Here is a 72,089-nt window from a genome sequence, read left to right on the forward strand (position 1 = left end):
AGAGGTGAGGCTTGCAGGCCAGGGTCAGAGGTTAGAGGTGAGGATTGCAGGCCAGGGTCAGATGGACGACTATAAAAAGACGTTTTCTCCATATTTTCTGTCCTATATTTATTTCCTTTCTGTAGAAACTAAATGCAGGCGTTACAGGGATTTTTATGAACTCCTTGTGGGCTAAATCTGCGTTAGAATGAAGCCCCACATCAAACCAACACCCACCAGTCGGATTAGGTTTTCAGTCTTTTATGTTTCCACCTGTAGAGATATTTTTGCTCCAAACAGGAATTCTGATCTAGTCTCTTCAAGGTGCTTCATGTTGATCCAAACAACATTCTGACTGCTTCAAGTTTACTAAATGAAACTCGGACAAAAATTAAATCCTTGTGTTTGAAATTAGGTTAAATTTATCTGCTAAAGACATCTGCAGGTGCTTGATCTGGGCGAGTTCAGGGAGTGAGGACATGAGGTTCATGACGACGAAGACCAACTCCATCCATCACTAGTCACAAACTTCCTGATCAGCTCTGTGAATGTGCTCGATTGTGACTCACAGCCGTGGAGTCCACGTCACTGTGGATGGCTACAGTCTGGATGCCCATCTTCTTACACGTCTTCATCACCTGCAGAGAAAATTCAGGACTGCGGTTTCACAACAACTTCAGGCTGCCATCTTTTTATCTAATAGACTCGGACAGAAACAGGATAAAGACTTCAGACCGATGTGTCAGTCAGGGAGGATGGACGACTCAAATAAGCATATCGACCCTACATACTGCACTGTTCGGACATTTAACAGCAGGAAACATGACGTAAACATAAGTATCTTGGTCTGAAATTATCTGACTTTTCCTAACTTTCCCAAAAATATGAAAAGGTTATATTTTTTAATACTACGGGTTCTACGTTGTTGTACTTAGACGACAGCCCTTTCTTTCAATTAACTGTGTAATACAGAAGATGGGATAATTCTTGATCCGGATCAGACTGGATCCAGTACTGGCAAGTCCAGACTTCAGTCACCTGAATCTGGAAGACGGTCAGTTTAAAATCGGGTTAAAATATGAGCTTTAACATTTTATTTTCACAGGAAGACGACAGTTTGGGATCTCAGGTGCAGCGAGACACTCTGAGCTGCACCTGTATTCAGGTAAACGTCATGTTTACATGCCTTGGACGCTCCGGTAAAGAGAGGGGGGCGGAGCTGTCAACTGATCACCACCTGGTGGTGAGTTTGAGTGTGTGTGTTGGAAAGTCTTACCCTGCATGCAATCTCTCCTCTGTTAGCAATAAGAATCTTGTCAAAAGTCTGTGGAGAAAAACACATCAACTCTCATACTGAGTGACGTCCTGGACTCAGACTCTCCATAAAAGACAGAAGACGAACGCTGAGCCTGTTTAGGTACAGTTTGATTCTTTCTTCCGTCCAATCAGGAACCAGGATGTACATTACCTTCTGGTCAGGACTGGAAGCAGTCGAGTACAGAGATCTGCCGCTCACTGCACAGCATTTGGTCTGACATGAGGCAAACTGAAAGACAAATACAGACTGACCATCAAGGATCCCAGAACTTTTCATCTTCATCTTCATCAAAATGGAACAATTATCAATCACTAGTTATCAATATTTCCACCCCAAGACAACTGGGATAGGCTCTGGCTTCCTCGCAACACTTAATGGGACTAAGCAGTTCTGATAATGAATGAATGAATGAATGGTTATCAACATTCAGTAGTAAAACATGATGAGTCTTCCTCGCGAGGAAATAATTTTAATCTATGCTGATGATACTACTTCTACTATGACTACTACGATTGCAACTACAGTCGTGTAGTCGACGCTGTTCTCCAAAGTAGGCAGTGAGAACACAAAGCCAGAAATCAGATGTGTTTGTTGCGTTTCTTGGTAAATGACCATTTTGTCTTGGTAGGTCTGGACACATCTCTCCAACTGAGGAAGAGACTGAAACTACGTGCGGAAATGCTTCCTGAATCTTTAGCTTGCTCTAAAAAAGTCGATAGGAACTCTGCGGACAGTTTGGCAGGTAGTTCAGCTAGTGATTTAGTCCCACGTAGTCATGGTAATGCTAAGTGTCCTCCACTGGTAGATCGAGCTGTGGAGAGGGAGTGTAGCTCTGGATGACGGAGTGAAGGTAGACAGGAGACGTTTGACTTATTGTTTGGTAAACCAAAAGCAAAGCTTTAAACCTGATGCTCTGCAACTGGAAACCAGTGAAGTGGGATTAGCAGCGGAGTCATATGAACCAGTTTGGACTGGTTGAAGACCAGGTGTGCTGCTGGTTCTGGATGGTCAGCATAGGTTTAACCAGCATGCAGGCAGACCTGCCAGAAGGGAACTGCAGGAATCCATGTGCGAAATGACCAGAACCTGAACCAGAAGCTGAGTTGTGTGATCTGTCAGGTACGTCTGATTCTCTTGATGTTGTAAAGAGCAAATCAGACACAGGGTCATCTGATGGTCGACCATGGCATGACCACCCCGACTCCATTTTTATTGATCACATTTTCACCATTGCATTACATCTCCATCACTACTCTGTTGCTAGGAAACCTCTATTTTGCCCTGGAAATGACGAAGAAGCCCCTTCCTGTCAACATTCCCAGCAATCAGAGTTCAGACGGGTCGAAGCATCCGATCAGAGATCAGACGGGTCATAGCGTCCGATCAGAGTTCAGACGGGTCGTGGAGTCTGATCAGAGTTCAGACGGGTCGAAGCGTCCGATCAGAGATCAGACGGGTCATAGCGTCCGATCAGAGTTCAGACGGGTCGTGGAGTCCGATCAGAGATCAGACGGGTCGTAGCGTCCGATCAGAGTTCAGACGGGTCGTAGCGTCCGATCAGAGTTCAGACGGGTCGTAGCGTCCGATCAGAGTTCAGACGGGTCGTAGCGTCCGATCAGAGTTCAGACGGGTCGTAGCGTCCGATCAGAGTTCAGACGGGTCGTAGCGTCCGATCAGAGTTCAGACGGGTCGTAGCGTCCGATCAGAGTTCAGACGGGTCGTAGCGTCCGATCAGAGTTCAGACGGGTCGTAGCGTCCGATCAGAGTTCAGACGGGTCGTAGCGTCCGATCAGAGTTCAGACGGGTCGTAGCGTCCGATCAGAGCTCAGACGGGTCGTAGCGTCCGATCAGAGCTCAGACGGGTCGTAGCGTCCGATCAGAGCTCAGACGGGTCGTAGCGTCCGATCAGAGCTCAGACGGGTCGTAGCGTCCGATCAGAGCTCAGACGGGTCGTAGCGTCCGATCAGAGCTCAGACGGGTCGTAGCGTCCGATCAGAGCTCAGACGGGTCGTAGCGTCCGATCAGAGCTCAGACGGGTCGTAGCGTCCGATCAGAGCTCAGACGGGTCGTAGCGTCCGATCAGAGTTCAGACGGGTCGTAGCGTCCGATCAGAGTTCAGACGGGTCGTAGCGTCCGATCAGAGTTCAGACGGGTCGTAGCGTCCGATCAGAGTTCAGACGGGTCGTAGCGTCCGATCAGAGTTCAGACGGGTCGTAGCGTCCGATCAGAGATCAGACGGGTCATAGCGTCCGATCAGAGATCAGACGGGTCATAGCGTCCTATCAGAGTTCAGACGGGTCATAGAGTCCAATCAGAGTTCAGACCGGTCGTAGCATCCAATCAGAGTTCAGACCGGTCGTAGCGTCCAATCAGAGTTCAGACCGGTCGTAGCCTCCAATCATAGATCAGACGGGTCGTAGCGTCCAATCATAGATCAGACGGGTCGTAACGTCCGATCAGAGTTCAGACGGGTCGTAGCGTCCAATAGTAGATCAGACAGGTCGTAGTTACCGATCAAAGATCAGACGGGTCGTAGCGTCCAATTATAGATCAGACGGGTCGTAGCGTCTAATTATAGATCAGACGGGTCGTAGCGTCCAATCATAGATCAGACGGGTCGTAGCGTCCAATCATAGATCAGACGGGTCGTAGCGTCCAATCATAGATCAGACGGGTCGTAGCGTCCAATCATAGATCAGACGGGTCGTAGCGTCCAATCATAGATCAGACGGGTCGTAGCGTCCAATCATAGATCAGACGGGTCGTAGCGTCCAATCATAGATCAGACGGGTCGTAGCGTCCAATCATAGATCAGACGGGTCGTAGCGTCCCATCAGAGATCAGACGGGTCGTTGCGTCCCATCAGAGATCAGACGGGTCGTTGCGTCCAATCATAGATCAGACGGGTCGTAGCGTCCAATCAGATTTCAAACGGGTCGTAGTGTCTGATCAAAGATCAGACCGGGTCGTAGCCTCCGATCAGAGTTCAGATGGGTCGTAGGGTCCAATCAGAGTTCAGATGGGTCGTAGCGTCCAATCAGAGTTCAGATGGGTCGTAGCGTCCAATCAGAGTTCAGATGGGTCGTAGCGTCCAATCAGAGTTCAGATGGGTCGTAGCGTCCAATCAGAGTTCAGATGGGTCGTAGCGTCCAATCAGAGTTCAGATGGGTCGTAGTGTCCAATCAGAGATCAGACGGGTAACAAGAAGGTCGCGTGTCTGAAAGAGGCCCCTCTCTGCCGCCCTTCCCGGGGTTCTGGCGTGCACACATAGCTGGACAACCGTCCTCTAACCCGAACATGAGGCCCAGCTCAGATTCGAGCCCGGTTGACACTCGGAATCAACGCTCCGAACCGGAAATCCGTCGGGGTGGTCAAACTTTAATCCTTAGGGTCTTAACTTTCTTCCTGAAATGATACCTTCGCGTGACAAACGCTCAGAACCAAACCGGTACCAGCATGTGACCGGACCGAACTGCTGCAGTTCGGCTCCGAGGAGCTGAGTCGGAGACAAACTCACCTTCACAGAAAACAGCCTGTCCAGCAACACAGCTCTGAGCGCCGACATGTTGGCCAGAGTCCTCCGTCTTCTTCTGGGTTCAGCAGAACAAGCGGCGCTGTTATGGAGTGCTGCCATCTACCGGTCAGACCACAGACTGCACATATGTGTATATATATATATATATATATATGCCATCTCAGTGGCGGATTTAGGAGGTCTGGGGCCCTAGGCAAAGGCAGGCATTGGGCCCTATGGTAAATATTGCACTTTTTACTCCACAACTGTACAGTATTTGCGTTACTGGTTACATATTTCAAACCCTTCCAGCTTAGTGGAAACCACGTGTCCCCAAAATAAAGATATGTGGTAATATTTGTGATAAACCCTCCTTTGAGGGTGAATTCTTAAGCCACAACTCTAAGTATCATCTTGGCCCTGCTGGAAAATGCACCATGAAACAGATTGCATGTCACAGGAAAAATGAGTGATGCAAATATATAAGAAATGCTTAAACTACCAAACAGTATATTATTAATTTCGAATCAATTTAACATTGGGGCAGCTGTAGCTCAGGGGGAAGAGCAGTTGTCCTTTAACTGGTTAGCTGGGGGATCAATTCCAGGCTTCCCCAACTAAATGCCAAAGTGTCCTAGGGCAAGACACTGAACCCCAAACTGCCCCCCAATGTGCCTATCAGGTTGTGTGTGTGTGAATGTGCCAAGTAGTGTAAAGCACTTTGAGTGGTCTGCATGACTAGAAAAGCACTATAGAAGTACAAGTCCATTAAACATCAACAGCAATAAATGATATAACAACATTAATACAAAGCTACAAGATTGATAGGAATTAAGAATGTGGTGGTGTTAATGTGGCCCAGCTGAGATGGATTCTTTGAGGCTGACATTGATTATAATATTTAGCAGAAAAATATTTTGCTTGATTTAATCGAAAAATTTAAAACAATATAATTGATGAATAAATGGCCGTGTGATGGCGACATGTCCAGGGTTAACCCTGCCAACATGCAAACCTCTGGCTCGCAGCTGTACTGATGGACTTATCTTGACATTTAGACCAGAGATGTGTCTCTGCTTTATGTAAGCAGCATAATGATAAGCTTGTGGAAAAACATTATTAATGCAGCCCTCTAATGTCCTTTAGATAAATTATATTTTCTTTACTCCATCATTTTTCTTTGCCATAAAGTGAAGACTCCTATGAACCAAACTAAAAACCAGAGACGCCTTTCTCACATGTCGAAACATGTCATCAGGATCAATTTTAAGATCCTGTTATTTGTTTTTAAGTGTCTTAACGGCCCCGCCCCTCCTTACCTGGCCGACCTGCTGCATCGCTACACACCACAACGTGCTCTTAGATCAGCCGACCAGATGCTTTTAACTGTCCCGAGGACACGCTGTAAAACCAGAGGAGCCTTTTCAGTTCCAGCTCCAAACATCTGGACCAGCCTCCCTCTGCAGGTTAGACAGGATAACTCCCTCGCTGTTTTTAAAAGCCGTTTAATAACACAGTTTTATTCTTTGGCATTTTAGCAAGACTGAGTTGTCATCTGTGTCCTTGTATTTTATTTTTAACTGCTCTTTTTCATGTATCTCTTATTTGACCATTTTATTATTTTCTTAAGCTGTTTTGGTTCACTTGCTGTTTCTGTACAGCACTTTGGTCAGCTGTATGTTGTTTTTAACGTGCTTTATAAATAAATATGGCATGGTATGATATCTTTGATAGATTTGCATTTTAAATTGATAATGGTCACAAATTATGGTCACATGCCGTTTGTTTTCATTTTGTTTGTAGTCTTCCTGGATCCTTTCTGTGCATGTGCAGTATGGACTAATCCAATATTGTGGAGACTGAAGGGGGGGGGGGCAAACACACATAATATAATAAACATTCTACTGGTGGTTTAGTGAATGCATTTTAATCAAAAACATAATTTATGTTAGTAAAAAGTAACTAAGTACTAAATAAACACAAGTGTATGACAAGTTTTATGGGGCCCTAAAGAACTATAGGCATAGGCAACCGCCTAGTTTTGCCTAATGGTAAGTCCACCCCTGGTCATTACAAGGACATTTTACATGCCATTATGGCTGGGCTCCAGCATTGTGAAATCAATTGCAAGAATCTAATTTAGCCGAGAAGCAAGCAAATGACCCATAAAACTGAGTGATCGACTGCTCACCTTTGGCCATTTGACACCGCTCACATGCCTGGCACCGCTTGGCTACTTCAGCAGACATACCTGGCCAATAGCACCGCTGTTGAAGGAGCTCCAAGGTCTTCTCCACCCCTTGATGGCCATGCCCCTGATGAACTTCAGTCAACACAGCTGATTTTGAAGCTGCTGGTAACAATACCTGAAACCACACCTCAGCTCCATTGGGCCGGAAGACCTGGCGATACAGCGCGTCATTTTTCTCAACCAGCTGGTCCCACTGTTGAAGCAGCACCAAGGCTAGCTGGGACATCAGCTTCCGTTCCTCTTTATTAGGACATTGTTTCCGTCTCCAGAAAACCAAGAGTTCCTGGATCACCAGGTCACTATGCTGTTCACAGTGTTTTTTATTGAAAAATTAGTTAGACATAATATTGAAAATACAATACAGTAATCTTTTTAATATATAAGTCTTCGGAACAAACCCACCCTGTTGCACCATAAAAAAAAAAAAAAAATTTTAAAAAATCCAGAAACAACAATTCACAAATTAAGTTACTCATGTAAGATAAGTGAGGATCCACCCTTTTAATCTGATCCAAAATATGTTGCCAGATATTGAAAAACTTATTGACGCAGCCTCTTAGAGATTACCTTGTTTTCTCCAGAGTTAAATGACGGAAAAGATCAACAAACCATAATTTAAAAGATGGAGGATGCTTTTCTTTTCACTTAAGCAGTACAAGCCTGCGAGCAATAAGTGTGGCAAAGGCAATTACCACTTTATATTTTTGACTGCTAAAAATTTGTGGTGCAATGCCAAATATTGCAGTCTTGGCCTCAGCTACAATATTAATCCCAATTGCATCAGATAGAAATTTAAAAATGGACTCCAAAATTGTGCCAGTTTTGAACAGGACCAAAACATTTGAGATAGTGTTGCAGGTTCAATTTCACAATGATCACAGTTAGGATCCAAATCTGGTTTAAAGTTTACCAGCTTCGCTTTAGACCAGTGCAATCTAGGAACAACTTTAAATTGGATCACCCTGTGTCTTAAACAGATTGAAGATAAGAAGATATTGTTTATAACAGTTTTCCAAATGTCTTCAGAGATTACAATTTCAAGTTCCTCCTCCCATTTCCTTTTGACACGAGTCAGTGGTTCCAAGTTATAAGAATTAATAGCAGAATAGATTTTACCAATTAGTCCTTTAGAATGTGGATTCAGATCCAAAACTGTTTCCAGGAGTGAGTCAGGTGGTCGTGAGGGGAAATAGCTGAATGAGGTAGACACAAAACTGTGAAGCTGAAGATATCTGAAGAAATGACAATCATGGATTTGGAAAGCTGTTTTCACTTGTTGAAACGATGCAAACAGTCCTTTGACAAACATGTCTTTCAATGTCTTCAAGGCATTTATGGCCCAGATAGCAAAGGAGTCATCAATGGTGGAAGGAACAAACATATGACTTCGTGCAATAGAGGCATGAACTGACATATTATTTAGATTGAAGCTCCGTCTGAAATGTGCCCAAATCTTAAATGAATGTTTAACAACATGGCTTGTGGAAAAATGACATAAGGGTTGAGGCAGAGGTAATCCTGAGCACAGCAAAGAGTGTAAAGAGGTAGCACTGCATGACATATTCTCAAGTGTCAACCATTTAGGACCACTATTATTTGAAGTCTGAGACCAATACAACATTGCACAGATATTAAATGCTCAATAATAATATTGGAAATTGGGAAGTGAGAATCCTCCATTTTCTCTATGTAGTTGTAAGATATTTTTGGAAATGGGCGCACTTTTCCCATTCCATATAAATGATGATACCAATTTATCTATGAGTGAGAAAAAAGTTTTTGTTAAGAATATGGGCACCGACGGAAATAAATATAAAAATTTAGGTATATATACACATATTAATTTTTAAATATTTATTCTTCTGCCTAACAACAATGCTATAGTATTCCAGCATTCAAAATCCTGTTTTATAGAATCTAGTACTGGAATAAAATTAGTTTTGTACATATGTTTGTATATTTTTGTAATCCAAACTCCAAGATATTTAAATTTATCTTTACTCAATTTAAATGGGAGTGAGCTTAGCATACGTTGCTGAGCTGTATACATTTATGGGCATAAGCTCACTTTTCTGCATATTAACTTTATAGCCTGAAATTTTCCCAAAATTATCCAGAAGGTCAAGTAGTCTTGGTGTAACGGCTCTTGGATGGTTGCTGACAGACAATAAGTTCACACCAAGGATCAGGATCTGCACGTTTATTATGTGAATAACATGGGAGGGCACAGTTCAGACAACGGCACAGTCTCTCTCCGCCTGCCATACAAAAGTTTCCCAGCTTTTTTTCTTTTAAAAAGACCATACACGATTAAATAAAAATCCATCAAAGTACTTTAAACAATATTATACAAAGCAAATGTCAATAAAAGCAACACAAAAATAAATTAAAATTATATACAAGGAAATAAAATGTTAAACTAAAATATCTTAATTTCTTCCTCACACAAAATCTATATTTCAAAATCAACTGAAAATTTCTTTTAATCCTTTATCACATATTTAGCTCCAATTAAAGTGCAGTCCATAACAATAAGATACAAAATATGTCACAAACAACACTTTCATAACTTAACACACACCTGTGAATAACATGGGAGGGCACAGTTCAGACGCAGACAACGGTACGGTCTCTCTCCGCCTCCTGCAGCAGGTCAGAGGAACGTGGGAAAATCTCCAGCACATTTAGTCACAATAACGGTCAATTTTACCGACCAAACTCATAAAAAACAAACTAAAAGACACAGTAGCAAAAATATATTTACTTTTTTAAGGCGTCTAAGCAAAAGCAAAATATTTTTAGACCGTTAGCTTGTTAAAGAGAGAGCCAACACTGAAACACGTCTTACCCATACAAAAGTTTCCCAGCTTTTGCCGCGAAGCTGCAAAACGTCACACATGCAGCTGTGGTGCACCACTAATTACAGCCCCCCTCACAACAACAGGCTACTAGGAACTTTGATAACAATGTTAAGTAAATGGCCTGATAATTATTTTTTTTAAAAACAGCCATTTGTGAGTAAAGTATAACAGGTTTGAAGAATGTTCATAATAACTGATTGATATTTCTTAATGCATAACCTTTTTTTTTTTTTTTTTTTTTTTTAAAAAAAACATATTTTTACTCAGCTACATTGGCAGGCTTTGAAGTGACTCAGATACATACAATAGTAGACCTCTTCAAATTTGACTTTTTTCATCAAACATATACAAACTGATATTATTCCCATTCTCCAAGGTCTAAATAAACTAAATATATCATTTACTTTGATCTTGGACCTTGGCTATGCCTGCCTCATGAGCCATGTTGTTTTATTTTTGACATTTTTCAAAAACAATGCAAAATTTGGGATATTATGTCCTTGTTTTCATTATAGCTTCCCAGAAGTTGATGCTTTAGCACTGAAAGTTGTACCAAATGAAAGCTAATAAAATGTCCTTGCATATGGTTGTAAACACATTAACAACAGTGTAAATTTTAACTAATTTTATTTAGGTGTCAGCAAGAGTAGTGAGCCAGTCACATTTCACTCCAAGAGCGTCAAACAAAGACAGACTCTGGGCCTACCAGGTCTGTAGCTGTGTTGAGGACAGGAGGTTCAGGATAGCTGTGTCAGCAGATAGCTGCGTCAGATGTGATGGTTACACAGTGGCTGGTGGAGAATAGCTTTCATTTGGTACAACTTTCAATGCAATAGCATCAGCCTCTGGGAAGCTACAATGAAAAAAGGACATAATGTCCCGAATCTTGCATTGTGTTTTTAAAAACGTCTACAATAAAACTACATGACTCATGAGGCAGGCATAGCCAAGGTCCAGGACCAAAATAACTGATATACTTAGTTTGTTTAGACCCTGGAGAATGGGAATAATATCAGTTTGCATATGTTTGATGAAAAAGGTCAAATTTGAAGAGGTCTAATACAATAATGTGTCGTCTGCATAAAGGGACACTTTCTGCTCAAAATCTCCTCTTCGCACACCTTTGATAGAAGCATCACTGCGTATGGCAGCTGCGAGTGGTTCAATTACCAGGGAGAATAACAGAGGCGATAGGGGACACCCTTGCCGGGTTCCACGTTCTAATGTAAAAAAGTTTGAGCGATTGTTATTTGTACGAACTGCAGCCACAGGGGTGGAGTATAAAGTCCGAATCCAAGATATAAACTTTACACCAAAGCCGAATTTTTTAAGGGTATAAAAAAGGTAATCCCACTCCACCCAATCAAATGCCTTTTCTGCATCTAAAGAAAGAACCACTTCTGGTGTATTGAGCGGAGTGGGATAATGAAGAATATTCAAAAGCCGGCGAATATTAAAAAATGAATATCGATTCTTAATAAACACCGTTTGATCATCAGTCACAACGGTAGGTACAACAATTTCTAAACGATGTGCTAATATTTTGGCAAAGATTTTACCATCTGCATTTAACAATGAGATGGGTCGATATAAACTACATTCAAATTTACTTTTGCCCTTTTTATGATTTAGAGATATGACAGCCTGTCTCATAGTTTCTGGAAATGTGCCAGCATTCAAAGACTCTTCATATACATCAAACAAAATAGAGGACAATTCCTTTGAGAAGGTTTTGAAAAACTCACTTGGAAAGCCATCTGGCCCTGGAGTTTTCCCACATTGCATGGAGGCAGTAGCATTTGTTAATTCTTCTTTGGAGAAGGGCCTCTCCAAGCAGATTGATTACTTATAGTAGGGAGATTAAATTTACTAAAAAAGAACTAAACAACGAAACATTTCCTCTGGACTCAGAAGTATATAAATGTAAGTAATACTCACTGAAACATTGATTGATTTCCAGAGGGTCTGTTCATTTTACCCCATGCTTATTATTAATTGCAAGAATAGTCTGGTCAACCTGTTGCTGTCGCACTTGATGAGCCAGAATTTTCCCAATTTTTTCACCATGTTCATGCATTTTATGTCTGGTTTTATTTAAAAGATTTTCCGTTTGTTTGTACTAATTAGATCGAATTCTGCCTGAAGAGCTACACGTTGTTTAAGCAGCTCAGGAGAAGAAGAATGGGTCAGAACTTCATCAAGTTGTAAAATTTCCTTTTCAATCTTTCTGACATGCTCTTCATGAGCTTTTTTTTTACTTTCGAGCTATAGGATATAATTTGGCCTCTAAGATAAGCTTTTAGTGATTCCCAAATCAGACCAAAGGATATTCCTGGAGTTTTTTCACGCATCAAGTATTCATTTATTTCTTTTGAAATAACGTTGACAAACTCATCATCATAAAGCAAAAGTGTATTAAATCTCCAAGGTCTGTACCAGCTGTCTGAAATTGGCATGTTTAGAGTCATCAACAATGGTGCATGATCTGAGATCACTATTGCCTGATATTCACACTTATTAACTAATGAAAGTAGATTATTGTCAAGAAAAAAGTAATCTATTCGGGAGAATATCCTATGAACTAGCGAATAAAAAGAGTAACATCTGCGACCAGGATTTCGGAATCTCCAGACATCATTCAGACTGTACGTTTTAAGAAGCTGATTAACCACTTGTGATGATTGAGTTGGCTGTATGGTTTTAGGTGAACTACGGTCTACTGAGCAAGATAGTACGCAATTAATGTCACCTCCCAAAATGAGATGATGTGTATCTAAATGTGTTATTTAAGAGAAGAGTCCAGTGAAAAATGCCCTATCATCCTGATTAGGAGCATTCATATTTGCGAGGACAACAGGAGTGTTATTTAGTCTTCCTACAACAATTACATACCACCCACACGTGTCTGCTTCAACTTTTGACATGATAAAAGGGACTGTTTTCCTAATTAAAATAGCTGTACCTCTGGATTTACAATGAAAACTTGAATGGAAGAACTGTCCCACCCATCCATCTTTAAGTTTTGTATGATGAAAGGTAGTAAGATGGGTTTCCTGGAGAAAGGCAACGTCTGCATTCAGCTGATTCAGATTAGAAAGCACTTTTCTGCGTTTCACCAAATTATTAAGAGACTTGACATTCCAGCAGACAAAATTTTTTTGGCAAATATTAGCTGAAGAATTCAACATTGGACTAACCATGAGTTTTCAAATGTATATATGTATTGACAAGACTGTATTCAGTTGAATCAGAACATACCTTAGAAAATCCCAAAAACACATGAAATAATTGCAATATATATGGTGCAACATGTATCCACCCCCAACTGTCACCAACAAGAACATGAACATGGTGATAGAGCAACCCTTTGCAAATAAATCCACACATTATGTGCTTAATAGAACTCTAGCTTTCCACGTAGGTCCGCATAAAACTAGAATAGCAATGCAAATAAAGTCTTTTGTCTTACCAAAATGTAAATTAAGAATATATATAATTGGAGTTCAAAAGATAATATAAGTAATTATAGCAATACCACGGATAAAATGGCAAATTGAAAAGATACAAAAAAAGAAAAACAAAACAGTGCCCCAGCAACACAGACTTGGTAAATTCAAGTGTATAATTCTACAAAGACACATCATCTCTATATGCTTAACAATCAGAAATAGTATTGGATAGAGATGCAGCTTAAATAAAAAAATCAAACTGGGGCAACTTTACCAATCGTTATAGTCTTTCTCTTCACACATATTTTCTTCCATGTACACCTTGGCTTTCGCTGGATCTGCAAAAAAGTTTTCCGTGCCGTTATGTGTGATCCGTAGCCAGGCAGGGTGGAGGAGCCCGTAGCGCACCCCCTCACGTCCGCGGAGAAGCTTTTTGACATCGTTGAAGGCCAGTCTGGCACGGGCCACACTTGGTGGGAAATCGGGAAAGATAGCCAGCGTCTCGTGCACGGCGAAGAAGGTCGACACAATCTTGGTAATAGTGAAGTTTTGCTATGATAGCTCTTGGCTTGCCGTCTGCTCTTCTCCTCTGCAAAGTGCGATGGGACCTGTCAATCAGCACATCCTTATCCATTTTCAATGCATCTCTGAGTAGTCTGGACACTGAGACAGGTGTGCACGAGGATTCTTCAGGGACATTCACGATGCGAATGTTAGACCTCCACATATGTCCCTCCATGTCCACACATTTCTCCTGCAGAGTTTCCACTGTTTTCTCCAGTTTGCGAACCTCAGTTTGCGACGTTGTGATATCGTCCGAGCAGCCAGAGAGCCCGCGCTCGATATCCGAAACTGTTGTCTTGACTGTGTCCAAATCCGACCAAAGGGCTGCCGTGTTGTTAGCGATCTCCTGCTTAACTGACCGGAGCTCTGCCTTGACACCCTCAATCTCACTCATAATCACTTTTGTCACTTCCTTTTGAAAAAGTTCAGTCATTTCAGTTTTAATGGATGACAACAGTTCCATTTTCAAATCTGCCAGGTTGGTTTGTTCTCCTTGCTCGGACAGCGTGCTAGCCGTATCACTTGCATCTTCTGGCCCAGACGGTGCGTTAGCATTAGCTGCATTGCTAGCCGTGTCGGAGTTCGTCTCGCTTAAAGAGGTTTTGCCCATGTACTTGCGCAGGTTGCTTGCCATTTTCCGAAGAGAAAGTTGTCTCACAGGATGCAATGATGTCTTAGACAAGTCCGTAGCATTTCACACTCAGTAAAAACACCAAAATAAAAAGACTTCAATTCAATTTATGCGGAGCTCACAGAACACACATCCTACTCCATTGCCTGCTCGCTAGCGCCCCCCTCCAGGTCTCTATGCTGAAGTGCCACAATATCAGATGGAGAATGGTGGCGCAAGGCTGGAACAGTGGACTGAATAGCCAGTCTGTCTACCTGCAAAGCCTGCTGCAAGGGTTCAGGAAGTGGTGTCCCATGAATCAGGGCCTGGATATCTTGGGGTTTTGGAGAGTGCTGACGAGACAAAGCGTCAGCATTTTTATTACTCCAGCCTGAACGATATTTTAACTCAAAGTCAAATTAAGCCAGCTGAGCTGCCCACCGCTGCTCAGTAGCCCCAAGCTTGGCAGAGGAAAGATGCTGCAGTGGGTTATTGTCCGTAAAGACAATACATTTATGGCCTAGCAGGTATTCCTGCAACTTTTCGGTCATAGCCCACCTCAGAGCTAAAAACTTCAGTTTCATAAAGCTATAGTTATGCATATTACACTCTGTAGGCCTTAACCCACGACTTGCATAAGCTATAGGTCTAACCTTACAATCTTGTTCTTGGGACAAGACCGCACCTAGACCACCATAACTTGTGTCCACCTCCAAATATATTAGAGTGTGAAGTCAGCATTTGCCAAAACTGGTGCAGAGGTCAGTTTGGTCTTCAATGCCTCAAAGTTATGGTGACACTCCTCTGTCCTGACTGGAGAGAGTTTGATCAATCCACCTAGAATGACGACCAGCTAATTCTCCCACCCACTTATGGAGGGGTACTGCCAACTTGGCAAACCCCTCCACAAAGCGGCAGTAGTAGCTGGCAAAACCAAAAAAGGAGCGCAGCTCTGAAATTGTGGTCGGGAGTGGCCACTGAAAGACCGCCTCAATCTTGCTAGGGTCTGTGGACACGGCCTGGGCAGAAATGACATGATCCAAATAACGTACCTCTTGCTGAAAGAAAGTGCACTTTTTGAGCTTCACCTTAAGCCCTTCATGTTTCAAACGCTCCAACACCACATGCAACCTCACCAAATGTTGCTCAATGGTAGATTTAAAAAAAAACACATCATCAGTAACAACAGAGACTGACATTGCTGATCTCCAAAGATCCGCTGCATCAATCTCTGAATAGTGCTAGGAGCGTTGCAAAGCCCAAAGGGCATGCAGTTCCACTCAAAATGCCCAAATGGTGAACAAAATGCAGTCTTTGGATGATCTGCACTTGCCATAGGGACCTAGTTGTATCCACTTGTCAGGTCCATGGTGGAAAAGTGAGAACCAGTCAATGCATCCAAAGACAAGGTGCATCCAATGCAAGGTAAAGGAAAGGCATCCTTTCTAGTCTTATTAAGGAACCTGTAATCAACGCACTTCCTCGGGCTGCCATCCTTTTTGGTTATCACCTGGACCTCTTCTAATGACCCGACAACTAAATGAGGGTGCAGCAAAACATCAGAAGACCCTACATTTATAGTAGGAATGTAGGGTTGTCCCCTGCACCACCTGCACTAGGGCAGGAGTAGTGAGGAGCCCCAGCAGGAAGGCCAGCGTCTAGGGGCTCAAACAAAACTCTGCCACCAGAATACTGCTCTGAACAAGTGGCTGCTACCACTTTCATCATGCCACCAGGGATACGACATGCACTTTTACCACGTTCCCTAACCTTTCCTGCTCCCAAATCAGTTTTGATGCTGGCTTTATGGCATTTTTGTAATGCCTGCACCACCGGTTTAGAGGCCTGATGCTGCTGGTAGTTCAAAGAAATCCAGGCCATGTTCTCCAAACAATTCTCCATAACACCTGTGGATAATATTCATCCCCAGGACACCTGGAGCATGCAGTGTCCCACTGTCAGGGGGTGCCCTGACCACTACGACCCCACAACCTTGCACCAGTTTACCACATATAAGCTCAACCTCCAGCTCCAGGTAGCCAAGGTAGGGAATTGCCAAATCATTGGCCGCTCTAAACTGTAGCCAATGACAAGATCTAAGTCCCTCTTGGCCCCGGGACTCAAAATGCTGATGGAAAAAGGTCTCTGTGATGGTTGACAGCATAGACCCAGTATCTATTAGGCAAGAAACGGCAACTCGCCCATCTTCACCTGTATATGGACAAAATGACAAGAGTTAAGGCTCCTTGTCATCCACACAACCAGAGCCAGCCACTGCCCCGTCTGTACTGTGGTTCCGCAGTTCAGTGGGTGCTAGTTTTTTGACCCCTGGGCAGACCTGCTTGACTGAATACGAGGGGCCCGTTCTCTACCACAGTCTCTAGTTATGTGACCCGGCTGCTGACACCGTCTACAGATCACGGGACCACAAGAAGCAATGTGGTTGGGCCGCTGAAGGCCCTGTAACTGAGAGATGCTTTGTGTCAGCTGGCTCAATTGTTCTTGCTGTAGTTTTAGCATTTCCCGCAACTCCTGCAATGCCGAAGCTTCAGAGTAACCACCACCTACTGGGAGACTCCCCTGAACAACACACTGGGCACCAAAAAGGGAGGGGACAGAGTGACTATGATTCCTTGTGACCCTTGGCGAGCCCTCCCGCTCCTGTCAGATTGCCTTGCTTCGAACCTCCAATAAGGTGGCGGCAGGGTGCCTACGCACGAAGTGCTTCAGTTCACGACGCAGAGACCCATCCAACACATCCTCCACAAACTGATCACGTAACAAGATCTCGGCATTTGGTATGTTACTGGGTGCACGTTGCTTCACAGAGGCCATAAGACCCATTAAAGCGAGTGAAAATTCTAACTTAGTCTCTCCCTCTTGTTGCCGTCGGGGAAAAAAAGGCTTGTTGCAATGATACATTTTACCTCACAAACAGACCCCAGTTTGTGAGACTGAAAGGTTGTGTGTCTGAGATGGAGGTCAGCAGCACTGGTGCACCACAAGGAACTGTACTCTGGCCATTCCTCTTCACTCTGTACACCTCAGACTTCCAGTACAACTCTGAGTCCTGTCATCTGCAGAAATACTCTGATGACTCTGCAGTTGTGGGGTGTATCAGGGATGGACAAGAAGCAGAGTACAGAGAACTGGTCAGTCAGTTTGTTAAATGGTGCGGTGACAATCATCTCATATTAAATAGCAGCAAAACAAAAGAGATGATTGTTGACTTCAGGAGGAAGAAGAATAAACAAAGCACTGTTTCCATCCTGGGAGAGGAGGTGGAGGTGGTGGAGGAATACAAGTATCTTGGAGTTCAGCTGGACAACAAACTGGACTGGAAATGCAACACTGACTACATCTACAAGAAAGGTCAGAGCAGACTGTACTTCTTAAGGAAGCTGAGATGGTTTAACGTCTGCACCAAGATGTTGCATATCTCTAGAAGTCTGTTGTGGAGAGTGCAGTCAGCTTTGCAGCATCTGCTGGGGTAGTAGCATCAGAACCAGAGACTTGAAGAGAATCAACAAACTGATCCAGAAAGCTGCTTCTGTGCTTGGAGTAACTCTGGAGCCGCTGGAGCTGATTGTCCAAAGAAGAATGCTGCACAAGCTGATGAAGATGATGGAGGATTCTTCACACCCTCTCCACAACACAGTGATGAAACAACAAAGTGTGTTCAGTGAGAGGCTTCTTCAGGTCTGATGCAAGACTGAAAGATACAGAAGATCATTCCTGCCAGTAGCCATCAGCCTCCGGAACAAGACCTCCTCTAGTTATTATTATTATTATATACTACAATGTTGAATTTCCCTTCGGGATTAATAAAGTATTTATCATTTTTTCATTTATTCATATGACTCTGCACATCCATATAGCTCCTGTAGTATACCAATAATTTTAGCTGAATCAGCCCGCCCCTCACTAGAATGGTATTTAATCTCCTCACGTGCTTCATCCTCTAAGTGGTCACATAGAGAGAAGGTCAGGTTCTGTCAAATGACGTGCCCTCATACATGCCTTCACTTCCTCCAACCACCTGGTTAACCCTATGATGGATGTTCCCTGGAATGGAGGGCATTTTCTTTCCCGGGGAATGAAAATCAGCCTCTCCGTTAAAGGAACACTGGCAGTGGAAGGAGCATCAGAGGAAGGGGAATTTGAAGCTGCGTTACTAGGACCAGGTACAGCTGAAACCTGTTCTTGTCTCAGCCTCTCGTTATCAGCCCTTAGTTGAGCTACTAAATCCCTCAGATTCTGCAATTCGGTCTCCATGGCTCAATTTTCCTGCCGTGGAAGTGAAGAGAATGTGGGCTCTCCACACTCTCCCCAGGTCCAGAGACCCAACTGCTGCTCTGCTCGGAATTTAAAAAAAAAAAAAAAAGACAGTATGAGAGTAATACTTTCAATAAAAAAAAAAAAAAAATTAAAAAAAAAAAAATTAAAAAAAAAAAAAAAAATATATATATATATATATATATATAAGGATTGAACCAGTGACCTTCTTGCTGTGAGGCCACAGTGCTAACCACTGTCCCACCACGCATTTTCAAATTGTTTTTAATAAAGAAGGAAAGAAGCTGTTCAGGTCTTCATGACCCTGTGTGAACCTGACACCTGGTTGTTCCACCTGCAGCCGAGCGGTCCCGATCCCTGGCAGGGAGTCTTTCCCGTGGCTGTGGAGGCGTTTCACTCCTCTCAGCCACTCTGGAGGTTTTACCAGCACAAACTGGTTAAACTCCCACTAATGTCACTCACTCTGTTTGTTTGATGATCAGAAACATTTTCATGTGACAAATATGAAAACAGTCAGAAATCAGAGCTTTTTCACAGCACTGTGCATCTTTTCCTTCACTCCTTCATTTATCCTCCCAAAATAAAAGCTGAGACATGGGACTGGAACAAGGAATACACTTTTTATTTCAATCTGGATGAAAGTCAGAATATTACGAAGAAAGAAAAGTGAAACCAAGACGGTGTCATTCGTTAACATTTCACATCTTCAGGACAACTTCCCAAAGGTCTTGGTTTGGTGGTGGAGGAAGATGTTTTAGTAAACATCCAATTCCGCGTTTCTTCTGGGAAATCTGTCGGGCAGAGGGAGGCTACCAGGGAGGCTGTAAAAGCAAAGTCCAACTCACAACAAATGTTTAGAAAAACACTTAGTAGGACGTGACCATGTGCCGGCGTAGCCTTCATCTCATGTTCCACAGCTGGAACAAGATGAAAGTTCTGGAAATCCACTCTGTTCTGAAAAGGAAGCTTCCGGACGTCATGTGAGGCTGAAACACTGATGACCGCTTGCACCAACGCTCCAAATAAAGTTCAGGTCCAACAAAAACCGAACAATTGGCCCCGATTCACAGAACTAATATTTGTTTTTTAGACTAAAAAAAAGCTGCAGAGAAAAATGAAATGCAGATAGAAAACAGGAGGAATGTTCCTGTCAGCAGTAGCGGTGTTCACACGGAGCCATTTGGATCCGACAGGAAGTCCAGTCGGAATCAAACTGCATCCGCCTGGAAGTTTCCGGCTGTTTAAACATGTCTACTCTCGTCCTGAAGGTCCTTTCTGCACACGAAGCATGACTCGACGATGAAACGTCCTGCATCCGGATGATTTCATGTCACTCATATTCACAACCTACCTCTGAATTATTCTGATTACGCATGTCAACAGAAATCATATTAAAGTCTCCCGTCATTTAACAAAGCAAGTTAGAAATAAAGGGTAACATGTTTTTTTTTTAAAATTCCTTTTACTGTGAAAGACTGTTTTCCTGAAGTTTAGCACTTATAAAAATGTATTAATAATTTATTATTAATAATTATTATAATAATGACTGGAATGTTTATTGCGCTACACTGATGCCAAGCAAGCATGATTCAGGAATTGGGAAGAAAAATAAATAACGGCGAACTATATGATCAAAGATGTTTGACAAGTTTCTATAAATTAAAAGATAAATTGTGATATCTGTAAAAAAAAAAAAACAGGCAGGTGAAACTTAGAAAGAACTTTCTGAAGAAAAGGCAAAGTTCTCCAACATCACCCGGGTTGCTTGACTTTCCTTAAAACACACAAAAGGCTCAGTTTCAAAGAAAATGTAGTTAAATATGAAATGTTACTTCTGTAGAGGACGAAACAGAAGAGAGGAAAATAGAATTCAGGTAGAAAGTAGGAAGCTACTGTACATCAGACGTAAGAAGGATCTGGATCCACATCAGAACTATCTGCAGAACCCGTCTCAATAACAAGGAAGCTTGGATCCAAACGATTGGATGAATATTCTGATTGGTAAACACGAGGCTTTTTTCTTCCCATCAGGTGTCCATGTAACCATGGCTACTGCCCAGGTGTGCAGGGTTAGAGGTGAGCCAGGACTCTGCTTACTTCTCACAGTGGAAGTTTTAGCAGGAAGTTAGCAGCTAACACACTCTGGCTAACCCAGCTTCCATCCATGTTTGGTCCAAATGTAGCCTCAACCCACAGCTTCGGCTCAACGGGAACGCCGAAGCTGACCGCTGTCACATGACCACCACAGCCCACATGGAAACGAGATCCAATCAGGTGTCTCATTCCTATTTGTGTGTCTCACTAAATGTCCTGATAAATTCTGACAGATAACAGGATATGATCACATCAGGATGTTGTAGGACTTATGTCCTTCCAGGCTGACCTTACCCCGAAGTGGTTCTGGTCCAGTGGGCTTCAGTAACCAGCCTCCTGAACCATAAGTTTACCTGGTGGAGGGCGTGATTGCTGTGCAACAAATGCCATCAGAACAGAGATGGAGGTCACAGCAGCACCTTCCCTGAACTGTAAGAAGAAGGCGCCGACCCAGAACCAGAGGAGGGGAAACATGGACATTCAGCAAGTTAACAACAAATCCCGCATAAATGTAGACAGGGAGCTGTCTCTGCGTTGTTCTGAGGCAAACAGGAAGTGACTATTATTTCCACCAATCAGAGGACTGTAGTGTGCTGAGCGCAACCCTTTACGGTTGGTAAGATGGACAGAAAGGAACCAAAGAAATAGGACCACTTGGATATTCTGGTTCCTTCCTAGTTTTTACCATAAAAGAACTGCTTAAAACCCCAAAACCCTCCCGATCTGGAACCTGCTGGTGGAAAGTGGGCTTAAGGAAGCCTTGGAGGCACAGAAGTCATACAAAAAACTGGACTTTGAGCAGTTTCTGGAGCTGCTGCAGTAAAACCTGGAGTCTGGTCTTAAGGCCTTTAGACACCTACTTTTATTGCGTCAAATCAATGTGAACGTCAACATCAGGGACAAAATTCTGTCCAGGGATTTTCTTCTACTTTTTAAGTGAGGTCATTATTCGCATCCAACAGACAATGAACCAATCAGAGAAGGCGTGCTGGCGGATAGAGCAGCGGTCGCACCTTTCGTTCAGACTTTGTATCATCATGGCCGAGCAGCTAAAGCAGATGGCCAGCGGACGTCGGGCACGCTCACATGATGTTTCTTCATTCCTAATACCAGTTCAGAATAACATTACAGTATTCTCCAGCAGGTCAAAAATAATAATTCCACATGAGGTTTAATGGGGAGTGTCCTGACTGGACGTGACCCACCCACATCTACCGGAAACGTTGGTTTCCTGCTTCTCGTCTTTTCGGTCATAAACATGATAAACATCCGTTTTGTTGGTATTTGGCTTCTCATTTTGAAGCTGCAGCTCGACACACAGTGACTACCGAAGACCGCCGAAGACCACCGAAGACAACCGAAGACCACCATAGACCGCCGAAGACAACCGAAGACCACCATAGACCGCCGAAGACAACCGAAGACCACCATAGACCGCCGAAGACAACCGAAGACCACCATAGACCACCGAAGACCACCATAGACCGCCGAAGACCGCCGAAGACCGCCGAAGACCACCGAAGACGGGAGGCAAAGCAGCGTACAGAACATGAGCGTCATCGCGACGGGACGAGCTACGGAGCATGCTCAGAACGATGGGAATGAACTCGCAGCTGAAGTGACGCTTGCATGACGGAGGGATTAATCAGCTTGGATTTAATCTGCGAATGAAGCAGACGCTCCAGAGATGAGTTTCATTCGGAACCAGATGTTTACGCGCTTGTGTTTCATCAGTTTAAAGCCGATTTAACTTTTACTCAGAACTGAAATCCAATGTAAACGCGGGAGTTTCCTACTGAAGCGCCGAAGTCCCACCTCAAGACCGCCGTTAAGCGCTACAACTCCCAAAGTTCTCCTCTGTCCTGTAGGTGCAGCCAGCGCCTCCCGCCCTCCCCTCTGCAGCATCAGCACGCCGTTGTCATGGCGTCATGTGGAAGCCAATCCGCCAGTCTGTTGAACGATTTCATCATTTATTCCCGCTTGGTGTGACTGGACAGAAACCACGATTCACCATTTTGAATTTATTCACATCACTCCCTGTGTGTGAAGGCCTGACAGTAAACCAGCTAAACCCAGTCCGCCCAGTTATGGTTCAGCGTTTTTCTGCTCACGTCTCCAGACAGGCTGCAGTTCTACATTCACCACACGTTGCTGTTTCAGGGTCACGTTTCATATTGGACTTTTATTTTCAGCATCAGAATATTCTGTCAGTTTTACAGACGTCCACATGGAGACCAGATGTCTGAGACGTCCACATGGAGACCAGATGTCTGAGACGTCCACATGGAGACCAGATGTCCGAGACGTCCACATGGAGACCAGATGTCTGAGACGTCCACATGGAGACCAGATGTCCAAGACGTCCACATGGAGACCAGATGTCCGAGACGTCCACATGGAGACCAGATGTCTCAGACGTCCACATGGAGACCAGATGTCCAAGACGTCCACATGGAGACCAGATGTCTGAGACGTCCACATGGAGACCAGATGTCCGAGACGTCCACATGGAGACCAGATGTCCGAGACGTCCACATGGAGACCAGATGTCCGAGACGTCCACATGGAGACCAGATGTCTCAGACGTCCACATGGAGACCAGATGTCCGAGACGTCCACATGGAGACCAGATGTCTCAGACGTCCACATGGAGACCAGATGTCTGAGACGTCCACATGGAGACCAGATGTCTGAGACGTCCACATGGAGACCAGATGTCTGAGACGTCCACATGGAGACCAGATGTCCGAGACGTCCACATGGAGACCAGATGTCCGAGACGTCCACATGGAGACCAGATGTCCGAGACGTCCACATGGAGACCAGATGTCTGAGACGTCCACATGGAGACCAGATGTCCGAGACGTCCACATGGAGACCAGATGTCTGAGACGTCCACATGGAGACCAGATGTCCGAGACGTCCACATGGAGACCAGATGTCTGAGACGTCCACATGGAGACCAGATGTCCGAGACGTCCACATGGAGACCAGATGTCTCAGACGTCCACATGGAGACCAGATGTCCGAGACGTCCACATGGAGACCAGATGTCTCAGACGTCCACATGGAGACCAGATGTCTGAGACGTCCACATGGAGACCAGATGTCTGAGACGTCCACATGGAGACCAGATGTCTCAGACGTCCACATGGAGACCAGATGTCCAAGACGTCCACATGGAGACCAGATGTCCAAGACGTCCACATGGAGACCAGATGTCCGAGACGTCCACATGGAGACCAGATGTCCGAGACGTCCACATGGAGACCAGATGTCTCAGACGTCCACATGGAGACCAGATGTCTGAGACGTCCACATGGAGACCAGATGTCTCAGACGTCCACATGGAGACCAGATGTCCGAGACGTCCACATGGAGACCAGATGTCCGAGACGTCCACATGGAGACCAGATGTCTCAGACGTCCACATGGTGACCAGATGTCTCAGACGTCCACATGGAGACCAGATGTCTCAGACGTCCACATGGAGACCAGATGTCTGAGACGTCCACATGGAGACCAGATGTCTCAGACGTCCACATGGAGACCAGATGTCTCAGACGTCCACATGGAGACCAGATGTCTCAGATGTCCACATGGAGACCAGATGTCTGAGACGTCCACATGGAGACCAGATGTCTGAGACGTCCACATGGAGACCAGATGTCTCAGACGTCCACATGGAGACCAGATGTCTCAGACGTCCACATGGAGACCAGATGTCTCAGACGTCCACATGGAGACCAGATGTGTCAGGCAGAGTTTTACAGATGTCCACATTGTCTCCAGGGTCTGGAGTTTTCGTCTGATTCAACACGCCCGTTTGGAAACAACTTTTTCTTTCATCTCAGGTGAATAAACGTGAAAAGAAACCATTTCATAACCCAAACTCTGCCTCCAGGAGTTTCTACACATGCTCCACTTCTTCTTCTCTGCTTTAGGGGCACTTCTGCGCTGATGCCCGCGGGCAGGCCTGGCAGAGGGCTCTAGCATTTTCACTGTTTTAGTCTCGTCTTTACAGAAGCCGATTGAGTCTCCATGTGGATGCAGCCTTGGCGAACCCCCTCTCACCACCAGCAGAGATCTGTCCGAGCGGCTTCGTCATCACCGCGGGTCGGCTGGACAGATCTGGAGCTGGAATGAGGGACAAACCACTGAAGAAGACATGTGCTAACATGTCTTCTTCCTGCCTCCTGCTGTGTGTGAAGGTGTCGGCTTGTCTAACAGCAGAATCAGCTGCTCCATCCAGTTCTGCCACGCCGTCCGGAACCAGAACCAGAACCAGAACCAGTCTGATCTCCCAGCTGGTTTAGCCCTTTAAATAGCTTCAGGCGGGCAGAGCCCTCATCTGCATCTCGTGGTCGAACAGCTTGAACTCGTCACGTTCTTTGGTCCGCAAAGTTAGTCGGGTTAGCTGAACTCGTCTCTGGAGACGTTCAGTTTCGTAACCATAGCGACGGGTTCTTCTGACCTTCAGACATGTTTGGTCCACAGATAAGAAGAGTTCACATCAAGATCGGGGCTGTAAAACAGGAAAATCCTCTCTGACGACGCCTGGAGGCAGAAAACCACCTGACTGGACCTGATCTGGTTCTGAATATGTGAAATGTGTCCGTCTCGTCCAGACTGAGCGGCCCCGACGTCCTACGTGACATATTCATCCTCGTCACTGTGTTCTGATTTGATGTGGTCTGGATGGAGCAGCGGAAAGTGTGGCGCTGCAGTCCTGGTACAGACGTACCACTCCTTAATGTTGGACAGCGGGGTTAAGGCCGGGTTCACCGAGCGCTGGCTCCTCCTTGGGGTCCTGCCACTGCCATGTTTCTGGCTCAGCTGATTCTTCAGACCCGACAGGGACAGATCCAGAGGCATTGCCACTGGAGACGAACTCCTGAGCAGCACCTCGCCGGCCGAGCTCATGTCAAAGTTTTGGCCAGACAGAAGAGGAAAATGAGTGTTTTTGTTGGCGAGGGATGGAGAGAAGTGGTTCATTTTGAGGTCAAGGGGCTCAAGGACAGCCTGGTTTGGCTGCTGGAGCTGAGAAGGGATGAAGCTGTACAGATCCTGGGGGTCAGAGGTCGGCGAGGACTTGATGTGGATCTTCATGTGTTTGCGCAGGGAACTGGGGTGGGTGTAGGACTTGGTGCAGCCCAGAGCCTTGCAGTCGTAGGGTTTAGAGGCGGTGTGGACCTGCGAGTGCTTCTTCCTGTCGCTGCTGTTCGCAAAGCGCCGCTCACAGAACTCGCACTGGAATGGCTTCTCACCTGGAACACACAAACCACCAATAGCACAGTTAGCATCCTCCCAGTCAGTAAACAAGGTTTTTCTGACTCTATAAAGGCCTTTAAAAAGTTCCTGGATCCAAACGAAGATCCAGATCACCACTAAAATTAAATCAGTTCTCCCCTTTCACATTTCCAACAAATTCTGAAAATTTCATGAAAATCCGTCCAGAACTTTTTAAGTTATCTTGAACACAAACAGATAAAGCCGGTAAAAACATGCTGCCATGTAAAACTATTTTGTGAAGCATTAATATCACATTTTTCCATAAACACCTCATAGGAGTAAAATGTATCATTTAGTAGATTATTCGCTGTGTTAACATTATTTATAAACCAGTTATGTAGAAAATAGTTTTGTTTGTGTGTAACATATACGCCTTGTTCCACAGAAAACAGTTATGTGGGGAAACTACGTTGATCTGCAGCAAGACTCGAAAGCAGAGACCCATCCAATATGGCGGCGACCCATCCAATATGGCAGTGACGCTGGTTCGATTCTATTCTATTCTGCAGTCATGTAGCAGACACTTTTATCCAAAGTGACTTCCATATGAGTGAGAACAACACAAGCATGAAACCAAACAGTAGAGGACGTGGTAGGAAGGTGCTGGTGGACTGTCCAGTTGGACGCAGGTCCTTCCACGAAGCTCTAAAGGCTTTTTTTTGTTTACTCCCTTCCCACCCCATAATACCACCTATGTTATAATACAAAGAATTAATACCATAAAGTTTGTTGCAAAGAACTGGGCTAAGTTCTCCAACTTTCCAACAAATACAGCTATACTAAGTGTTGAAGTTCTCGTTGAAGAGCTGAGTCTTCAGCTGGGTCTTAAAAGTAGACAGGGACTCTGCAGAGCGGACAGAGTTTGGCAGATCATTCCACCATCGTGGAACAACAGTCTGGCTGGTGGTTCAGTCCCACGTATTGGTGGTAACATGAGGCGTCTTTCGCTGGTGGAACATAGCTGTGGAGAGGGAGTGTAGGTCTGGATTAGGGCGTGAAGGTAGACGGGAGCCGTTTGAGTTATTCTTTTGTAAACCAGAAAGCTTTAAAGCTTTAAAGCAAAGCTTTAAATTTGATGCGTTCTGCAACCGGAAGCCGGTGAAGAACGATTGACAGCGGAGTGACATGAACCAGTTTGGGTTGGTCGCTGCTGGTTCTGGATCATCTGCAGAGGTTTAACAGAGCATGCAGGCAGACCTGCGAGTAGGGAACTGCAGTAATCAATGTGTGAGATGACCAGAACCTGAACCAACAGCTGAGTCATGTGTTCTGTCAGGTACGTCTGATTCTCTTGATGTTGTAGAGAGCATATCGGCAGGTACGGGCAACCGAGGCAACATGGACCTTAAGGTCAACTGGTCATCTACCATGACACCCAGATTCCTGGCAGCAGACGTAGGAACAAGTGTGATAGAGTGGAGCTTCACACGTATCTGCGGAGGTAAGGAAGGATCGGCTGGACAGACAATGAGTTCTGTCTTGGACAGATGGAGCTGAAGGTGGCGATCCTTCATCCATGCAGAGATATCAGCAAGTCAAGCTGATATTCTCAGTGAAACGTTGTGTCGTCTGGTAGGAAGGAGAGGAAAAGCTGAGTGTCATCTGCATTGCAGTGGTAGGAGAAGCCATGAGAACTTCCAACTGCACCGAGTGAGGAGGTGTATAGTGGAAAGAGAAGAGGGCCGAGCACCGATCCCTGAGGCTCCCCTGTTTTCATGTGATCTGGACACGTCTCCTCACCAGGATACTCTGAAGGATCTTCCTGAGAGGTAGGACGTGGACCACGAGAGGACAGATCCAGAGAGCTCAGAGAGTGACCGGTGGATCTGGTCCAGCAGGACCAGGACTGACCGGTGGATCTGGTTGTAGGGAACCAGTAGCAGACAGGAGAGCAGTTCCAGTGGAGTGAAGTCAGACTGATGTGGATCTAACTGGTTTCTATCATGGAGGAACTGGGAGACTGAAGACGACCCGCTCCAGTAGTTTAGATAAGAACGGCACCAGTGGGACCAGCCGGTAGTTTCCAACCTGGACTGGGTTGAGTGTGGGTTTCTTCAGCAGCGGGGTGACCCGAGCTTGCTGGAAGACAGAGGGAAAGACAGCGGATTCCAGAGAGGAGATGATAATATGGGTCACTGCAGATTGATTGGAGGTAAAATGCTCTGCAGGATGTCGGTAGGGACCGGATCCAGAGGACAGCTAGTGGCTTTAGAGTTGACTAGAAGTTTAGAGACTTGGTCCTCATTCAGAGGGCAGAAAGAGCAAAGTGAGGCACCACTAGCTGGATGTGGTGGACTGAGCTGGTCAGGCTCAGAGAAGTGATTCCTGATGGTAGCAACCTTTTCAGTAAAACAGGAAGCCAACATGTCTGCAGTCAGCGTGGCGGGAGGCTGAGCAGCTGCTGGAGAAAGAAGACAGTTAAAGGCCATGAACAGCTGCCGTGTGTTGGGAGCATTGTGGATCTGCTTCTGATAGAAGTCTATGTTGGCAGCCGTCAGGCTGGATGTGAAGACTGAGAGGTTCTGCTGGGACTCTGACAAGTCAGGGACTTCTTTTCTTTCTGCTGGCCTGAGACCTGCTCTGTGACGTCTCAGTGAGCCATGGACTGGGAGGGTTTAGTCTGGCTGCTTTAGACAGCAGAGGACAGAGTTTGTCCAGAGAGGAGGCCAGAGAGGAGCAGAGTGTTTCTGGAGCCTCATTAAGACAGTCTGAAGGTCTGTAAGGTTCCCTCTCCAGCGCTCAGTGAGGCTTCTACCTATACATGATGTCTATGCCCATCTCCCTTGTTAAACATCACAGCACGTGAACAAAGACCAAGATGGCAGAAGGGTGCGAGAAAAGCGGAGATACAGGGAAAATAGAACTTGTGGCAAAAAACCACAAGACTTTGGTGAGTTGGAAGAAAGGCAGGTACTCTGCAGGACATGTCAAAAGCTTATGGAGACCACCAGGGGAAATCCGAGCAGTCCTCGCTCTCATCTGCAGAACCACGGAGAACTGGACTGAAGAGGGGAAGTCCTTCTGAAACGTCATGAAAGCGGCGAGAAGACAACTGCTCATTACACGTTATTTAGCCAAATGCACGATGCCAATGAGCACGGAGGGATTTGTTCATTTAAATAAAAAACTGGACTGAAGATGGACCATCCCATGACGGACCTATGTTTCACATGTCGCCAGTCCAGAAACGTACGAAAGCGATGGTTCCGCCCGAGCTGAGTCCAGCCCAACAGACCTCTGGTCAACCAGAGCTCCGCAGGAGGTTCACTGTGCATTTCCAGCTGAAACACGGCGTTTAGAAACGCCGCGTTCCCCACTGCCACCCTTTCTCCCAGACTCCCACACCAGTGGAAATCTGGGTAAAAACAAGAGATGCCAGCTGGGATCTGCCTGAAGGCTGGACAACGGGCCGACACAGCGAAGGCCACCGAGCTGAACAACTGACTCGGACTCCCGTGTTTCGGCCACAGGCTTCGTCTCGCCATCCGTAAGTCTTCCTGTGATTATTTAGAGAACTCTTACTGATAGGGCGGGCGATTTGGCCAAAAAAATAATCCAATTTCCGGTTTTAATCACTTTTTTCCCTTTACTGTAAAGAAAAAAAATTACAAAAGTCAAAAATGATTCTTTTTCAAAAATGCTTTTATTGCAGCCTAGGAGTTTACCTAAATATAAAGTGCAACTAAAGAAGCTGTTAAACTAGATGCAGGCGCTGCTGCTGTAAACATTATAAGTAACATGTTTGTACTTCCTGTGAGATAGTTTTTAAGTTTTGATCATACATTTAAGAACAGGCCTCATCTCACCTGTGTAACTTTATTCTAAAATAAAATACTGATAAATAAATAAATAAAATAAAAATGTCTCCTCTTGGAAGAAAAATTGTGATTCCTTTTTTACATTAAATAACCAGAACAATTTCCCACATTGGCAATGAGGGAATAAAAATGAACGTTTCTTTACACTTAACATGTGTTGAGAGAAAATTGACCTCTTTGATACAAGATACTATTTTTAAAACAATCCCTGAATGTTATTAAGCTACATACATGTATCATTACATTCTTGCTGTTTTTTTTAATTAATTCTCACATTTTAGGCAGAAAGACGAGCCTGTCGGCTGCATCTGGCTTCAGACCGCTGTGGCATGGGACCCCTCCCACACTGAAACCCTGTCTTTCCATCACACCTAGAAACTTCGCAAAAACTAAATATTGCCATAAAAACCGCTGCTATAAAAGTTTTTACGATCTCAAGAGGTGGTTTTTCAGACATTTTGATATAGAAATATATTGCAGGAGCGTAATGGAAACACTTTTTTGCATTTATGTGTCGCCAGACGTGACGTGGGGGTCGTGACCAGGTAATTCCCGGTAAAGATGGCCCAGTGTGGAATAAACAACAGCGAATTTCAGCGAATTTTTAGAAAAGAAATTGAGGGAGAACACCCACAAATCACAACTGTTGTTTGTCAAAACGTACAAATATAGTTCTTATTTAGCAAAAAAAAAAAGTGCAGAGAGGGGCACTTCTTGTTCGTTTCTAGCTGCCATGTTGTGTTTATGCATTTCTGTGCGAAACCAGCGGGAGTTTGACGTCACTATTAAGTACGGAAGCCCAAAAGGTGCTGGCGGGGCAAAAAAAAAAACCAGATTTTCATAAAAATAAATCTTCATGAACAGAAAATTCGAATTAAGCGATTAAATCGATTAATCGCCCAGCCCTACTTACTGATGATAATTTGGGTCATATTGGTCGAGGTTATGAGCAACTTTCTATTCAGTTCTACATTTATTGGAGAAAAAAAAATGGAGAAGAAAAACAGATGAAGCAGAAGATAAATGAAAGTGAAGCTTAGCATAAAAAATTCCACCTTAAGCGTAAACAAGAAGCAGCTCATTACTTTAATGTACACACGGCTTGCTGAACGGTGCTGCCCTAAAACCATCAACTGTTCGTCTCAGTCTTAGCTTATTGTCTTTATGAGCTTCTGATATATAATGCAAGTTTTTATTCTCATATTGTAAATGATTTTTGGTCTGTCTTGTGTTCTCCATTTCCCCAGACAATGCAGAGAAAGATGCTGGCATTGCTCCAGCTGTTGGGCATTTCTGCCACAGCTGGAAGGAGACTCAGAAAAGGCAGCAGGAACTGAACCTCCCAGTCATCACTGAAGAGCCGCCAGAAGATGATAGAACGTTCTGCAGCAGCAACGGACCATAAGAGACGTCCTCTGCAGACAAAACATCGAGACATTTGACTTCCTCCCGGCAGGAGTCCATAAACCCGCCTCTGCGACCCTTTCCTGATGCTTTCTCAGGTGAGTTCCGTCAAAGCGCTCCTTCATCTGACGAAGACGACCGTTCTTGTAGAGACGGAAAAAGGAAGAAAATCCTCAACGACATGAAGCAGCAAACCAGGAACTTGTGGATGCGACATGCTTCATGGATCCCAGGTTCAAAGCCACATTGGCAGTGAAAAGACCACCACGATGTCAGAGGCGGAAGCAGCAGCACATGGGGTCTGAGGAGAAGTATTTCAGATATTAAGCTATGATTGTTTGATACTTGAACCACGAGAGTAAAATAATCATGTATCATTTCTTTCTGCCTTCCCCTTCAATTCAATTAAAGGAGAAAGCACCCAGTGAGCGAGAAGCCCCCCCCCAGAATCCACCTTGTCCCACGTTGAAGAAGGCCAAAACATCGTCGCGCAGCTTCACCTGCAGCCTCGCCTGTCATGCAGCTGTCACAGACCTGATGTCCCCCACCACACACAGCAGATCCACCAGACCCCCCTCCCACAGCAGAGTGAACCTGCTAGGAAACATCTCCGTATACCTGCAAGCCCTCCCCCCCCAGAGAGACTTTTAGCACATCAGGAAATACTGTTACATGTTAACGTAGCAGCTTAAAACCTGGCAAACATGCTGGTTTTTCTGACCAAATCCTTCCCAGAAAGGCAACGTTGCACGCACACACACACACACACACACAATCAGTGCAATGTCTTATGTGATTTACCATCATCTGTAAAAGGGTGTTTTCTAAAAGTTCTACTTGAGTTCAGCCATGTTCGATCCCATTGTTATTGATCTTTTGTCCAAAAACACACTTGGTTTGATGACCTAGTGCTCTTCCATCCCAGAGCAACAACGTTAAACCTCAAAAACATTTCCGTAAGAAAGTCTCTGCACTTCCATTCATGTTTACATTTTTTAATTATTGTACCAAGAGAAGATAAATTTGATATTTATTTACATTTTATCATTTATTTAGGTTTCTTTTCATTATTTCCAACAAACCAGGCAGCAAGGGAATAGGGGATAACAAAACTAGCTTATGCTAGCCAGAATGAATGTCTAAGATGTTTAACAGCAGCTGTAACCCGCTGTGATTCTTTTTCAATAAAACGATGTTGCATTGGAAATCATGCATTTGTTTGTTTTTCCTGTCATCTCTATCGGCTGTCAAGTACCAACCATCTGGTGTCCATGTTTGCACAACACCAGAAGCAGATAACGCTACATAATATAAGTATTGGATTAATCGCAAAACATATCGTCATTACAACTTTACAAAACGTTGTCAAATATCGCAGTTTTTCTAAATATCATGCAGCCCTACATACACATAAGCACACATATATTTTTTTAAGTTTTAATTGATCAAATTCTGTACAAAATGGAAGCAGTGTGGTGTTTCCTGGTGGGCGCGGTCAGCTGACAACTGGAGGCACAGCTGATCCACATCTCAGCAATCAACGAACCACCTATTTAAGACCAGCTCTGCCTGCTATCCAGCGCCAGATTGTTGATTGCCCTGCGGTAAAACAGCTCTCGGCCTCAGCTCACGTTGCTTATGCTTGACCCTGATTGTAACCTGTCCTGTCTTCCTCCTGCTAGAGAAAGCCTGCCTGCCTGCCTGCCTGTTCGTTCGCTTGCTCCCCTGCCTGCCAGTCTCTGAAAGCTCCGTTGGAAGAATTCACAGGAATCTGTGGAAAATCAATAAACCTCTCTCTGTACTCAGAAAGTGTCCGCTCTTTGGATCCTACTAGCCCCTCACCCACAACAGAACAATCTGGCCACTGAATGGATCCGACGGACGCGAACCCGGAAGCCACCGCTGACAGCCTTCGGCGCACCATTTCAGGTCAGAATGCACGTCTCGCTCGACATGAGCAAATGATGCTAACTCTGGATCAGAACTACCATGCGATCCTCTCTCAGCTAACCCAGCTTACAACACACGTCGCCGGCTTGGGCCGTCCTGCACGACTCAGCCGCCTGCTCCTGATCCGCCCACTCACCAACCTGACTCAGCACACCCCGTAAGAGAGACGCATATTCCAGATCCCAAGCCGTATGCTGGTGATTTAGGCAAATGTAGAGGATTCTTGCTTCAATGTTCACTGGTATTCGATCAGAAACCATTCACCTACGCCACGGATCGATCAAAGATTTCTTTTGTGATTGGACTCCTTGAAGGGAGAGCTCTGGATTGGGCTGAAGCAGCCTACGAACAACAGGGTTTCAGACAGCAGTCATTTTCATCTTTTGTCCATGAGATGAAAAAGGTTTTTGACCATCCTGTAAGAGGCAGAGAGTCTGCTACACGTCTCCTCAGCCTCAGTCAAGGAAGTGCGAGTGTGGCTAACTTTGCTATTGATTTCAGGACAGCCGCCGCAGATTCAGGGTGGAATGATGACGCTCTCCGTGACTTTTTTGCTAACAGTCTGAACAGCCGGTTGAAGGATGAACTAGCAACCCGTGACACGCCTGAGTCCCTGGAGGGACTAATTTCCCTCGCCATTCGGGTGGACAACCGACTGCGGGAGAGGGACCGGGAACGGAGATCCCAATCTCGTGACAAGCAGGAGTATTCCTCTAGAGCCATACCATCCTTCCCTCACACAGCCACTCCCACAGAGGAGCCTATGCAGCTGGGAAGAGCGCACGTTTCCCCAGAGGAGCGGCAGAGGAGAAGGACCTCGGGAGACTGTTACTACTGTGGACTACCTGGACATCGTATTTCTTTCTGTCCCAACCGATCAAAAGACCAGGGTCGTCAGCAGCAGTTGGGGTACCGACGACCACATCCTCTGAGGTACTTCCCCACACTAAAACTCTCATCCCAGCAGTCCTGTTCAGCGATAATGTCCCCCATTCTGTTGATGCCTTGGTTGACTCTGCAGAGGCTAATTTTTTGGATAGCTCCTTAGCTAGCTCACTACATATTGGCTTGGAGACCCTCTCATCCCCCATATCTGCGCAGGCCCTGGATGGCAGTCTTCTTTACACCATCACACTGCAATCCCGTCCTATAAAAATGATTGTTTCGGGTAATCATCAAGAACTTATCTCGTTTTACATCGTCGACTCACCTAAATCCCCTCTGGTTTTAGGCCACCCTTGGCTGGCTCAGCACAACCCCCACCTGGACTGGCAGAGTGGGAGGATTATTAACTGGAGTTCCTTCTGTCATGCCACCTGCCTTCTTTCAGCTGTTCCTGCTACCCTTGTTTCCAGCCGCCAACCTGTTCCCCTTGACCTGTCCTCCGTTCCCCCAGTCTATCATGACTTAAGGGAGGTCTTTAGCAAGGACAACGCTTCAGCTCTTCCCCCACATAGACCTTATGACTGTTCCATTGATCTGCTCCCGGGGGCGCCATTACCAACCTGCCGTCTATACAACATCTCCCGACCAGAGACTGAGGCTATGCAGACATATATCTCAGATTCTCTTGCTGCAGGACTAATCAGGCCCTCTTCGTCACCCGTAGAGGCTGGATTTTTCTTCGTCTCGAAGAAGGATGGTTCACTCAGGCCTTGTATAGATTATTGTGGCTTAAACGCTATCACTGTGAAGAATAAGTACCCTTTACCTCTGCTTGACTCTGTATTCAACTCCCTTCATGGTGCCACAATCTTCACTAAATTAGACCTCCGCAACGCATATCATTTGGTGAGAATAAAGGAGGGTGATGAATGGAAGACTGCCTTCAGAACCCCTCTCGGCCACTTCGAATATCTGGTCATGCCTTTTGGATTATGTAACACTCCTGCAGTGTTTCAGACCATGGTTAACGATGTGCTGAGAGATCTTATTAACCGTTTTGTGTTTGTTTATTTGGCTGACATCCTCATTTTCTCCCGGACTCACTCGGAACATGAGCAACATGTCAAACAGGTACTTCAGAGACTGATGGAAAACTGCTTATTTGTAAAGGCAGAAAAGTGACTTTCATAAAGATACCATCTCATTTCTGGGCTTTATCTTTGAGCGTGGACAGGTCAGAGCTGACCCTGAGAAGATCAAGGCTGTTGTGGAGTGGCCGACTCCTACCTCAGTAAAACAACTGCAGCGCTTTCTGGGTTTTGCGAACTTTTATCGACGCTTTATCCGCAACTTCAGCCGTACATCTCTCCCCCTAACACGTCTCACTTCCCCATCAGTTCCCTTTTTCTGGTCAGATGCAGCAGCCCAAGCTTTCGACAAACTTAAGGAACTGTTCACCTCAGCTCCAGTTCTTCTCCATCCGGACCTGAACCGCCAATTTGTAGTGGAGGTGGATGCCTCGGACACCGGGGTAGGAGCCGTGTTGTCCCAGAGATCTCCTGAGACCCAGAAATTACACCCCTGTGCCTACTTTTCCCGACGTCTTACTCATGCGGAACACAATTATCATGTTGGGGACCGAGAACTCCTTGCCATCAAGCTGGCTCTAGAGCACTGGCGGCACTGGCTGGAAGGATCCAGAGTTCCATTCCTCATTTGGACGGATCAAAGGAACCTGGAGTATTTGCAGTCGGCTAAACAATTGAATCCCCGCCAAGCCCGTTCTCTATTTTTCAACCGGTTTCATTTCACACTGTCATACAGACCAGGCTCCAAGAACCAGAAACCCGATTCCCTGTCCCGTCAGTTTGCCCCTGAAACCACCACCTCCGTAGAAGACACCATCCTGCCAGCCTCCTGCATCGTGGCTGCAGTCTCATGGGAGGTCGAGAACCAAGTCATAGCTGATCAGCAACATCAGCCTGACCCGGGTACTGGTCCCCCGGATCGACTGTTTGTTCCCGACACCGCCCGATCCCTGGTCCTCCAGTGGGGTCACTCCTCCCGTTTGGCTTGTCATCCTGGTTCCTCACGCACTCTCTCCCTTATCAGACGCAGGTTTTGGTGGCCAACCATGGAGAAGGATGCACAGGAGTTCGTGGCTGCCTGTACCACTTGTGCTAGGAGTAAAGCATTGCATCGACCCCCAGCTGGTCTTCTACGTCCTCTGCCTGTCCTTAGCAGACCCTGGTCGCACATTGCAGTGGATTTTGTTACCGGCCTACCTATTTCAAAAGGTAAAGACACCATCCTGACTATAGTGGACCGTTTTTCCAAGGCTGTGCATTTCGTCGCTCTTCCCAAGCTCCCCTCAGCCAAGGAAACTGCCGACCTGTTAGTGCACCATGTCTTCCGACTCCATGGATTGCCCACTGACATAGTATCTGACCGGGGACCCCAGTTCACTTCCCAGGTGTGGAAGGCTTTTTGTCTATCCATCGGTGCCACGGTCAGTTAGTCTGGGGGTGGAAACCGGAGGACAAACTGTCAAGCCGAGAGAGCCAACCAGGACCTGGAGACCGTCCTTCGTTGTGTGGCTGAATCCAACCCGTCATCGTGGAGCGACCATCTGGACTGGGTTGAGTACTCACACAACTCCCTCACATCCTCAGCTTCTGGTTTATCTCCTTTTGAAGGCTCTCTTGGGTACCTGCCGCCCCTGTTCCCTGTCCAAGAGGTTGAAGTAGCTGTTCCATCAGTTCAGTACCACATCCGCCGTTGTCGTCGGGCCTGGAGGACGACTCGGACTGCTCTGCTTCGGGCTGGGGAACGGAGTCGACGCCAGGCCGATCGCCATCGCACAGCTGAGCCCAAATATGCTCCTGGTCAGAAGGTCTGGTTATCTTCAAAGAACATTCCCTTGCGCACTGACGCCAAGAAGTTGGCTCCCCGCTACCTGGGACCCTTTGAGATCCAGCGGGTCATCAATCCCACGGTGGTTCGCCTGCAGCTCCCCCGATCTATGCGGATTCATCCCTCCTTCCACGTCTCCCAGTTAAAACCTGTGTCTTCCAGTCCTCTGGTCCCTCCTTCCAGGCCCCCTCCTCCCGCCCGGCTTGTGGCTGGTCGCCCGGCGTACACCGTCCGGCGTCTTCTGGATGTGCGCCGTTGCGGCCGGGGCTTCCAGTTTCTGGTCGACTGGGAGGGTTATGGTCCTGAGGAGCGGGCCTGGGTCCCCCGCTCTTTCATCCTTGATCCTTCCCTGGTCAGGGATTTCCGTCGGGCCCATCCCGAGAAGTTCCGGTCGCCGGGTGGCTCCCGTTGAGGGGGGGGGTACTGTGGTGTTTCCTGGTGGGCGCGGTCAGCTGACAACTGGAGGCACAGCTGATCCACATCTCAGCAATCAACGAACCACCTATTTAAGACCAGCTCTGCCTGCTATCCAGCGCCAGATTGTTGATTGCCCTGCGGTAAAACAGCTCTCGGCCTCAGCTCACGTTGCTTATGCTTGACCCTGATTGTAACCTGTCCTGTCTTCCTCCTGCCAGAGAAAGCCAGCCTGCCTGTTCGTTCGCTTGCTCCCCTGCCTGCCTGCCTTCCTCCTGATGCCCGCCAGTCTGCCAGTCTCTGAAAGCTCCGTTGGAAGAATTCACAGGAATCTGTGGAAAATCAATAAACCTCTCTCTGTACTCAGAAAGTTGTCCGCTCTTTGGATCCTACTAGCCCCTCACCTACAACAAGCAGACGTTAGCAGAATGATCAGTGCCCATCTTCCTCACGACTGCCACTTCGCAGATGTCACAATCCCATGAGAAGGATTACGTCACTGACGTTACATACTCTACAACACTCTGCTGCATCTCTGTCACATACCCCAAAACACCCTGCATGGTCGCACATCCTCAGTATTACCAGTAAACAAACTGAGTTTGTCATCACTGGCACAAAAATCATCATTATCCAAAGACACCTTTCCTCCATGGGATCTTTCCGTTCCCATAGCAACAACATCACCTGGTCTGTTTACCTCCACGGACTCCATCCCACCATCTTTCCGTTCCCATAGCAACAACATCACCTGGTCTGTTTACCTCCACAAACTCCATCCCACCATCTTTCCGTTCCCATAGCAACAACATCACCTGGTCTGTTTACCTCCACGGACTCCATCCCACCATCTTTCCGTTCCCATAGCAACAACATCACCTGGTCTGTTTACCTCCACGGACTCCATCCCACCATCTTTCCGTTCCCATAGCAACAACATCACCTGGTCTGTTTACCTCCACGGACTCCATCCCACCATCTTTCCATTCCCATAGCAACATCACCTGGTCTGTTTACCTCCACAAACTCCATCCCACCATCTTTCCGTTCCCATAGCAACAACATCACCTGGTCTGTTTACCTCCACGGACTCCATCCCACCATCTTTCCGTTCCCATAGCAACAACATCACCTGGTCTGTTTACCTCCACGGACTCCATCCCACCATCTTTCCGTTCCCATAGCAACAACATCACCTGGTCTGTTTACCTCCACGGACTCCATCCCACCATCTTTCCGTTCCCATAGCAACAACATCACCTGGTCTGTTTACCTCCACGGACTCCATCCCACCATCTTTCCGTTCCCATAGCAACAACATCACCTGGTCTGTTTACCTCCACGGACTCCATCCCACCATCTTTCCGTTCCCATAGCAACAACATCACCTGGTCTGTTTACCTCCACGGACTCCATCCCACCATCTTTCCATTCCCATAGCAACAACATCACCTGGTCTGTTTACCTCCACAAACTCCATCCCACCATCTTTCCGTTCCCATAGCAACAACATCACCTGGTCTGTTTACCTCCACGGACTCCATCCCACCATCTTTCCGTTCCCATAGCAACAACATCACCTGGTCTGTTTACCTCCACGGACTCCATCCCACCATCTTTCCGTTCCCATAGCAACAACATCACCTGGTCTGTTTACCTCCACGGACTCCATCCCACCATCTTTCCGTTCCCATAGCAACAACATCACCTGGTCTGTTTACCTCCACGGACTCCATCCCACCATCTTTCCGTTCCCATAGCAACAACATCACCTGGTCTGTTTACCTCCACGGACTCCATCCCACCATCTTTCCATTCCCATAGCAACAACATCACCTGGTCTGTTTACCTCCACAAACTCCATCCCACCATCTTTCCGTTCCCATAGCAACAACATCACCTGGTCTGTTTACCTCCACGGACTCCATCCCACCATCTTTCCGTTCCCATAGCAACAACATCACCTGGTCTGTTTACCTCCACGGACTCCATCCCACCATCTTTCCGTTCCCATAGCAACAACATCACCTGGTCTGTTTACCTCCACGGACTCCATCCCACCATCTTTCCGTTCCCATAGCAACAACATCACCTGGTCTGTTTACCTCCACGGACTCCATCCCACCATCTTTCCGTTCCCATAGCAACAACATCACCTGGTCCGTTTACTGTAGGAAGCAGGAGGTAGGAAGTAGAAGCAGGAGGTAGGAAGCAGGACGTAGGAAGTAGAAAAAAAGAAGAGGGAGCAGGAGGTAGGAAATAGGAAGCAGAAGGTAGGAAGCAGAAAGTAGGGAGCAGGACGCAGGAAGTAGGAGGTAGGAAATAGTAAGCATAAAGCAGGAAGAAGGTAGCCAGAGGTAGGAAGCAGGAGGTAAGAAGTAAGGAAGTAGGAAGCAGGAGGTAGGTAGCAGGAAGTGGGAAGCCGGAGATAAGAAGCAGGACGTAGGAAGTAGGAAGCAAGAGATAGGAAGTAGGGAGCAGGAAGTAGGAAGCAAGAGATAGGAAGCAGGAAGTAGGTAGCAGGAAGCAGAAGGTAGGAAGCAGGAAGAAGGAAGCAGAATATAGGAAGCAGAAGGTAGGGAGCAGGATATAGAAAGCAGGAAATAGTAAGCATAAAGCAGGAAGTAGGAAGCCGGAGGTAGGAAGTAGGAAGCCAGAGATAAGAAGAAGGACGTAGGAAGTAGGTTGCAAGAGATAGGAAGTAGGGAGCAGGAAGTAAAAAAGCAAGAGATAGGAAGTAGGTAGCAGGAATCAGAAGATAGAAAGCAGGAAGTAGGAAGCAGGAAATATGAAGCAGAAGGTAGGGAGCAGGACGTAGGAGGTAGGAAGCAGGAAATAGGAAGCAGTATATAGGGAGCAGGAATAAGGGAGCAGGATGTAGGAGGTAGAAGGTAGGAAGTAGGAAGCAAGACGCAGGACGTAGGATGTAGGAGGTAGGAAGTAGGGAGGAGGATGTAGGAAGTAGAAAGCAAGATGCAGGATGTAGGAGGTAGGAAGTAGGGAGGAGGATGTAGGAAGTAGGAAGCAAGACGCAGGACGTAGGAAGCAGGAAGTAGGAAGTACGGAGCAGTAAGTAGGAAGCAGGAGGTAGGGAGTACGGAGCAGTAAGTAGGAAGCAGGAGGTAGGGAGTACGGAGCAGTAAGTAGGAAGCAGGAGGTAGGGAGTACGGAGCAGTAAGTAGGAAGCAGGAGGTAGGGAGTACGGAGCAGTAAGTAGGAAGCAGGAGGTAGGGAGTACGGAGCAGTAAGTAGGAAGCAGGAGGTAGGGAGTACGGAGCAGTAAGTAGGAAGTAGGAGGTAGGAATTGGGGAGCAGGAGGTAGGGAGTATGGAGCAGGATGTAGGAAGTAGGAAGCAGGAGGTAGGGAGTACGGAGCAGTAAGTAGGAAGTAGGAGGTAGGAAGTAGGGAGTACGGAGCAGTAAGTAGGAAGCAGGAGGTAGGAAGTAGGGAGCAGGATGTAGGAAGTAGGAAGCAGGAGGTAGGGAGTACGGAGCAGGATGTAGGAAGTAGGAAGCAGGAGGCAGGGAGTACGGAGCAGGATGTAGGAAGTAGGAAGCAGGAGGTAGGGAGTACGGAGCAGGATGTAGGAAGTAGGAAGCAGGAGGTAGGAAGTAGGAAGCAGGATGTAGGAAGTAGGGAGCAGTAAGTAGGAAGCAGGAAGAAGTAAGTAGGAAGCAGGAGGTAGGAAGTAGGGAGCAGGATGTAGGAAGTAGGAAGCAGGAGGTAGGGAGTACTGAGCAGGATGTAGGAAGTAGGAAGCAGGAGGCAGGGAGTACGGAGCAGGATGTAGGAAGTAGGAAGCAGGAGGTAGGGAGTACGGAGCAGGATGTAGGAAGTAGGAAGCAGGAGGTAGGAAGTAGGGAGCAGGATGTAGGAAGTAGGGAGCAGTAAGTAGGAAGCAGGAAGAAGTAAGTAGGAAGCAGGAGGTAGGAAGTAGGGAGCAGGAGGTAGGGAGTACGGAGCAGGATGTAGGAAGTAGGAAGCAGGAGGCAGGGAGTACGGAGCAGGATGTAGGAAGTAGGAAGCAGGAGGTAGGGAGTACGGAGCAGGATGTAGGAAGTAGGAAGCAGGAGGTAGGGAGTACGCAGCAGTAAGTAGGAGGTTTGAACTACAGAGCAGTAAGTAGGAAGCAGGAGGTAGGAAGTAGGGAGCAGGATGTAGGAAGTAGGGAGCAGTAAGTAGGAAGCAGGAAGAAGTAAGTAGGAAGCAGGAGGTAGGGAGTACGGAGCAGGAAGTAGGAAGCAGGAGGCAGGGAGTACGGAGCAGGATGTAGGAAGTAGGAAGCAGGAGGTAGGGAGTACGGAGCAGGATGTAGGAAGTAGGAAGCAGGAGGTAGGGAGTACGGAGCAGTAAGTAGGAGGTTTGAACTACGGAGCAGTAAGTAGGAAGCAGGGAGCGGGATGTAGGAAGTAGGGAGCAGTAAGTAGGAAGCAGGAAATAGTAAGCATAAAGCAGGAAGTAGGAAGCCGGAGGTAGGAAGTAGGAAGCCAGAGATAAGAAGAAGGACGTAGGAAGTAGGTTGCAAGAGATAGGAAGTAGGGAGCAGGAAGTAAAAAAGCAAGAGATAGGAAGTAGGTAGCAGGAATCAGAAGATAGAAAGCAGGAAGTAGGAAGCAGGAAATATGAAGCAGAAGATAGGGAGCAGGACGTAGGAGGTAGGAAGCAGGAAATAGGAAGCAGTATATAGGGAGCAGGAATAAGGGAGCAGGATGTAGGAGGTAGAAGGTAGGAAGTAGGAAGCAAGACGCAGGACGTAGGATGTAGGAGGTAGGAAGTAGGGAGGAGGATGTAGGAAGTAGAAAGCAAGATGCAGGACGTAGGATGTAGGAAGTAGGGAGGAGGATGTAGGAAGTAGAAAGCAAGATGCAGGACGTAGGATGTAGGAGGTAGGAAGTAGGGAGGAGGATGTAGGAAGTAGGAAGCAAGACGCAGTAAGTAGGAAGCAGGAAGTAGGAAGTACGGAGCAGTAAGTAGGAAGCAGGAGGTAGGGAGTACGGAGCAGTAAGTAGGAAATAGGAGGTAGGAAGTAGGGAGTACGGAGTAGTAAGTAGGAAGTAGGAGGTAGGGAGTATGGAGCAGGATGTAGGAAGTAGGAAGCAGGAGGTAGGGAGTACGGAGCAGTAAGTAGGAAGCAGGAGGTAGGAAGTAGGGAGCAGGATGTAGGAAGTAGGAAGCAGGAGGTAGGGAGTACGGAGCAGGATGTAGGAAGTAGGAAGCAGGAGGTAGGGAGTACGGAGCAGGATGTAGGAAGTAGGAAGCAGGAGGTAGGAAGTAGGGAGTACGGAGCAGTAAGTAGGAAGCAGGAGGTAGGAAGTAGGGAGCAGGATGTAGGAAGTAGGAAGCAGGAGGTAGGGAGTACGGAGCAGGATGTAGGAAGTAGGAAGCAGGAGGTAGGGAGTACGGAGCAGGATGTAGGAAGTAGGAAGCAGGAGGTAGGGAGTACGGAGCAGGATGTAGGAAGTAGGAAGCAGGAGGTAGGGAGTACGGAGCAGTAAGTAGGAGGTTTGAACTACGGAGCAGTAAGTAGGAAGCAGGAGGTAGGGAGTACGGAGCAGGATGTAGGAAGTAGGAAGCAGGAGGTAGGGAGTACGGAGCAGTAAGTAGGAGGTTTGAACTACGGAGCAGTAAGTAGGAAGCAGGAGGCAGGGAGTACGGAGCAGGATGTAGGAAGTAGGAAGCAGGAGGTAGGGAGTACGGAGCAGTAAGTAGGAGGTTTGAACTACGGAGCAGTAAGTAGGAAGCAGGAGGTAGGAAGTAGGGAGTACGGAGCAGTAAGTAGGAAGCAGGAGGTAGGAAGTAGGGAGCAGGATGTAGGAAGCAGGAAGCAGGAGGTAGGGAGTACGGAGCAGGATGTAGGAAGTAGGAAGCAGGAGGTAGGGAGTACGGAGCAGGATGTAGGAAGTAGGAAGCAGGAGGTAGGGAGTACGGAGCAGGATGTAGGAAGTAGGAAGCAGGAGGTAGGGAGTACGGAGCAGGATGTAGGAAGTAGGAAGCAGGAGGTAGGGAGTACGGAGCAGGATGTAGGAAGTAGGAAGCAGGAGGTAGGGAGTACGGAGCAGTAAGTAGGAGGTTTGAACTACGGAGCAGTAAGTAGGAAGCAGGAGGTAGGGAGTACGGAGCAGGATGTAGGAAGTAGGAAGCAGGAGGTAGGGAGTACGGAGCAGTAAGTAGGAGGTTTGAACTACGGAGCAGTAAGTAGGAAGCAGGAGGCAGGGAGTACGGAGCAGGATGTAGGAAGTAGGAAGCAGGAGGTAGGGAGTACGGAGCAGTAAGTAGGAGGTTTGAACTACGGAGCAGTAAGTAGGAAGCAGGAGGTAGGAAGTAGGGAGCAGGATGTAGGAAGTAGGGAGCAGTAAGTAGGAAGCAGGAAAAAGTAAGTAGGAAGCAGGAAGCAGAAGGTAGGAAGTAGGAAGCAGGAGGTAGGAAGCAGTGGAGCAGAATGGCACCCGGCCGGGGGGACATGGAGGGACCTTCGTCAAGCTGCTTTTTTCCAACACGAGTTTCACTCAGTCTGTGCGTGTGTGCGTGCGTGCGTGCGTGTGTGTGTAGAGAAACAGAGCCTACCAGTGTGCGTGCGCGTGTGGATCTTCAGGTTCTCGGAGCGCGCGAACATCTTGCCGCAGTTGGGGAACGCGCATGAGAAGGGCTTCTCCCCGGTGTGCACGCGGATGTGGTTGATGAGCTTGTATTTGGCTTTGAACGCCTTCCCGCCGCGCAGACACGCGTCCCACATGCAGACGTGACTCAGGCTCTCAAGCCCCGCGGCGACGTGCTCGCTGGTGACGTGGTCCACGAGCTCGGGCATGGAGCCGAAAGTTTGGTCGCAGACGGAGGTCGCCGTCCGCCCGAGCCGCTGTCTCGCGCAGCTCCGGTCGGTCCATTTGCACACCAGCTCTGCTTTGACGGCGGCGCCTCCGGAGAAATCCAGCAGGCCGTCCGCCCCCCCGCCGGAGCCGGGCTGGGAGGGAGCGGGGACGGGCGCCGAGGCGATGCTGGAAGCCCCGGAGTTGTTGTTCCCCAGCGGGGAGACGAGGCCATTGTGCCTGGCCGCCGCGGCGCTCCGCTTCATGGTGAGACGGCGGGCTGCCCCGCTGCCTCGCCGGAACAGCCTCCCCGCTTCACGCTGCTGCAGCCCGCTGGAGGTCCCGGAGCTCCGGTCGCTGCCCTGCCGTCTCCCGGTGGAGGCCACGGCGCGCGCAGCGGTGTCTTTACCCCCCGCTGGTCGACTTAGATCCCGAGAGTCGAAGCCTCCATGCTTCTATTTGCTGAATGGAGGTGAAGGATTGAGGGAATCCAGCTGGCTGCGGCCCAAACCCGCCCACATGCGTCCTCGTCTCCTTTCCTCGCCCCGTGTCTCCTTCCTCGCACACAAAGTCCCACTTTTCTGACCAAAAGCCTTCGGTTTGCTGGGAAAAACACAACAAAATGTGAAACATGCAGTCATTTAAGGTCCAGTTCAAACCTTATGGTTCCTATATCTGTGGAGGTGGATGGGATTCTCACCAGTCCCTGACTGGGAAAACAACCAGTCACATTGATTCAGGGAGAATTTAGAGTCCTGGTCCTGGAGAGCCGGATCCTGCAGGACCAGAGTCCCCCCCTGCTCCAATGCTGCTGACTAAAATGAATAAACAGCCAGACAAGACGCTGTTGGATCCATTTGCTTTAAATCAAGTGTGTCCAGATCATGGCCTGAAGGACTGCCGTGTGACACCCTGGCCCAGAGTCATCAGTTAACCGACACATGGTCGTGTATGTATATTGGTAGAATGCCTAAATGGACAGCCCCCCCCCCTACACACACACACGGGAGAACATCTTCATTTTCATAGTCAGGATAATTATCATATTTAAATATTATGAGATATTATCATTATATATTATTATTATTATTATTATTATTGTTGTGAGTTATTATTATTATTAGATATTATGATTATTATTATGAGATGGGGCATTCACAATAATCTGTGTATTTTTCTGTGCTCGAGTAATTTCTCGCTGTTCATTAGTACCAAACAAAGACGTTACTAGGTGCTACTGTTTTCACTAACAATGTATATTTTGCATCTCGTAATGGAAATTTACAGAAGTGTTTCTTTCTGAGAAACAAAATGCTGAGCACACTGTGAGCCTATGCGCTGTATTTATTCTTAGGGCATTCACAACATTATTGAGTTCCTGTTCTTTATATCTTATTATTATTATTATATACTAGAAAAGTGCTCTTCTTCAAGAAGAGCAAATGTGAATGCCCTTCTATGCTGAACGATTGATATGCAATTGCATAGCCATTTGGAGAAGCAGCACAACTATGCAGCTTAATGTATCACAGTAATGCATCAGGATTCAAACCAATGAAAATCTAAAACTAGCACACAGCATCAGGACAAAAAGTACAACCATATGCTATGATTTATGAAAATCCAGCACCTGGATTTCAGCTCACAACCTTCTGAATCAGAGGCAATTCATTTTACCACAATGCCACCTGGCAGGAGCACTAATATTTTTTGCCATTGGTATGGAGTTGCCTTTGCCACCAGTGTAATCAGCAGAATTACAAAAAGATGTGAAAGGTTGAACTGCTGTCAAGAAGCCAAAGATTATTTTAAATAATTTCTAAATACAACTAAAATTCAGTAGTTAAACTGCATATGTCATTGCAGAAAACCATTTAGAACTGCTTGTGTAATCAGTTAAAGACTTTATTGTTCAACATGAGCAATGTTGTTTCATTTGAAGCACTTCAACAACAAAACTGTAATATTTAACAGTCATTTCTGCAGTTTATTTATTTTTTTACCTTGAACTAACCTTTTGTATTAATTGCACAACTTTTGAGGACAGATATTGGACAGCTCACACTTTAATTGAAGAGTTTTCAGCCAAAAACAAAGCCAAACCCAAAGCTCTTTGATCCTATCAGGCCACAGCACAAAATGGCATACCATTATGGTGTGCAATGTTCAAGACTGGATTTGAACCTGTCTGATGTATACCAATGCGTACCTGTGTACCAGTGCCCAAAATGGACTTATTTGTCCAATCACAGCAAATGATTTGCAAATTTGACAAAAACCTGACAACTTGAAATTTTTTACATGTTACAAAGACCAAAAGTCATAGCACATATCTCCTGAATGAGCTGAACGGTTTGACGTTTGAATGATTGAAGTGAGGCAAAGGTGTGGGAGGAGTAGAGTTTCAAACATTTTGCAGGAAAAGTAAGTGTTTTATCTGAAGCATTTTAGGAACAACTTAATCAGTGTGAATGTGATTCATCGCGTTTGTGCCACTTCAGCCGATCAAATATTAAACTCTTCAATACATTTATGAGAATGAAGTTATTGGTCAGTTTTTGCATAATGAGCTGGAAATTGCTTCAACAGGGTTCAGAGCTCTGCACCAGTTTCCAGTGGCCGGTACATGACAGCCATATAAATACTGACAACTTCCATCTATTTACTGGTTCGGCAGAGTTTTACAACAGTCCTGTACACAACGTAAATCTGACTTGTGCTTCTTAAAATACAGCAAGTTTTACATGAATTCATGGTGGAATTTTACTTTTATTGAACCTGTTTTCATTCACAATGTGTCAAGTTAGATGATTGCTCCCAGCTGAGTTCTTTAAAGTTCTATAAATTAGCATAGTTAGTTTTGGCTCTGACTTCTTATGTTTTTTGTTTTTTTTTAAGTGGGCGTAACCTTGTAACATCAAGTCAACTCAGTACTTCTACTTTGTCATTTTGGCACTTTATCCATTCAAATATTAAATTATTAACCTCATTCATGTTTGGCTTTTTCACATTTATACTTTGTCAGTTATTTAGGTTTTGGTTAATTTTTCAATTCTATCTTTTGATTGGAGAAAACAAAAATTCAACTCAGCAATTGGTTTATTTTTTTGCATAATGAGCTGCGGACTGCTTTATCATGGTGCACTGCGACACAAGTGTATAGTGGTGTACAAGGCCAAGGTTCTCTTCCAGCAATCTAACCCAAAGCTTCTGGTGGGTAGTGTTTGAATATTATGAGACTCATGCAGAGACCTTTGATTGATGCTGTTGTTCAATTATCTCTGACTGTGTGCTGCACAGATGACAAGTTATGGCCGAATAGGAGGCGTGATATGCTTGAGTAATACAATGCGAACTGCAACGTCATTACTGATGTGGAAAAAAATGAGAATGTTATAATTTGAGAACAGGTAATTTGAAAAACCACATAAGCGGATTTAAATGGTTCTTTACAATGATTTCAACAACCAAACACAATTTTTTACTGAGACTTTAAATTATAGTTTGTCAAGTCAAACTTTTTAGCTGGTTTAATGGTCTTCACCAGTTCTCAGTGTCTGGTATATTGTGGTCCTGACTCCCATTTTTTTAAAAAAAACACATCAAGTCAGCTCAGTACCTCTTAATAGTACCTATTCATAGCACCTAAAAAAGAAAAGTGTTTCTATACATGGCTACTAGATGGCACCCTAAGACCAGGAATTAAAAGAAACTCTGCGCTTTTCAGTCTATGGTGCTTTTCAGTTGACCAAAAGATCAATAGCTTCATCTTCTTCTTCACAGCAGTTTAGTTCAACCTTTCCCTTTTAGTAATCCTGCTGATTACATGCTGGTGAAAGTTCTAAAAAGGCATTTTTATGCCAATAGCAAAACCCTTCAATAGTTCTGCCAGTACCTTGAACAACCTCTTTTCAATAGAAATGTTAAATGTGAAGGGTTTGTTCCAACAATGCTCCCTGCAACATTTCAAGACTTCGATATATCTTAAACACGTTAAAAAAAAGTTTTTCACATCTTTACTGGACTTTAGCTGTTGGTAACAAACGGACTTTGCTGGTTGCACTACTCACTAAAAAAGGGAAAGGTTGAACTAAACCGCTGTTGGTCAACTGAAAAGCACCATGGACTGAAAAGGGCAGTTTCTTTTCATTTCTGGTCTTAGAGTGCCATCTAGTAGCCATGTATAGGAACACTTTTCTTTTTTAGGTGCTATGCATAGGTACTATTAAGAGGTACTGTGCTGACTTGATATTTTTTCAGAAAAGAAAATGGGAGTCAGGACCACAATGTTCCAGATACTTAGAACTGGTGAAGACCTTTGAACCAGCTAAAAAAGTTTGACTTGATTAGAAATTTCAGATATAATTAAATATAAATTTAAAGTCACAGAAAAATTCGTGTTTGGTTGTTGAAATCATTGTAAACAATCACTTAAATCTGCTGATGTTGCATTTTGCACTGTACTACTCAGGTATATTTTGCCTCCTTTTAGACTGTAACTTTTAATCTGTGCAGCACACAGTAGGAAGTAAGTGAACAACAGCAACAACCAAAGGCCTCTGCGAGCCTCATAATAGTCAAACACTATCCATAAAAAAGCTCTATAGTACATGCTGGATGAGAACCTGAGTATTGTGCACCACTATACACTCATGTCGTAGTGCACCCTGATAAAGCAGTCCGCAGGTCATTATGCAATAAATGGACCAATTGCTGAGTTGAATTTCTGTTTTTACCAATCACAAGACAGAATTGAAAAATTGACAAAAGCCTGAATAACTGAAAAGTTTGAATGTGAAAAATGAAATGAAAAATACTTTATTAATCCCCAAAGGGAAATATTGCAGTATATAATAATAACTAGAGGAGGTCTTGTTCCGGAGGCTGATGGCTGCTGGCAGGAATGATCTTCTGTATCTTTCAGTCTTACATCGGACCAGAAGAAGCCTCTCACTGAACACACTTTGTTGCTTCATCACTGTGTTGTGGAGAGGGTGTGAAGAATCCTCCATCATCTTCATCAGCCTGTGCAGCATTCTTCTTTGGACAATCAGCTCCAGCGGCTCCAGAGTTACTCCAAGCACAGAAGCAGCTTTCTGGATCAGTTTGTTGATTCTCTTCAAGTCTCTGGTTCTGATGCTACTACCCCAGCAGATGCTGCAAAGCTGACTGCACTCTCCACAACAGACTTTTTTTTTTTTTTTTTTGTCTTGTCCAGCATTTAAGCAAGCAGACTGATGTTCTGGATGCTGTGTTCTGCTGAGCAAATTTATTTTGCCAAGGGGAACTTTTGTAGATGTAATGATCCCCTTGTATTTCTTGATTCTTATTTTATTTTTCAATTTGTTTTGGATAATAGCTTGTATTACAGAGTTTATGCTGCTGGACCCGACCGGAAAGGACAGGAAAGGGGCAGAAAGAGAACAGAAAAGAGAACATAAAAAAACAAAAAAAAACAAAAGAAAGAGATCAATGCATACATGTATATGCACATACATACCCACCTACATATATATGTATATACACTCGCACATACATTATATATATACATATATACATACATACATACATATACACATACATACACATGCATACACACACATGTACACATACATGCATACATAAAGATAGATATACATACATACATATACACATACATACACACATATATATATATATATATATACATATATACACATATACATACTCACATACATACACATACATATACACATACACATACACACACATACACATACATATACATACATACACATACACTCACACATATGCATACATATATACATATCCATACACATACATACATACACATACACATAAGTACACACACATACCCACCCACACACATAAATATATACACCCACACAAGCCAACTCTAGATTCGTGGAGAACAAAACCGTTGACAATCATGAGGACCAGAAACTAGCAAGTTAAGTCAAAAAGACAGAAAAAGAGCTACCTGCTGTTAGTGAATAAACTTGCTGGATGACTCAGTGACTGTGACACATGCAGAACATTCATGCAGAACATTCAGAGTGGAACGTGTTTAGAGAAGAGTGATCATGCCAATGTGACCCGCCCGCCTACAGCTAGAGGAAGGCCAGGAGAACCCAGAGACCCGGGTAACCGACAGTCACCCCCAGGTACAGATCCCAACCCCCCCACTCCAGAGCCAGCCATGCATCCGCCCAGGAGGTGGTGAAGGAGGTACCCAACCAGAGTCCCCCGCAGTCAGGGGGAACAGGCCCCAGCAGGCCCAGGCCGGCAAGGGCCGATCCCGCCGGGCACCGGCCACCCAGGGCAGACAGAGCGCAGGCCCCAGGGCCCCAAGAGCCCGTGAGCAGCCCCCCGCCCCCGCAGGCAGAGGGCACAGCCCACACCGACGGAGGACCAGGATCCCCAGACCGCCACCCAGCGGCAGCCAGGTCGCACCCCAGCGCACCAGCTGCGCCCCCGGGTACAGGACACCACCCCCCCACCACCAAACCACACACACATATACATGCATACCCCCCCCCCCCCCAACACGCACTCCCCTCACACATATACATGCATACCCCCCCCCCACCCCCCCAAACACGCACTCCCCTCTCAACCCCCATCCACACAACCCTCTGCAATCCATTCACATCATCCATCACATATACAACCCCACCCCACCTCTACTCACTCACCCATACCAAGTCACACGAACCCCAATCGCCCCCGCCCCCACACACGCTCACCCCCCCCCACACATGCTCACACCCCGCCACCCCATCCCTCTACTTCTACCCAACCACACATGCCCCACCAAACACCCCTCCACCACCCATAGCCCCCCTCCAAACTTCACCCTCACTCACACATCCCATTCCGCATATACACCCCCCCCTACACACACACACACACATACCCTCACTCCTCCAACACAGGCACACCCCAATACAACCCACGCGCCAACATACCCCTCCACACACACATCTACTCATCCTCACACATCCCTATCCCCTACCCACCTATATCCCCAACCCTAATCCCCCCCCCAGCCATCCCACCATCCATCTGTAACCCCATACACCCACTCCCACACATCCTCACCTCACCCCTCCATCATGTCCCATGTGAGATACCTCAGAGGGGGCAGAGGACAGGATGGCCCCGATCAGGGCCCCCATAATTACCGCCCACCACTCCCAGCGTCCCCCCCACCACCCCACAGATGCAGCCGACCCAGCACCCCCCCAGGGCCGGCGACAACCCTCCTACAGCCAGGCCAGCCCAGACTTAGGCCTAATGGACGGCACTCTTCCCCCACCCGTACCCCCCCCCCCCAGTAAAGCCCCGAGAGCAGGGGCATGAGAAGACCCTATCGTCCCTGCCTCCCCCCCGCTTATGACTGATTGTGAAGTATGTATTAGTTGCAATTAAAATTGAGGGAAGTGCCACGCGGTGTTGGGAGAGGGACCACCTAAGCAGCCCCGCCCTCCATACACCGCATGCTCTTCCCCCTAATCATGTGAGTCGTCAGTGTTTTGGTGTTTGGTGTCTAAGTGTAATTAAAACTGGGAGGTGAGCCGAGGCTGGGTGCAGCGATCAAGACCACCTTGATGGCCTTTCTCACCACCCAGCGCCACGTGCACACCTCCCAATACCCTGCCTGTGTGTGATGGGGAGCGGGGAGGAAGAGGGGTTGAGGGATTTAAGTCTGGAGGAAAGTGAGCTTTCCTCCAGAAGGTGAGCCGCCCGCGGCACTGGGCATGCCCCCTACTCCCAGGGCCCCCCAAGGACCAGGACAAGCCGGGGACAGCCATCCCCGTAACCAGAGCCTTCGGCGACTCTAACCAGAGAGTCATCACCGACCCAAGAGGGGACCAACCCACCACATGCAGAAGGGGGGCACGAGGACAAAGAGGAGGCGGGGCGGCAGAAGGGGAATCCCAGACCGATTGTCCACCGCCCCCTCACTCACAGAGGACACCCCCACCTGGGGACATGAAGTCCCCCCTTATCCACACATCGGCACTTCACACTGTCTCAGCACACACCTACAGCCACACACACACACACTTCCGGACACATTCAGGTCCACCCAGCCACCCGTTCAGCCCACCCTTAAAACCATCCTCCTGACCCCCACGTCACATCCAAATCTCCCCCACCTCCATCCATCATATCTACACTTATCCACCAACCTACCACACACATGCACCACCCACTCCCCCATACATACACCCCTGCCCCCCCCCCACACACACACACAGACAGCACGCCCCCCCTCCCCCCTCCCCCCCCCCCCCCCCCCCCCCCACACACACACCCGTATACATGCACCACCGCCACTCCCCACATACACGCATCACCCCACTCCCCTACACACACGGCACTACCCCCCCTACAGACACCACGACACCCCCCCCACACACGCATCATCACACTTCCCCACCCACACACATCCACATACCTATGTACCGCCACCAGTCCTCAACGCACACCCCCTACACACATCCCTCCATACACACTCACATCCCATCCACACTATCAAACACCCCCCACTCAACAAGTCCCAGGGTCGCAACCAGGCACCAGAGCACGTACCTGCCCGCCACCGCAGCAGCAGGTCCAGGTCAGCCCAGCCCCCCCCCGGCACAAGCCAACCCCCCACCCCCAAGAGACAGGGGACAACCCCGGGCACCGGAGCCCGGGACCCCGCCCAGCCCACCCCACGGCGGCACAGGCGCCCGTTACGGAGTCACGCCCGCCAACCCATCCCCCGCCAGCGACCCCGCCCCGCCGCTGTGCGGCAACTCCAGCCGCTGGCCCATCCAGGTCCACAGTAGGGCTAGAAACCTAGCCACTCCAGCAATGGAGCAGTCAAAATCCCCCCCCAGGAGCCCACCACAGACCCACAGCCCCCAGAGAACCCCAACCGGCCACCAACCCCGAGCGCAATAAGGTCACATTCTCCCCCCATACTAAGTGATGGAGCTGATCACAGGGGACCAGAGGGAATAAAGTTCAGCTGACTGATCTCTTGAGGAGGCAGACATCATCTCGACACTGATGTGATCTAATAAGAGATTTCTGAACTGCTGGATACACAGACTTTGTTTGCTTTTCCAGTTTAGAAGGATAGTTTTCTTTGCGATACATAAACTGGTGAGGATTAAGTTTGCAGAATTAAATTCTATGTTAATTTCACCCAAGTAACCCAGTAGGCCCAGTTTGGGGTTTGTAGGGATGTTACATTTGAACCAGTCTGACAGATCTTTACATACCTGAAACCAGAATTCCTGGACAGGTGGGCAAGACCACAAAGCATGGTAGTAGCTTTCAGTCGTGTTGCCAGTGCAGTGTGGACAGATGTTGGATTGTGACAGACCCATCCTGAACATCCTGTGTCCTGTATAATGAGTTCTATGCAGAATTTTAAATTCTATTAGTTGCATGTTTGAATTCTTAGTCATTGTAAATGTATTTGAACAGATTTGTGACCATTCATTTTGGTCAAAGTTACTGGATAAGTCTGCTTCCCATTTAGAAGTTGGGAGACATATGGAATCGTCTAGCTTTGATAGTAATCTATATATTTTGGATAACAGTTTCGGGGCATTGAGATTTAAGAATTCTGCAGCCCTGATAGGTAGCTGCAAGTTTAATTGATCAGGGGTGTATTTCTTACCTATAATAGATTTAAGTTGGTGGTATTCTAAGAATTTTGTGCTGCTGATTTCATATCGTGAAGTAATTGTATCAAAAGGGAGAAAGTTCCCATTTTCTATTAAATGTTCTAACAGTTTTATTCCTTTATTCTTCCACTGAGGGAAGTTTATCATTTTCCGGTTTTGCTGGATGTCGGGATTGTTCCAAATAGGTGTAAGTTTGCATGGAATAAGCAAGGATTTGGTTAGTTTAAGAAATTCCCACCAGGCCATTAGTGAGGAGCTGATATTAATGCTTTTAAAGCATTTTTGGCGTTTGACAGCTGTGCTGATAAATGGCAGGTCTGAAATTGCCATATCCTCACACATAGCTTCTTCTATATTAAGCCATGGTTCATCTAGATAGCTAGGTTTAAGCCATTTAGAGATGTATTGTAGTCTATTGCTTATAAAGTAATTTTGGAAATTAGGCAAGTCTAAGCCACCGCTATCTTTAGTCTTCTGGAGTGTTTTTAGACTAATCCGTGGTGGTTTGTCTTTCCAGAGAAATCTAGTGACATGAGAGTCCAGCGATTTAAACCAGGTGGAGGGAGGTTTAATGGGGATCATTGAAAACAGATAATTGATTTTAGGTAGAATCATCATTTTTATAGTGGCAACTCTTCCCATTAGTGATATGGGTAAAGATTTCCACCGTGTGAGATCGTCCTCAACTGTTTTTAGTAGGGGGACATAATTTAGCTTTATAAGGTCTGACAGTCTGGGTGAGATGTTTATTCCCAAGTATCTAATATCTCCTGACTGTAAAGCAGTGTCAGGAGTATTATGGAAGGAACAGTTGATGGATAGAACGGTGGTTTTAGACCAATTAATGGAATATTCAGAAATTGATGAGAATTTATTGATGAGTGCGATTGTCTGACAGATGGATGATTGTGAATTTTGAAGGAAAAGTAATACATCATCAGCATAAAGACTGGTCTTATGCTCCATATTTCTACAGTTAATGCCTTTAATGTCTTTGTTTTGTCTAATGCTAGCTGCTAAGGGTTCAATAAAGATTGCAAAAAGTGAGGGGGAGAGTGGACAGCCTTGTCTGGTGCCTCTCTGCAATCTGAAGCTGTGAGAAGTTTGATCATTTGTCCTGACGCATGCATTTGGATTGCTATACAGTATCTTTATACAGTCGATAAACGATGAGCCAAACCCGAATTTTCTTAATGTTGCAAATAAGAATTTCCAGTTCACCCTGTCAAATGCTTTTTCAGCATCTAGAGAGATTATTGTAGTTTCCAGGTTATGTATGGTGGCATAATCAATTAGATTTATTAGTCTGCGTGTATTAGTGGTGGAATGTCGTCCCTTGATAAATCCTGTTTGATCAGGATGTATGATAAGTGGAGTTATTTTTTCTAGTCTTGTAGCAAGCACTTTACTGATTATTTTAAGATCTACGTTCATTTGTGATATTGGACGATAACTAGATGGGAGTTTGGGGTCTTTTCCTGGTTTTAGTATTACTGTAATACTAGCCAAATTCATGTTTTGAGATATTCGACCTTTTTCCTTAATTTCTGAAGCCATTTTATAAAAAGTGGGTGCTAGTATAGACCAAAATTCTTTATAATATTCAACTGAAAAACCGTCTGGTCCTGGAGCTTTATTGCTGGGCATGTGTTTTAAAGCTTCATGTAGTTCCCCTACTGAAATGGGTGCGTCCAAAACCATTTCCTGATCCTGTTGTAACTTTGGAAGATTGAGGTAGCTGAGAAATTCCTCAGTGTTGTTGTCTGATGGATCTGTTTCTGAGGAATATAATGTTTTATAGAAATCCCTAAATGTGTCATTTATTCCATCAAGATCATGGAGGATATTTCCTCTTGAATCTTTAACAGAGGAGATGGTTGTTTTCTCCTTGTTTGCTTTTAATTGATTTGCGAGAAATCTTCCAGATTTGTTGCTATGTTCAAAATTCTCTAAGCGAAGTCTTTGTAGCAAAAACTGGGTTTTTTGGTTAATTATTTCATTCAGCTCTAGTTTAGCCTTTCTTATGTGATTCAGCACTTGCTCTTCTGGAGAAGCCTTGTAGGCATCTTCTAGTGATTTTATTTTAAGCTCTAGTTCAGATATTTTTGAACTCTCCTTCTTTTTCTTATGTGATGAAAATGAAATTATTTTCCCTCTCATGACTGCTTTTCCTGCCTCCCAAAGAACACAAGCTGATGTTCCTGGTATGTCATTGTTTTCTATATACAAAGACCACTCCCGTTTGAAGTAACTGATAAAATCAGGATCTTTAAGTAATGATGTATTAAGTCTCCATTTGCTATAAGATGGTTTAGTTTTCTTATTCATTAGGGTAAATGATACTGGTGCGTGATCACTGATAGTGATGGAATGGATTTTAGTTTCTGAGATACTGTTCATCATAGAGCTGTTAGTGAGGAAGTCGTCTATTCTGGAGTATGAGTGGTGGACAGATGAAAAGTAAGTGTACTCTCTAGCAGCGAGGTGTTGTGAGCGCCAGACATCACAAAGACCAAAATCCTCCATATATTGTTTAACAACTCTTGCTGACTGCCAGACCCTATGTTTCCCTGCTCCGCCCCCCTTGTCCATCCCAGAGTTTAAGGTCATGTTGAGGTCGCCCCCAATGATAAGTGTGTTATCAAGGTGATCATATAGTAAGGAGAAGAAGGAATGAAAAAAGGAGGGGTCATCAGTGTTTGGGCCATAAATATTTGCATTGCATAACTTCATGTTTAGGATAGATAATGTCATTATTATGAATCTTCCACCTGGGTCTAAAATTATATTATTAGCAGTAAAATGAATTTTCCTGTTTATCAGAATGGCTACTCCTCTTTGTCTTGAGTTGAAGCAGGCCGAGTACACGTGAGGGAACTGTGCTGTAGAGAGTACGTTAGCTGTTGTTTTTAATAAATGAGTCTCCTGTAGCAGGACAATGTCTGCCTGTAGATCATTCAATCTGCTAAACACCTTCAACCTCTTCTCCCTGGAACCAGCTCCCCGTATATTCCACGTAACAAACCTCAGGGTGGTCATGCTCAAGCTACTGAAGTGTTTCTATAAAAGTATGTGTGTGTTTGTGTGTGTGCAAGCCCACATTAATGCATGCATGCTGTGTGTAGATTGTGTGTGTATATAAATTCATCTGTGTGTACAATGTTCCTATATGTCTGTCCACATGCTTAGAGTGTGTGTGAGAGTTGGGGGTGAGTGTTGATGTGATTAAACGTGCTCTGTGTTGTAGGTGTGTTATGTGCATGACATTTTGTGTCTGTGTCATGTGGATGTACGTGCGTACCCTACCTATTATTGTTGGTATGGCATAATAGAATGAAAGAGCAGCTAGAAAGGAAAGGAGTGAGAAAAGCAAACAACTACAACTACACATAAAAAGAAATAGCACAAACAAAAGAGCAAAAACAAAAGCCCTAAAGGGGGGGGGGGGGGGGGGGGGAGGAAAGGAAAAAAAAGGCCAAAAAACAAAAACAGAACAAAACGAAAGCAACAACAACAGCAAATTTACAAAGACTGGCAGTAAATGTACAGTTCTGGATGACCATAATTAATGTGCTTATAGCAGATTAACATGTAAATTTAACAATAATTAGCTGTATGAGTGATAGATATTACCTGAGGTTAGTAGAGCCAGGGGGTGGTATTTTTGTCACGGTAAAGCTGTCCATTGACGAACAATTTGTCCACCGCGATGACTGCACGGGATCCTTCGTCTCTGAGCTTCTTCCGGATGGGAAACAGGACCCTGCGTCTCTCCAGAATCTCTTTGGGAAACTGATTATTTACACTAAAATCGGTCCCGCGGAGTTCCGGACCTCGATCCCTCACCTGCTCTTTCTGCTTGTAGCTCACGAACTTGGCTACAATCGGTCTGGGTCTGCGGCTGTCCAGTCTTTTCCCACCTAAGCGATGAACTCGGTGAAATGAGATGTTCCTCACCGCGTCTTCGGGTAGCTTCAGCTTGGTTTGGATAAAGGATCTGATTGTTTGCTCTGGATCCTCTTCTTGTTGCGAAGACCAGGTTGTCCCTCATGCTGCGCGCCTGGAGATCGATCACAGTTTCCTTTATTTTTTTATTTTCCTCTGTGAGTCGGGTCATCCCCTCGTTGAGAGAAGTCACCGTCTCCCTGAGGCTGGCGTTCTCTGCGGCCAGAGACTCCACCTGCTTTTGGCTGAATTCCAGCGACTCCCGCAGCGACTGAAACTCCCGGTGGAGAACTTCCAACAGGCCCAGACGAGCGTCGAAGCTGGCGAGATTTTTGTCAATGGACATCAGGATGTCCGAGGTGTCGTCCCCGTTAGAGGACGTCGCTCCGGGCGAGTCTTCTTTCCGGCTTCTCTTGGAGGTTGAAGCGGATCTGGGCGCAGACGGAGTCGATGTTTGGCTTGTCTTGCCCATGACGATGCGGTTGAAACACTCGTCAATAAACTCCGACAAGCTGGTGAGATCCTCCTCGCTTTGCTCCAGACTTTACCTTGAATAAGACTTTTTAATTATTTGCTTCCAGAAACAGTTTTAAGATTATATTGGCAAGAATATGATGTAGAATGAATATTTGTTTTCACGCGCCTTGACTAAATCTGCCGTCTCGCAAAATTTACGTCACTGCCACATCACTTACCTGCGCCTCTCTCACTTACCTGCGCCACAACAGACTTCTAGAAGATATGCAACATCTTGGTGCAGACGTTAAACCATCTCAGCTTCCTTAAGAAGTACAGTCTGCTCTGACCTTTCTTGTAGATGTAGTCAGTGTTGCATTTCCAGTCCAGTTTGTTGTCCAGCTGAACTCCAATATACTTGTATTCCTCCACCACCTCCACCTCCTCTCCCAGGATGGAAACAGTGCTTTGTTTATTCTTCTTCCTCCTGAAGTCAACAATCATCTCTTTTGTTTTGCTGCTATTTAATATGAGATGATTGTCACCGCACCATTTAACAAACTGACTGACCAGTTCTCTGTACTCTGCTTCTTGTCCATCCCTGATACACCCCACAACTGCAGAGTCATCAGAGTATTTCTGCAGATGACAGGACTCAGAGTTGTACTGGAAGTCTGAGGTGTACAGAGTGAAGAGGAATGGCCAGAGTACAGTTCCTTGTGGTGCACCAGTGCTGCTGACCTCCATCTCAGACACACAACCTTTCAGTCTCACAAACTGGGGTCTGTTTGTGAGGTAGTCATAGATCCAGGTGGTTGTGGAGGTATCCACCTGGAATTTATGGAGCTTCTCACATAACAAAGCAGGCTGAATGGTATTAAAAGCACTGAGAAATGAAAGAACATGACCCTCAGAGTGCTGCCTGAATGGTCCAGATGAGAGTGTGCTCTCTGGAGCAGGTATATGATGGCATCTTCAACCCCAAGTCCATTACGATATGCAGACTGGAATGGGTCCTGAAAGGTGTGTAGCAATCTCCCAAGGCTGAATTAACCCCCGAATCAGATAAGAACTCATGACTTTCTACTTCAAAAGGAAGTCCATCCACACATCTCCAAAACAGAGCTCAATGAAAGCCCTAAAAATCAGACCCATCTTAATCCTGTAGACAGACCTCCACTTTAAACCAGGAACCCTGCTGGTTTTATCTTGTTCCTGGTAGGAAATGTCTACACAGACAGACTGTGGCACCCTTTTGAAGTTGGACCCTGGTAAGAGCCTGTTGTCCATCACCCCAGGAGGTCCCTTTGTATCCACAGCACACAAAGACCAGATTCCAGAGCAGGACCTTTAAGCCCTGAATTCTAAAACTGTATAAAATCCTGGATGTATCCTCAGCACACCTGGATAAATGGACTCTTCTTCCTTTCTCAATTAATCCAAGACTTTGATTGTTTTTCAGATGTGAAATCCACAGAAGTTAGCAAGTTAGTTCATTTCTGTGATTCCTTGGATGAAGCAATGGTGCCATCTAGCAGACACCCTCGAACAGGTTGATATATGCATTTCAGGCTGATTAAATACACCGTGATTAACATTATATGCTGTTGTTATTAACGATTCTGACTCAAGGTAAGAACTTGTTGTGTGGAAATGATTTCTTGACCCACCAGGTCCATGGAAAGTGAAAATCATCGATGAAATGTATTTGAAATGTCTTGTACCTGTTGACAAACCTTTTCCCCTTTTGACAGCAGCAAAACTGTTTTTTAGGTTCATTGTCATAAGAATCAGTCATACTTCTGCTCATCTATAAATGGATTTTAAAGACATGTTTTGAGGTTGGAAAAATGTTAAGTTTAATTCCCCAAGAACTTAGTATTTTGACCAAACCTTCAGACCCCATGTCCTGATCCCTGCGCTCTGATTGGATAATCTAAAGTCCGCCCCAGAGCGCCGGTAAATTTAACTGCGGGTCTTCCCGGAACTCGCGCTCTAGTCTTGTTTTTCTCTTGCCTTGTTTTTCTCTCCACTGGTCTTACTTTTTCTCTCTTGTTTTGTTTTCCTCTTGTTTTTCTTGTTCTCTTTTTGGGTTTTTTCTCTACGTTTTCATTTGATGTTTGCTTTAGTCGTGTTTTTGTCCATCTGGCGCCGTGTTCGTTTTTTATTTCAATAAGCTCGCTCGACTGCTTAACACCAGAAAACTCATCCAATTCTGGCTGAACAATTTTTGCTTCTGACACACCATCGAAGCTGCTCTCCCGGCCCACAAAGACTGTGACCAGTAACGCACGGACGACCCGAACGTTACTGCTCCAGCTGATCCCAGGACTTTGCTGGAGTTGGGTCCAGCTTCAGACGTCGAACCAGGCGGTTCCAGGCGAGCTCCTGACTTCTGTGGAGGTCCCCTTTGGACAAGACGCTGAAGTAAGGCCGACCCATTATTCCACTGTCTCCGATCCAGCTGGTGTCTTAGTAAGCAGAAGCTGCCCTTTTTAAATCCCCCGGTATCCGCCTGATAGTCTACCCTGACATATTTAGTTAACTTCATTAGACTCGCCATCTTTCCAACCTTTCTAGTTGTGTAAGTTATGTAAGCTGCTTACATAACTTTACCTTTAATCATTTTATTTGACATTTTTGTTGTTGGCTCGGCTCGAGCTTCCATTCTCTCTCTCTCTCTCTCTCTCTCTCTCTCTCTCTCATCAATAATTAATTATTAATAATTAATAATCAAAACACCCACTGTCGCTCCGACATTGGATCACAGGTTAACGTTAATGATAATATGCTACAGGTGTTTACTTGCTTGTTGAGGTGAGCCAGTAAGAGTCTCTCCAGGACTTTCATGATGTGAGATGTCAGGGCAACTGGTCTGTAGTCACTTGATTCAGCTGGTTGTGTTTTTTTAGGCACTGGAACAAGGCAGGAGGTTTTCCACAGCACTGGGACTCTATTTTGTCTCAGACTGGTGTTGAAAAGGTGCTGGAGAATCGGACATAGTTGTTCTGAGCAGGTCTTGAGAACTCTGGGACTGACACCATCTGGACCTGCAGCCTTGTTCTGGTTCAGTTTCTCAAGTTGCTTCTTAACCTGATTGCAGGAGACAAACAAGGTGGAGGTCTCAGGATGTCCTGATGTGGAGGGAGATGAAGCTGTGTTCTGGTCCATGACTGAGCTGCAGGGTGACAGATTGGAGGCGTGACAGGAAAGCAGTGGGCTTATGGAGGGTGTGTGGTCTGTTGGGCTGGAGGTAGGGGGTGAACTGAACCTGTTGAAGAATATGTTCAGCTCATTAGCTCTGTCCAGACCTCCATCAGGCTGGTCCCCCTTTAACTTGAAGCCGGTGATCTTCTTCATTCCAGACCACACATCCCTCAGGTTATTCTGCTGGAGCTGACTTTCTAACTTCTTCCTGTAGTCCTCCTTGCACTTCTTAGTTTGTGTTTTAAGTTGTTTTTGTGTTGCCCTCAATAACTCCCTGTCTCCATCCCTGAAGGCTTTCTTTTTGATGTTCAGCAGCTTTTTCAGGTCACTGGTGATCCAGGGTTTGTTATTGGGGAAGCACCTCACTATTCTTGTTGGGACGATGCTGTCCACACAGAAGTTTATGTAATCTGTCCCACACTCAGTCATGGCGTTGATGTCGTCTCCATGAGGTTCACAGAGGACGTTCCAGTCTGTAGCCTCAAAGCCTCCTCTAAGAGCATCTTCAGCTTCAGCAGACCAGATTTTGATAGTCTTTGTGATGACTGGTTGCTGCTGAACGACGGGCTTGTAGGTGGAGGTGAGAAGAACCAGATTATGGTCAGATCTTCCTAAAGGAGGCAGGGCAGAACAACTGTATCCATTATTCATATTTGCATAAAATAAGTCCAACATCTTATTTTCTCTGGTGGAGCAGCTGACAAACTGCTGGAATGTTGGTAGAGTTGCAGAGAGGGAGACGTTGTTGAAGTCTCCGGAGATCGCCATGAATGAGTTTGGATGCTGTGTTTGTAGCCGAGCAACGACGGAGCTGATGACATCACAGGCTGTGTCTGGTGCGGTACCAGGTATTATATAAACCGCTACCAGAATAACACAGGTAAACTCTCTGGGTAAATAATATGGACGGAAGCTCACAGCTAACAGTTCCATGTCCCTTGTGCATATCTTCTCCTTGACAGTAACATGTCCAGGATGACACCAACGCTGGTTAACCAGCACTGCAATTCCACCACCCTTTAGCTTTCCGCTGTGTTGTCTACTGCGGTCTGCACAGACCGTTTTAAAGCCCGGTACAGACACATTACAGTCAGGGATGTGTTCATGCAGCCATGTCTCGGTGAAGCACATAATACTGCACTCTGTATTCTTTCTGAGACCGTGTTAGCATCTCAAGCTTGTCCGTTTTGTTAGCTAGCGATACCCATGACGGCAGTTGGGAGAAATGGTTTAAATCTCCATCGTTTTCTTCGCTCTCTGACTCCTGCTCTGCATACGCCCACTTTTTTGAAAAAAAACATTGCAAAAACTCTGAGCCTTTACTAACTATGCTAATTTATATAGTAACAAACAGACCCTGCTGGTTGAAGAACACAGCTGGGAGCAATCATCTAACTTGACACATTATGAATGAAAACAGGTTCAATAAAAGTAAAATTCCACCATGAATTCATGTAAAACTTGCTGTATTATAAGAAGCACAAGTCAGATTTACGTTGAGAAACCTCTCTATGTGTACAGGACTGTTGTAAAATACTACACCTTTAGTTTCACTTCAACAATTCAAGCATCAAACTCTTCAGCCAATTTAGGAGATATGTGCTATGAATTTTGGTCTTTGTAACTTTTAAACTTTTAATGTTCTTCAAGTTTTTGTCAATTTTTAAAATCCATTCTTGTGGTTGGACAAAACAGAAAATGCAGTTCAGCGATTGGTCCATTTTTTGCACCGGTGCACAAGTACACATTGGTATACAAGGTAAGGGTTCAAATCCAGTTTTGAGCATTGTACACCATGATGTATATTATGCACACAAAGTGTTGTGGACTGATGCTATCAAAGAGCTTTGGCTTTGGCTGCAAACTTTGCAGTTAAAGTGTGGGCTGTCTGCGCAAATGAGATATATCCTGTGCAATTAATACGAAGGGTTTGTTCAAGGTAAAAAAAAACACAAAAACTTCAGAAATGACAGGAAAAGGTTACAATTTTGTTGTTAAAATGCTTCAAATGAAACAACATTGCTCACATTGAACAGTACAGTCTTCAACTGATTACATAAAGCGTTCTAAATGGTTATCTGCAATGATTAATGTAGTTTAACTTCTGACTTCAGAATTTTAGCTGTATTTACAAACTATTTAAAATAATCTTTGGCTTTGGCTACACACAGGTGGCAAAGGCAATCCCATACCAATGGCAAAAAATATTAGCGCTCCTGTCAGGGTGTGAAGAAGAGCTGTAGTGGCATAAGGGTAAAATGAATTGCCTTTCATTCAGAAGATTATGTTCAAGTCCAGGTGCTGGATTTTCATAGCTCATATCAGATGGTTGTACTTCTTCTCCTTATGCTGATCTATATCTAATAGATATTGTGTGCTACTTTACACATTTAAATCTTTAGCTCTTTTGCTGATTCCACACTGCAAAAAATTTCCCATTCCAATGATAAAAAATTCATATGAATCTTGCTATTGCACACAGAAGAGCTGTGCTGGTGTAGGGGTTGAAAAAATGGGCTTTTGTTCAGTTGTATATGGGTTTGAATCCTGATGCATTACAATAAGAAATTAAGTTGCAAAGTTGTGCTGCTTCTCCAAATGGTTATGCAATTGCATCTCAATTAAAAAAGACATTCACATTTGCTATCATTTCAATAATAGCTTTTTCTAGTTATTATGATGAGATATTATTAATGTTATTATGAGATATTTTTGTTATTATTAGATATCATTGTTATCATTATTATGAGATACAAACTCAGCTGTCAGATCCAGACATATTTATCAGAAGGCACATTTTTTATCTAAAGTCATGTGGATGAAGGACAGCATCCTTCCATGTGCCGATGCAACCAGCAGCTTTGCTGGAATCACACATTATGACGGCATTTTCCTGCAGATGCATAAACTATCTGATGTTTCTGAACATGGACTAAGGATTCCCAGTGGGCCGCGTCCCAAACCCATCTCCTCTCCTTCCTCTTCACTCAGCAACACAACGTTACAGCCTTCCTTGGTAAAGCATGGTGATAAAACCAGATTTGTTTTAACATTCAGTCCCATCACTTCAGACGGTTCTACACGTTTAGCAAGTAATCAATAACATGATAAATCATCTTGTTATGAACTGAAGTCTAATGTGCATAAAAATATAATGAATTAGCGATGGCCAAAACTATTGCTTGTTCATAGAGGACCACTAGTTTAGACTTTTTAAATGTACTGTATCTGATGGATACACCAAATCACATCTAACAGAACCAGACCACATCTAACGGAACCAGATCACATCTAACGGAACCAGATCACATCTAACGGAACCAGACCACATCTAACGGAACCAGACCACATCTAACGGAACCAGATCACATCTAACGGAACCAGACCACATCTAACGGAACCAGATCACATCTAACGGAACCAGATCACATCTAACGGAACCAGACCACATCTAACGGAACCAGATCACATCTAACGGAACCAGACCACATCTAACGGAACCAGATCACATCTAACGGAACCAGATCACATCTAACGGAACCAAATCACATCTAACGGAACCAGATCACATCTAACGGAACTAGATCACATCTAACGGAACCAGACCACATCTAACGGAACCAGATCACATCTAACGGAACCAGACCACATCTAACGGAACCAGACCACATCTAACGGAACCAGATCATATCTAACTGAAACAGAACAGGTCTAACTGAACCCAATCACATTTAATGAACCAGATCGCGTCTAACGGAACCAGATCGTGTCTAACGGAACCAGATCAGGTCTAACGGAACCAGATCAGGTCTAACTGAATCAGTTCACATCTAACGTAACCAGATCACATCTAACTGAACCAGATCAAATCTAACGGAACCAGATCACATCTACCTGAACTGCATCCCGTCTAACTGAACTGTATCACATCTAACAGAACCAGATCACGTCTAACGGAACCAGATCACGTCTAACTGAATCAGGTCACATCTAACCCAAACCAGATCGCATATAACTGAACCACATCACATTTAACTGAACCAGATCACATCTAACTGAACCAGATCACATCTAACGGAACCAGATACATCTAACGGAACCAGATTGAGTCTAACTAAGACAGATCGCCTCGAACAGAACCTGATCACGTCTAAATGAATCAGATCATATCTAACAGAACCAGATCACGTCTAAATGAATCAGATCATATCTAACAGAACCAGATCACGTCTAAATGAATCAGATCATATCTAACGGAACCAGATCACATCTAACTGAAACAGATCAGTCCTAACTGAACCAGATCAGGTCTAACTGAACTGGATCAGGTCAAACTGAACCAGATCAGTCCTAATTGAACCAGATCAGGTCTAACTGAACTGGATCAGGTCAAACTGAACCAGATCAGTCCTAATTGAACCAGATCAGGTCTAACTGAACTGGATCACGTCAAACTGAATCACATAACGACTAAGGGAAAAAGATTGTGTCGCGCTGAACCACATCACGTCTGAGGGAACCAGAACAGGTCTAACTGAACCAGAAAAGGACTAACTAAACCCGATCACATCTAACTGAACCAGATCACATATAACTGAACCAGATCATGTCTAACTGAACCAAATCTCGTCTCACTGGACCAGATCGCGGCCAACTTAACCAGAACACGTCTCACTGAACCAAATTACAACTAACTGAACCAGATAAAGTCTCATTAACACAGATCACATCTACATAAACCGGATCATGTGTCACTGAACCGGATCACATGTCACTGAAACTGATCACATCTAACTGAATCAGATCACATCTAACTGAACCAGATCAGGTCTAACTGAAACCAGATCACATCTAACTGAACCAGATCACGTGTAACTGAATCAGATCACATCTAACGGAACCAGAACAGGTCTAACTGAACCCAATCATATTTAATGAACCAGATCGCGTCTAACAGAACCAGATTAGATCTAACTGAAACAGATCGCGTCTAACTGAAACCAGATCACATCTAAAAGAACCAGATCACACCTAACCGAAATCAGATCACATGTAACGGAACCAGATAACATCTAACTGAACCAAATCACGTTTAACTGAACCAGATCAGTCCTAACTGAATCAAATCTTGTCTCACTGGACCAGATCACATCTCACTGAACCAAATTACAACTAACTGAACCAGATCAAGTCTCACTAATCCAGATCACATCTAAATGTACCGCATCATGTGTCACTGAACCTGATCATGTCTAACTGAACTAGATCAGGTCTGACTGAACCAAATCACATCTAACTGAACCAGATAATGTCTAACTGAACTGAAACAGGTCAAAATGCACCCAATCACTTTTAATGAACCAGATCGCGTCTAACGGAACCAGATCGCATCTAACAGAACCGGATCACATCTAACTGAACCAGATCACGTCTAACGGAACCAGATCTCGTCTAACGGAACCAGATCGCGTCTAACGGAACCAGATCGCGTCTAACGGAACCAGATCGCGTCTAACGGAACCAGACCATGTCCAACTGAACCAAATCATGTCTAACTGAATCAGATCACATCTTATGGAACCAGATCACGTCTAACTAAAACTGATCACATCCAAGTAAGCCAGATCGCGTCTAACAGAACCGGATCACGTCTAACTGAACCAGATCGCGTCCACCTTAACCAGATCACATCTAACTGAACCAAATCACATCTAACTGAACCAAATCACATCTAACTGAACCAGATCGCGTCCACCTTAACCAGATCACATCTAACTGAACCAAATCACATCTAACTGAACCAGATCGCGTCCACCTTAACCAGATCACATCTAACTGAACCAAATCACATCTAACTGAACCAAATCACATCTAACTGGACCAGATCACGTCCACCTTAACCAGATCATGTCTCACTGAACCAAATTACAACTAACTGAACCAGAGTCTCACTAATCCAGATCACATCTAAATAAACCGGATCATGTGTCACTGAACCAGATCACATGTCACTGAAACTGATCACATCTAACTGAACTAGATCAGGTCTAACGGAACCAGATCACATCTAACAGAACCAGATCACATCTAACTAAAATAGATCATGTCTAACTGAACCAGGTCACGTCTAACTGAACCAGGTCACATCTAACTGAACCAGATCAAATTTAATGAATTTAATCTGTTGGTCCTGCTGGACCTGCTGGTGATGCTGATCCTGCTGCTGGTTCTGCTGGTGGTTCTGCTGGTGATGCTGATCCTGCTGCTGGTTCTGCTGGTGATGCTGATCCTGCTGCTGGTTCTGCTGGTGGTTCTGCTGGTGATGCTGATCCTGCTGCTGGTTCTGCTGGTGGTTCTGCTGGTGATGCTGATCCTGCTGCTGGTTCTGCTGGTGATGCTGATCCTGCTGCTGGTTCTGCTGGTGATGGTGGTCCTGCTGGTGGTTCTGCTGCTGGTGATGGTGGTCCTGCTGGTGGTGGTCCTGCTTGTGTTCCTGCTGGTCCTGCTGGTGATGGTGGTCCTGCTGGTGGTGCTGCTGGTGGTCATGGTGGTCCTGGTGGTCCTGCTGGTGATGGTGGTCCTGATGGGGGTCCTGCTGGTTATGGTGGTTCTGCTGGTGATGCTGATCCTGCTGCTGGTTCTGCTGGTGATGGTGGTCCTGCTGGTGGTTCTGCTGCTGGTGATGGTGGTCCTGCTGGTGGTGGTCCTGCTTGTGTTCCTGCTGGTCCTGCTGGTGATGGTGGTCCTGCTGGTGGTGCTGCTGGTGGTCATGGTGGTCCTGGTGGTCCTGCTGGTGATGGTGGTCCTGATGGGGGTCCTGCTGGTTATGGTGGTCCTGCTGGTGGTTCTGCTGGTGGTGGTGTGATCATTTGAACCCGGTTTAGGATCAGAAAAGTGACAAATGGAAAGAAACGTCCTCCCGGAGGACAGCAGGGGGCGGTGGCGCACTCTGCCGTTATGAATTCAACGAGGAAGAAGAAGTAGGAGGAAGAGTAGAAGAAGAGACGGGGAAGAGTCTATGGGAGGAAGACTGTGGGCGTCCCCCGGTCTGAGTCCCCCAGTGTGTCCACATACAGACAGACATGTCACAGTCTCCGGACACCAGAAGTCTCCTGTCTGCTTCTTCCCAGCTCAACCTGATGGAGGTGGAATCGGTGAGAGAATCTCTTCTTCTTTACCCCCCCCCCCCCCCCCCCCCCGGAGAACAAATGTGGAAAACCATTTCATCTGGTTATCACGTTTACATGAAGGAATAATCGGGACAGAAACAGCCGCGGGGGGAGGAGAAGGCTTCTCCTGCTTCTGCTGCAGATAGAAAATATTTCATCTCCAGACAAACACACACGTCACGTGCAGCACGTCAGGTCTGACGTCATCCTCCTTCATCACCTGGGATCCCGAAGTACATCTCAGCTGGGTTTAGAAGGAGAAGAAGACAGACCAGGCTGATCCAGTTCTGTTAGACCTGATCTGGTTCAGTGAGACGGGAGACAGGATCTGGTTCAGTGAGACAGGATCTGGTTCAGTGAGACGGGATCCGGTTCAGTTAGATGGGAGACAGGATCTGCTTCAGTGAGACAGGATCTGGTTCAGTGAGACAGGATCTGGTTCAGTGAGACGGGATCCGGTTCAGTTAGATGGGAGACAGGATCTGCTTCAGTGAGACAGGATCTGCTTCAGTTAGACGGGATCTGGTTCAGTGAGACAGGATCTGCTTCAGTGAGACGGGATCTGGTTCAGTGAGACGGGATCCGGTTCAGTTAGACGGGAGACAGGATCTGGTTCAGTTAGATGGGAGACAGGATCTGGTTCAGTGAGACAGGATCTGGTTCAGTTAGATGGGAGACAGGATCTGGTTCAGTGAGACAGGATCTGGTTCAGTTAGATGGGAGACAGGATCTGGTTCAGTTAGATGGGAGACAGGATCTGGTTCAGTGAGACGGGATCTGGTTCAGTGAGACGGGAGACAGGATCTGGTTCAGTGAGACAGGATCTGGTTCAGTGAGACGGGAGACAGGATCTGGTTCAGTGAGACGGGATCCGGTTCAGTTAGATGGGAGATAGGATCTGGTTCAGTGAGACGGGATCTGGTTCAGTGAGACGGGATCTGGTTCAGTGAGACGGGAGACAGGATCTGGTTCAGTGAGACAGGATCTGGTTCAGTTAGATGGGAGATAGGATCTGGTTCAGTGAGACGGGAGACAGGATCTGGTTCAGTGAGACGGGATCCGGTTCAGTTAGATGGGAGATAGGATCTGGTTCAGTGAGACGGGATCTGGTTCAGTTAGATGGGAGACAGGATCTGGTTCAGTGAGACGGGATCTGGTTCAGTTAGATGGGAGATAGGATCTGGTTCAGTGAGACGGGATCTGGTTCAGTTAGATGGGAGACAGGATCTGGTTCAGTGAGACAGGATCTGGTTCAGTTAGATGGGAGACAGGATCTGGTTCAGTGAGACGGGAGACAGGATCTGGTTCAGTGAGACGGGATCCGGTTCAGTTAGATGGGAGATAGGATCTGGTTCAGTGAGACGGGATCTGGTTCAGTGAGACGGGATCTGGTTCAGTGAGACGGGAGACAGGATCTGGTTCAGTGAGACGGGATCTGGTTCAGTGAGACGGGATCTGGTTCAGTGAGACGGGATCCGGTTCAGTTAGACGGGAGACAGGATCTGGTTCAGTGAGACGGGAGACAGGATCTGGTTCAGTGAGACGGGATCTGGTTTAGTGAGACGGGATCTGGTTCAGTTAGACGGGAGATAGGATCTGGTTCAGTGAGACGGGATCTGGTTCAGTGAGACGGGATCTGGTTCAGTGAGACGGGAGACAGGATCTGGTTCAGTGAGACGGGATCTGGTTCAGTGAGACGGGATCTGGTTCAGTGAGACGGGATCCGGTTCAGTTAGACGGGAGACAGGATCTGGTTCAGTGAGACGGGAGACAGGATCTGGTTCAGTGAGACGGGATCTGGTTCAGTGAGACGGGATCTGGTTCAGTGAGACGGGATCCGGTTCAGTTAGACGGGAGACAGGATCTGGTTCAGTGAGACGGGAGACAGGATCTGGTTCAGTGAGACAGGATCTGGTTCAGTTAGATGGGAGATAGGATCTGGTTCAGTTAGATGGGAGATAGGATCTGGTTCAGTGAGACGGGATCTGGTTTAGTTAGACGGGAGACAGGATCTGGTTCAGTGAGACGGGATCTGGTTTAGTGAGACGGGATCTGGTTCAGTGAGACAGGATCTGGTTCAGTTAGACGGGAGACAGGATCTGGTTCAGTGAGACGGGATCCGGTTCAGTTAGATGGGAGACAGGATCTGGTTCAGTGAGACAGGATCTGGTTCAGTGAGACGGGATCTGGTTCAGTTAGATGGGAGACAGGATCTGGTTCAGTTAGATGGGAGACAGGATCTGGTTCAGTTAGATGGGAGACAGGATCTGGTTCAGTTAGATGGGAGACAGGATCTGCTTCAGTTAGATGGGAGACAGGATCTGGTTCAGTGAGACGGGATCCGGTTCAGTGAGACGGGATCTGGTTCAGTGAGACGGGATCTGGTTCAGTGAGACGGGATCTGGTTCAGTGAGACGGGATCCGGTTCAGTGAGACGGGATCTGGTTCAGTTAGATGGGAGACAGGATCTGGTTCAGTTAGATGGGAGACAGGATCTGGTTCAGTTAGATGGGAGACAGGATCTGGTTCAGTGAGACGGGATCCGGTTCAGTGAGACGGGATCTGGTTCAGTGAGACGGGATCTGGTTCAGTGAGACGGGATCCGGTTCAGTGAGACGGGATCTGGTTCAGTTAGATGGGAGACAGGATCTGGTTCAGTTAGATGGGAGACAGGATCTGGTTCAGTTAGATGGGAGACAGGATCTGGTTCAGTTAGATGGGAGACAGGATCTGGTTCAGTGAGACGGGATCCGGTTCAGTGAGACGGGATCCGGTTCAGTGAGACGGGATCTGGTTCAGTGAGACGGGATCTGGTTCAGTGAGACGGGATCCGGTTCAGTGTGGTCCAGGCTACGTAGATCTTAGATGACCAACGTGCAGCTGTAGTGAGAGGAACATCACGCTGCCTGGAGATGCTCTTCCAGCCTTTACCTTTAACATGCTGGTCTACAGTTTTCTTTCTGATCTCCTGAGACGACCCCTATCTTCCTGTGATCCATGCTGAGTGTAGAAACACAGAGAGTTTCCTGCACATATCGGGCATGGGACTAACACATTTCTGAAATCAAGCTTTGGACTTATAACTTGAGCCTTAGTGAGATTGAGACTTATTTGACTGTGATATAAAGAACCTGAAGTGAATCCTTCATCTAACAATATCTGCCTCTAACATGTCCATCATGGTGAGCATGAAGCGCATGTTGGATG

The 72,089-nt window shown here is 45.9% G+C and overlaps 3 protein-coding genes across 5 annotated transcripts in view; 1 reads left to right on the forward strand and 2 right to left on the reverse strand.

Annotated features, from left to right (window-relative positions):
* Positions 1–4,892, reverse strand: part of pcca (propionyl-CoA carboxylase subunit alpha) — a 52,643-nt gene extending 47,751 nt beyond the window's left edge. For all 3 annotated transcript variants that reach the window (XR_013771491.1, XM_079248581.1, XM_079248580.1), the window contains exons 1-4: positions 4,815–4,892; positions 1,448–1,525; positions 1,256–1,303; positions 549–617 (exon numbers count right to left, since the gene is read on the reverse strand). Coding sequence is in view for 2 of the 3 variants with exons in the window: in XM_079248581.1 (XP_079104707.1) it covers positions 549–617; positions 1,256–1,303; positions 1,448–1,525; positions 4,815–4,862 (243 nt within the window). In the remaining variant the exon portion in view is untranslated. The remainder of the gene's footprint in view (positions 1–548; positions 618–1,255; positions 1,304–1,447; positions 1,526–4,814) is intronic.
* A 20,691-nt stretch (positions 4,893–25,583) lies between these two features.
* On the reverse strand, positions 25,584–53,241 carry LOC306762777 (uncharacterized protein; the record flags this gene model as incomplete). Its single annotated transcript, XM_079249386.1, has 5 exons — positions 25,584–26,203; positions 44,178–44,871; positions 44,936–45,019; positions 45,117–45,126; positions 53,183–53,241. 5 exons carry the CDS (start codon positions 53,239–53,241, stop codon positions 25,584–25,586), a joined length of 1,467 nt encoding a protein of 488 aa, XP_079105512.1.
* Positions 53,242–68,732: 15,491 nt separating this feature from the next.
* Positions 68,733–72,089, forward strand: part of LOC306762778 (vacuolar protein sorting-associated protein 8 homolog) — a gene marked incomplete at its 3' end in the record, with an annotated part of 30,551 nt that continues 27,194 nt past the window's right edge. The window contains exon 1 of the mRNA XM_079249387.1: positions 68,733–68,867. Within this exon, the coding sequence (XP_079105513.1) occupies positions 68,796–68,867 (72 nt within the window). The 5' untranslated portion in view covers positions 68,733–68,795. The remainder of the gene's footprint in view (positions 68,868–72,089) is intronic.

The sequence above is a fragment of the Telmatherina bonti genome (genome assembly GCF_933228915.1).
Source record: "Telmatherina bonti genome assembly, chromosome: 11".
NCBI classification, from domain to species: Eukaryota; Metazoa; Chordata; class Actinopteri; order Atheriniformes; family Telmatherinidae; genus Telmatherina; species Telmatherina bonti.